The sequence below is a fragment of the Carya illinoinensis genome, chromosome 4 (genome assembly GCF_018687715.1).
Source record: "Carya illinoinensis cultivar Pawnee chromosome 4, C.illinoinensisPawnee_v1, whole genome shotgun sequence".
Lineage (NCBI taxonomy): Eukaryota > Viridiplantae > Streptophyta > Magnoliopsida > Fagales > Juglandaceae > Carya > Carya illinoinensis.
This window is the reverse complement of record NC_056755.1, coordinates 13,576,004-13,648,092: the sequence shown is the minus strand read 5'-3', so window position 1 is coordinate 13,648,092 and position 72,089 is coordinate 13,576,004. Positions and strand designations below refer to the sequence as shown.

The window sequence follows — 72,089 nt, the reverse complement described above, 5'->3', positions numbered from 1 at the left end:
TGTTCTTTGTGTGATTGTCATAAATTCTTTTGTTTGCTTTTGCTATTATACTTCAAATTAGCCTTTGATAACCAATTTATCCCAACAAACTGGTATTAGAGCGCTAGGCTCTATGTGAGATCTTGAGATGGCTATGGCAAAGTTTAAAGTGGAGAAATTCGAAGGTTAGAATAGTTTTGGTTTGTGGTGCATCAAGATGAAGGCTTTATTATGACAACAAGGTTTTTCAAATGTATTGTGATTGAGCTGAAATATTGCATAGTTTAGCTATTTAAAACCAATGTATTTTAAATTTTTCGTGATACTATTATTAGTTTTAGATGAAAAAATGGTTAATAAGTATAAATACGAGTTGTGATTTTTAATTGATTAATATCATGTTTATGCTTAATTTTATAACTATGATTTAATTGGACAATATTTCCTTACATATATAATCTATTTTTTTTATAATCTAGTTTTTTTTTTTTAATTTGTATTTAAGTGCTATTTTTATCTCTTATTTTCAGCTCAAATAAAATTCACATGAAGGAAGCGGTGTACTTCAGCAGCTAAAAAAGAAAAGACGAAGATTTTTGATGGAGTGTGAACGTAAGAGGCGGTAGCTTGTTAATGGCTTCCGTTGGTGCAGCTAAAGTGGACTTGATTGAAAGTTGAAAGTGCTTAATCCTCCGGTGCTGAAAATGTGGTAGTTGATATTCAAGCAGAAACAAATAAAGTTGATGGCTTCTGTTGGTGCATGAGTTGATTTTATTAATCGGTTGGTATGAAAAGAAAGAAAACGGAAAGAAGAGGAAAATCGGCTAAAGGGGATTGATTTGCAGGAGAGGTGCCGTGATTGAAGGGGATTAAAGAGAATTTTCGGTGGGAATTCATTGAGGAGAGGTGCCGTGCTTGACTTATGGAGAGGGACACAGTTGTGGTGATTGTTTATGAGAAGTCGGATGGAATGAATTGGGATTGGAGGAAGAGTTTGGCACCGACTTGAGGCAGCTATATATATATATATATATATTTCTGGATGGAGAAGAGAGGTAGAGAGGGTGAGAAGAGAGGTAGAGAGATTGAGTAGAGAGGGAGACATGTAGGGAGTGAGAGGAGCTGTGCTTGACTTGGATTGGAGGGAGTTGTACATCTTCACATGGAAGTCTATAAGAATGAGAGTTGGTGCTGCTTTTGAAGGGGGGAAGGTCAGTTGGTTAGTAGGTGGGGACGTGTGAGTGAAAGAAAGAAGGAGTTGTGTTGTGCTGGAATTGAAGAAAGAGTTGTGTTGTGCTGGAATTGAAGAAGGAGTTGTGTTGTGCAGGATTTTTTCTGGGGTTGAAAGGAATTGGCTGGAGTAATTTAATTGGCTGGGGTTTATTTTGGTTGAGAGTAGAGGGACATAGAGTTGGGACGGTAGAGAGGGTGAGTAGAGAAGGGAGTCGGCTGAAATTAGTTTGGAATTAGTTTGATGTTGCTAAAAGTGCAAGGGTACGTGGGGATTAGAAGGGATTCGGTGATTCATTGAAAATGTCGGTGCTTGAGTCTTGATTAAAGAGAGAGTCGGTCATTGAGGGGTGTAGGTTGGTTGGACGAAGAACAGAGGAGCTGCTAGTTTTATTTTTATTTTCTGCAGTTCAGCAACAGCATGGATTTTATTCTCTCGACATCGGCTGAGTTTCAAATTTTATTACTTCTAGGTTATTTTCTAGTATTTCTTGTATTTTATTTTAGTTTTTTAATGAAGAATATTTATGTGATTTCTATAGTACTTGTAATGAATATGTTTGGCTAAATTTTCATACTAAGGTTAGAGGTGAAGTTTAATGATTTAAATATTATTTTCGGATCAAATTAAAATCTATTTTGTGAGCTTGATCGATTGAGGTTTTTATTATTGGATATTTTGATTATTTATATATTTATATTGATTCATTGTGATTTCCAAATACAGTGAATGCTTGAGAAATCCCTGTGATATTTAAATAGATTTGTGAACGTTTTAATCATCAATCATTCACGCTCAATCATAAGCGACTTTTTTTTTCTTGATCTTAAATGTTAAATCTTCCAATTAAACAGAATCATTATTCTAGTTTAATTGAAGTAAATCGATCGGAAATAATATCATAAATTATTAGATGGATCCTCGAAATCTTAGTCTTTCTCTATATCAATTCATTTTATCATTTTAGTTTGATTTGTTTATTTTATAAATCTTCATCTTTATATTCGATTGTACGTTTCTTTTAGTAATTTCGTTTCATTGTCTGAATTTATTTTCTTTATCACAAGAGTCAATCCCTGTGGATTCGATCCTGTAAGATACTACAACACCTGTATACTTGTAGGTAAAACTACACTAAATTTTTGGTTCATTAATTTGAGTCAAAGTTTAGGCCAACATATTGGATGGGAAGGTATCTTATGATTCTCCTACACCATCAGAAGAAGAAGATGAGAAGGCACATGATGCTATCCTATTGTCACTATTAGATGGAGTTTTGAGAGAGGTTGTTAATGAGACGACCATTGCTAGTCTTTAGAAGAAACTTGAGAGCTTGTATATGAAGAAGTTGCTTACCAACCATTTGTATTTGAAGCAACAATTATCACTCTCAAGATGACGGAAGGTGCTCCTATTTTTGATCATCTAGATGAATTTAATAAATTTATTGGAATATTGATATTAAGTTTGATGATGAAGATCAAGCCTTAATTGTGTTATGTTCGTTGCCAGTTTCATTTAATAATTTTGTGAACTCGATGTTGTATGGTAGAGATACTCTCTCCATGGTAGATGTAAAATCTACTTTGAATTCTAAGGAGTTGAGAACAAAATTGAGTATACAAGGCACGGATAATCAAGCCGATGACTTGTTTGTAAAATGTCCTTTTGGTGGTAAATCTGGGGAAAGAAGTTCGGAAAAGAGTATAGGTAATTCCAATGATAGCTCTAAATTTAACAAGAAAAATGTTAAATGGTATTACTGTCATATATATGTTTGGTCATTACAAGAATGAGTGTTCCAGATTAAAAACAATGAGGAAGGTAAAAGTTCGTCCAATGTTGTCACTGTTGAAGAACAATCTAACAACTCTAAAATTGTCCTAGCAATCAGCGGTTCTAGAGATCTTTTTGCTAACAAGTGAGTCATGGATTCAACTTGTGCATTCCATTGACGAGCACAACTAACCGTGCCTTATACCTCTCAAGGGTACCATCAGATTGAAGTTTCAATTATAAACCTATTTGCATCCAATTTGACTTTTTCCAGGTGGAAGAGTAGTCAAAGTCCAAGTGTTATTATTTTCTAAGTCTCCAGTGGGAAAACTTAATAGTTTGATGATAAAATTGAGGTTCAAAGGTGGTAGAAATAGCCAAGGAAAAGCTTTGCGTTTAGGAGATAAATGAGAAAATGAAAGTTAATGAGATATAGGATATTACTTACCTGGCAAAAAGGACCAGAAAAGTCAATTGGAGATGAAGAAGGGCAAGCATGAGAAGATGTCAAATGGCAATGGTAGTCTTGCAAATAACTAGGTGGCTTGTGCACTCTAGAAGATCATCTATATGAAATGCTATCGAAAACAAGATTTGATGGTGTAAGATTAGAAGAAATAGTGTCAGAATTAGGAGGGATGGGAAATGAAGATTGGACAAATTCTGAATGGTCAAAAATACGCTGAGGAAGAACAATAGGAGAAGGAACTTGGAAGTGATCAATTGATTGAAAAGGAAAGATGTGTTCATGAAAAATAACATCACGAGAAACAAAGGTTGAATGAGTATCCAGATCATAAAGTTTGTAGCCTTTAATGGCTAGAGGATGTCCAAAGAAAAAGCATGAATGAGCCCTAGAAACAAATTTAGATATGTTATGGGCTATAGTGGATGCATAACGAAGAGAACCAAAGACTTTGAGATGATCATATAAGGGTGGTCTTTTGAAGAGCAATTCATAGGGAGTTTTATTGTATAATAGAGGAGAGGAAATTATGTTGATCAAATACACTACTATAGGAACACAATCAGACTGGAATATCAATGGAAGATTAGATTGAAAAATGAGAGCACAAGCAACATTGAGAATGTGTTGATGCTTCCTTTCTACAATAGAGTTTTGATGGGGAGTAGCTACATAAGAAAGTTTATGTTGAATGCCTTTTGTAGAGAAGAATTGATGCATAGCAAACTCATTAACATTGTCAATTCCAATGATTTTGATTTTGGAGTTAGACTAATTTTCAACTATAGCAATAAAATATTATAATAAAACCCGAGCATCAGATTTAGACCTTAATAAGTGAATCCAAGTACTACGAGAATAATCATCTACTATGGTTAAAAAGTACCTAAAACCATCTATGGATTGAGGGTGAAATGACCCCTAAATGTTACAATGTATGAGCTTGAAAGGAAAAGAGGAATTACTTTGACGATTATAAAAAGATAATCTCTTGTGTTTAGCAAGAGGACAAACATCACAATGTGTAAGATTATTGTTAGAAATGTGAGATACAAGATCATGAGGTAAAAAATCCATTCTAGAAAAGGAGGGATGACCCAACCTTTCGTGCCAAACATCCACATTAATATGACTAGATGAATGGAAAACATAAGCAAAGTTGAGAGGCACATCTTTAGAGCTAACAGGTTGTTCTGATTGTTGCAGAAAATATAATCCTTCTTCAGCTTTACCCTTCCCAATCGTCTTCCAATGGATGAGGTCTTAAATAAAGCAAGCATCACGAAGAAAGATGAGCCAACAAGAAGAAGAACTGAGTAGTTTACTAACATAGAGAAGGTTAAAAGATAATGAAGGAGCACATAATACATTGTGTAAAAGAAGAGAATGTGACAAATAAATGGAACCTATATGATTCACTGATGCAGAGGCTCCATTTGGTAATTTGACAAAGGAATTATAAATAAGCTAATAAGAATTGAAAAAAGATACTGAATGGACCATGTGATCCATAGCACCAATATCAATTATCCAATCATTAGAACCAAAGCTGGAAGTATTGATTTTCTTGATGGAAAAGACAAAATGTTATGAAGAAAATTTGGAAAGAAAATTACCCGATAGATGTAAAAATTATAAACAAAGAAAGTAAAACAGAGACAAGACAGTTTGAACTAATTGGCTTAATTTTTGTTTGTATTTCATTCCATTGTATTTATATTAGATTACATATAACAAACTATAAAAAAATTAAGGAGTACAAAATATATTTTACAGCTAACTTTATTCTATCGTTTGAATCAAAACAGAATGAGAAAAATTCAGAGATGGATTGTTTGCTGCACCACTTTTGATATGATCTGATGTCTTCAACTTCTCCCTTGATTCTCTCAACTGCTCTTTGGCTATAGCACAATTTCTTAAGTGATCTGATTTCCTTGACTCTCTCAACTGATCATCATCAAATGCCCTAACACCCCCTGCAAACTCATGGGAAGTTGGCGAATCATGAGTTTGGTCCTTCAAAACTGGAATCGAGTTGTTGTTTGGCCCTTTGTAAACATGTCTACTATTTGATCTTTTGTAGATATATGCTTCACCAAGGTATCTTTGTTAACCACTTTTTCTCTAATGAAATGATAGTCAATTTCCACGTATTTTTTCCTAGCATAAAAGACCGGATTTGAAGTTAATTCCAATGCTCCTATGTTGTCACACCAGATAATTGGAGGTAATGAAAGATATATTTGAATTCCTTTATCAATATTCAGATCCAATAAGCTTCGGCTGTAGCCAAAGCCATGCTTCGGTATTTTGCTTCCGTGCTTGAACGCAAGACAACTCCTTGTTTCTTGGCACACCATGATATTAAATTTTTCCTGAGAAAAATACTAAATCCACATGTACTTCTTTTGTCATCTGGGTTACCAGCCCAATCCAAGTCACAGTAAACATGAATGTTAATTGTTGAAGGTGAATAAAAAAGTCCATAGTCTACTGTTCCTTTTAAATATCGAAGCACCCTTTTTGCTGCTATCCAATGTGAGTCTCTCGGGTTATGTATAAATTGGCATATCTGATTTTCTGCATATGAAATATCAGGAGGTGTAATGGTGCAATACTGTAGAGCTCCCACTACGCGTCTATACTCATCGGGTCTGATAGTAGTGTGCCAGCATTAGAAGACAGTTTCATACCTGAAGTAGTTGGACAAGCTAGTGGCTTTGCTCCTTGCATTTTGGTGCTTTCAAGAAGATCGGATATATATTTTGCTTGCCGAAGATGAAGACCTTCATTGTTACATTTTGCTTCAACTCCAAGGAAATAATTTAGCTGTTCAAGATCTCTAATATGGAAATTTTCCTTCAAGCTGTCAATGAAAGATATAATAGCCGAATTGCTTGATCCAGTTATAATAATGTCATCTACGTAGACCAACACAAAAATTTTTAAAGTGTTAGTACAAAGAGTAAACAACGAATAATCAACTTTTGATTCCTCAAACCCAAGTTCTAGCAATTGTTGAGATAGCCTTTGAAACCAAGCTCTTGGGACTTGTTTAAGTCCATAAAGAGATTTATGTAGTCAATACATGAAATCTGGTTGGCTCTAAAGCCATGAGGTTGTTCCATATACACATCTTCATCAAAAATGCCATGTAAGAATGCATTGGACATATCCAATTGTTTTATAGGCTAATTAAAATGAACGGCAATAGATAAAACCAATCTAACCATAGCCGGTTTAACTACTAGAGAGAAGGTATCAAAGTAATCAATTCCAGACTTTTGATCAAAACCCTTTGTCATAAGCCTTACTTTGTAGCATTTGATGCTACCATCTGGGTGCTTTTTAATTTTGAATACCCATTTATTTCTTCTATATGTTTGCCGTGTGGCCTTGGACAAATTCACGTCCCATAGCTTGTGTCCACTCGGGTTTTGTTACTGCACGTGTATAGCAAGTTGGCTCAGATTCAATTAAAATACTAGTTAAACAAGGGAAATGATGATGAGTGGAATAAAACATTTTGAACCCAGAAAATTCTTTTGGTTTCTAATTTCCTATTTTGGACTAAGTGATGATAATATTTTCTGGTGGGTCTTAAGATGTTGTTTGTGCTGGTTGAGGTTCGAGATTGGTTGGCTCATGCAAAGAGAGTGGTTCTATATTTAAGTTGGCTAGGTTCTCAGACATTAGTAATGTTGAGGACTCATTATTAGGCAAGATGGTTTCAGTTTGAATTTCAGGTACTGCATTGGTTTCACAAGCAATGTTGGAGGTGTTTGATCTTGGGATTTTATTGAGTGGAATTGAATGTGAGAGAGGAAACAAACCTGTCGACATCATGCTTTCTTGGTCTGGTGAAATGCAACTTTTATCCCTTGTTGGAAATGAGTTCTCATCAAACACTCCATGCCTAGAAATATATATTTTTCCTGAGTCCAAATCTAAGCATCTATACCCCTTGTGTTGAGTGGCATACACAAGAAAGAGACATTTTTTGCTTCTAAAGGAAAGCTTGTTGTTCTTAGATATGGGTAGCATGCATAGCCAAATGTTCTTAGTGAGGTATAGGAGGGCATTTTTTTATGGAGCATGAAGTAAGGTGATAGATTTTTTAGGACTTTTGTGGGAAGCCAATTTATTTGGAAAACCATTCTAAGAAAGGCATCAATCCAATATCTATTTGGTAGTTGCACTTTAGCTAATAATTTTAAACCAGTTTAGTTGTACTTTAGCTAATAATGTTAAACCAGTTTTTTGAATGTGTCGATGCTTTCTTTCGGCAATTTCAATTTTTTGGGAAGTATAGGGGTAGGTTAATCTATGGTATATCCCATGATTTATTAAAAAAGATTTAAAATCATTGGAAATATATTCTCCTCCATTGTCGGATTATAGTTGTTGAATTTTAGAAGAGAACAAATTTTCCACAAGAGCTTTATATTGATGAAAAATAATAAAGACATCATATTTAAAATGCATGGGATACATCCATGTAAACCTACTAAAATCATCAACAAAAATAACATAATAGCGACAACCACCAATTGAAGTTATTGGAGATACCCAAACATCAATATGAACGAGTTGTAAAGGCTTGGTAGAGACTCGTAGAATCAACAAAAGGCAATTTGGTGGCTTTTCCTAATTGACAAGAATTGCAAAAATCTAACTTATTTAAGGACTCGGAGAGAGGCAAATAATTGCACAAACAATCTAAAGTGGACTTGGCAGTGTGCCCTAGGCGATTATGCCAATGTTCCAAGGATGTTTTTATTCCTATTTTTGCAGTGAAACATCGCATTTTATTTGAGGAGCTCTTGTGGCCAGCAAAATGATAAAGTCCATTTTCAACCAGTCCTTGAAGCAGGATACGATCCGTCTTGTTGTCCTTCACACAAAAATCAGTTCCAATTAGCACAAAATAACAGTCATTGTCTAAGCATAGCTAATTGATGGATAAAAGATTGGTTGAGGCATTAGGGCAATGAAGCTTATTGTTGAGTTGGAAAGAACTATGATCAAATTTCAAAATTGTATTTCCAGTATTTTGAATAACCAAACCTGAGCCATTGCCAACTTTGACAGTATCATCACCCTTGTAGGAAGCTTGGTTCATTAAATTTGCTACATTAGCACCACTATCCGCATACCAGACATTTTGGTCATAGGAATTATTGGCTTCGACAACCACTGTAGCAAGATCAATAGGTGGCAAGCGTCCCTAAAGCGATGATAGCAATCAAGGGCAACATGTCCTCTCTTACCACAAATTTGACAAGTTAGCCTGTTAGTTGCTTGTTGATTGGTTCGAGTTGGAGAAGGAACCCGATTGCCTTTGTTCAAAAGTTGTGGCTTTGGAGTTGTGTTTTGCTGTTTCGGCTTCCTTGGGAAGAATGAGGCTTTTCCTTTTTGGTTTGCTGCAAATGCATAGTATTGATCAGGTGCCGAGTTGTGTTGTGCTTCAATGAGAGTTTCAAAGCTAAGGAGTTCAACTTGGAAGTCATCGAAGGAAAGATTTTGGTCTCGGCATGCAAAGTTGAACACAGTGATGAAGGGAGTAAATGCTGGCCGAAGTCCTCCCAAGAGAAAGCTAATCAGATCTTGATCATTTGTAGGCTTCCCTGTAGTTGCAAGTTGATCAACAACATTCTTGGCTTCCTCCATAAATTCATTACAAGACCGATTGCCTTGAGTAATGGTCTGAAGTTGTCTTTTTAAAAGAGCAATCCTTGACTGAGAAGTAGATGAGAACTGAGTGTGAAGTGCATCCCACACTTGTTTGGAAGTCTTCATTCCATAAACAGTAGAAACTAGCTTCTCAGTAATAGAAGCTAATAGCCAACATAGAACACAGGTTCTTTTTTTAACCACATTGTGTAAGCTAGGTTAGTGGTTCCATCTGAAAGAGTTTTGGATGGAGAAGGAACATCCCCATCCACAAGATCAGCAAGATCATGACTCATTAGAAAAACCATAAATTGGACACTCCATGGAAAATAATTGGGACCGACCAAATTTTAGGGATAGAGGTTGAGCATTGGCTTGGATATTGGGTTGAGGAAGTGGGGTATTGTCATTTGAGTTGGAAGCCATTGTGTTGAATTTGGAAGCTATATCAAGATCAGGAATGTGCCTTTGTACCAGCTGATACCATGTAAAATTTATAAATAGAGAAAGTAAAACAAAGACGAGAGAGTTTGAACTGGTTGGCTTAATTGCCGTTTGTATTTCATTCCATTGTATTTATAGCAAATTACATATAAGAAACTATATAAAATTAAGGAGTACAAAATATATTTTACAGCTAACTTTATTCTATTGTTTGAATCAAAACAAAATGAGGAAAACTCAAAGATGGATTGTTTGCTGCACCACTTCTGATATGATCCGATGTCTTCAACTTCTCCATTGATTCTCTCAACTGCTCTTCAGCTGTAGCACAATTGCTTGAGTGATTTGATTTCCTTGATTCTCTCAACTAATCATCATCAAATGCTCTAACAATAGATGCTCAAGAGGAGAAGAAGAAGTTACATTCGTTGCCTGTGGTGGAGAAGGATGTGATTCATAATTGAGAAGAGCTAAAATTTGTTGGCATTACAATTGTGTGAGAAATAAGGTAGGAGTGGGATCAGAAGAAGCAACTTGATGAGCTAAGGATAAATGATTTAGAGATTTGCCTTTGGATCGATACCCAAGGGGATATCCATGAATCTTGAAGCATTGGTCAACAGTGTGTCTAGGTTTTGCACAATGAGAGCAAATAGGTCTTTTTCTTAGAGCATAAGTCTTATTAACATTTTGAGGGTTGCCAATGGGACTAGAAGATAAGGCAGCAAATTGAATATTGGGAGTCAAAACAAAACCTATTTCACCCTATCGTTCTTCTTGAAGAACAAGGAAAATAAACCTTGTTAATTAAAGGAAGTGGTTCAAGAAGAAGAATCTTTCCACGAATGTGAGAATACGACTCATTTAGCCCCATCAGAAAACATATTACTATCAAGCTTTACGAGGAGAAATAGAAAGAACCCAAAAAATGAATAGAATATAATTTTGGACTTAGATCTTTTGAGTTCCTGTTAGAACTCTAGAGATAGACATACAAAGTAGATCCCACGGCATCTATGGATACGTACCCAACAGTTATAAATCAGCTTGTGTCTGTTTTTCTCTCATTCTAAAACTTAAAACTCAAGCATAAACTATATGGAATCTAAAATCCTACAAGTTCGATCATTATCCGTATGATTATTTAGAAATATAAGCATTCTATATATACACCATACTACTATCCCACTTTCATCCTACTAAGTAAGATGTCACACATTCATCATCATGGAGTGATTATTTATTACATTCTTCTTTATCATCAAATAGTGATGAATGTACTACATCTTACTTAATAGGATGAAAGTAAGATGAGAATGTGGTGTGTAACATTATTCTTAAAAATAATAGTGGAGGATATAATGTTACTCAATCGACTATTCTAATGGGCAAATCATGTGTCCTACTGTATTAAAATTGCTTGATGTGAAGATCCTGCTATACATGGAAAGTTTGCTTCCATTGTATGAGTTAATATTGCCATGATTTTCGTTTGCCTCTTCTTGTGTTTTGGTGTAGACCGTTGACAGCATATTTGTTAACTTTCAATATGGAGAAACAAGTGTGGAATTAGAAAAGGAAATGCTATATATATATATATATAAAAGAAAAACTTACAAAAGAAAACTTATTTATCCATATGTTAGTTATTGATAAGCATTTGAAATTCAAATTTAAAATAGTTAGTAAAATTGTAATTGGTACATGTAGCACTACTGATCATTAGAAAATCCTATGGAATTTTGATGGTTTTAATTGGTTATTAAAATTAGAGAAATGATAATTGCAGTCGTGAGTGTGCAAGCGACACACAATCACTTTGAAAAAAAAATGAATAAATACAGAACTCACACGAAACAAAATTAATTTTTTAACAGTGAACTCCACTCTCTTTCAAAACAATTGTACGGTGCTTGTATAATCCATAACTATATGTAACATTACTATTAAAATTATGAGATTGTAATCATTGAAATAATATGTATTTGACGAAACATAGCTATGAAATTCCTTATGTTTCTTCATATCCATTTTTCGAAAGGCTTCATCATATAGAAATTAACAAGGAAACTGCCTCGGATTTGCATGAAACAGAGAATAAATCTAGCACAATTTGTGAAGATCGAACGGAATGTTGGAAACACCTGTAGTAGGAATAGGAGAAACTTGACCTGAATAGTTGAATGGGTTGGAAATTCTTTCAAATCTGAACGAAACCAATCATTCTCCTTGAAACAGTATATTTGCTTGATAAGGTGAAATGAGAGACGTTGTCTTGTTACTTCCATCTGCAAATACCTCAGGGGTTAATTGTTTTATCTCTCTTGCCAAGAACAGTCTCGATTGTACAAGCTGAATCGACAAACTATCCTTAGTTTATGTCAAAGATATAAATAATATAAATAATTAAATCCATCTCAACGTCTCTGTTTTACCCTTCTCCTTCTGCTAATCAAAAGGATCTGGCTGCATAAAACCTTGAAGAGTTGACATCTTCGTACCTTATCATGACCTTGCGTTGGGTAATGAATTGGGTTTGTTTACTTATTGGTAGTTTTATGTACATGTGAAGCTAAACCATCTGGTATTCTTCTCATGAGCAGCACTAAGTTAAGTTTTTTCTTTTTGGTTCTGGGATTCTGTACCAAGATCTACTGCAAAGATTTCCGTCACAATGGTTGCACTGGCTATTTCACTCATTCATGTACTCAAATCTTTCCTGCCCACAGCTTTCTTTGTGCTGGCATGCTGTTTATCCCTTTGTACTCCAACAGTTCAAATTTTGATCGAGGAAAACAAAAGGTAAGAAGGAGAAGGGGAACGGAAGGGTTTCAAAGTTAAAAGTAATGATATTATGTGATCATATCAATGTTTCTAAAGTGATTTTTGAGTATCTTTAATTGATGGCAAGCTGGAATAAAGCATTAATCTATGATTGCAGGAAACCATGCATGGGACGTGTATATTTCATATTCATTGTCTTCAATAAAGAAGAGGGGCCAAAGGGGGTGGAGGCGCCACTTCTGTATATGGCCCTACTGATGATGATACTATTGAAGAAAAGAGATCAAGGAAATAATGGAGAAGTACCTGGAAAAACAGCCAGTAGACTATACTGCTGACTCTTATGGTTCAATTTAGCTGATGTCGTGTGCTTTAAAGTCAAATTTATTCAAAGAAACATGCAAATTATTAGTTTAGAAGTTCTATTTTTTAATATTTTAATGACAAGAAAAAGAATCTCTAGTACTCGAGGTTTTAAACAGTAAACTTGGTAGGTAAGTCGATCCCCAACAGTAGAAAAACCTAGTATGCTTTCATGCAATGATAAAGAGCTAAAAGTTGTCCACCATATTTATGGAGTAATGAGCTTTATAATAGTTTGTGAGACATCATTTAAATATAGTTTTGTTGGGGGTAAAGCCAATGAAGAAATGAGCATGTTCCCACCATGCTGAACAAAGTTTAACGCAAAACAATGACATGCTGGTGAAAGGAATAGTGGTGAATCCGAATCTCCTGTATGCACAGATCATGAGACTCAACACAGCTAGCAATATTTCTCTTTGAATACTGCTACGGCCACCGCTGGGGGCCCCGCTGGGAGCTCCCGCTAAGCCTTTTGTTTTTTTTTTATATTATTTTTTTAATACTTTTATATATTTAAAAAATATATAAAAAATTCATAATGATATTAAATAAATTTTTCTTAATCACTAAGAAAAAGAAAAAAAAAATAAAAAAATAAAAAGCTGGGAGCCGGGATCCCCCAGCGGGGGATCTAGTATTGTTCTTTCTCTTTTGTTGGTCCTTGTAAAATGCTAGCAAGAAAGCTGTGAGGTACATGAGATGCAGACACAGAGACATTAATGGCGTTGAGTGCATGTGCTAGGGCACCTACAGACAATGGCGTGTTCTGCTATCTTAAAAAAGTGGCTTTGCAGATCCATTTTGAAGGAATTTGAAAGGAAAATGATATTGTTGGGCATTGACAACTAAAGAGTAAAGAGTGAGGAAATCAATGACTTTGACTCAAGGCAGAGGTGGACTTGGAGGTAGATTTTTGTTCACGATTAGACTCCTATTATGAGCAAAAAATAGGTAATATATATGCCATAACCTTAATGGTTGGTGTGTATACTCTATTAAGAGATATCATGTGGCCTATTTTTGTTCATTTAAAGAGTCTAATATTAATTGAGAATTCAGATTAAAACTTAATGGTTGATGTGTTTAAGATACATGTACCTTACAAGTATAAAGGTACAAAATATAATTACTCATTAAACATTGAAAAATACTTTAACTACAAAAAGATTATATAAAAATAATCTCACAAATTAACGTAACTTAGTATAGTTCGTCATATTGTAAAGCTAATCTAATGGAAAAAAAAAAATTTAGTAAAACCCATGGGATTATGAAGGACTAAATTTTTGTTTCCTTGTCTTTCACATGTATGGAGAAAAAACGATCCTCCAATGAATTTTGCCAATTACTGACCACCCGAAAAAGGCTGAGATATATTGGACGATTCCAAGGCTGAAATGTACAAAAATCAAAATGTTCAAACTTGGTAATTCAATTAGGGAATAGAACTCACAAAGGTCAAAGATCATGATAAAAGGTATGTGCGAGGAAAATCTAAATAGATGATTAAGGAAAGGAATGATTGCTACATGCTGGCATGAGTTCGAACAGTGAACTGCCAAGAAACATGTTTTGGTGGTTGGTCTCCTTGGGCATCATTTCGGACCTTCGGTTTCATCGGAGTTTCTCATAAAGGTCATTTCTTTTGGACATGGGGTTCGGACAATCCTCCTCTCCTGAGAGCTTCTCGTCTTTTCTTTTCTTTTTCCTTTTCATCAGTCTCTTAAAAGTTGATCTCAAATTAGAGACAATCCAAACGATGTTAAGAGATTACTTGCGGTCCACGGTGTGTCAGCTTTCCCGATAAGAAGTAAACCTCTCTTATTAGCTACCACCACTCCTCTCTCTCTCTCTCTCTCTCTCTCCAGCTTCATCAATGGCGCTTCTGAACCACTTTACTCCCTGCATTTTCTTCCTCCTCCTCTTCTTTACTTCAGGCATTACACACACGGAGTCTGCTTCTCCGGATGTTGAGCTTGTCTTGGGAAAGATCAGAGCTTCATTGCAAGGTAACGCTGAGAACCTTTTGCTATCTTCATGGAATTCTTCTGTGCCTTTGTGCCAATGGAGGGGCCTCAAATGGGTCTTCTCCAATGGCTCTCCTTTGCTCTGCAATGACGTCTCTTCCCCGCAATGGACTAACCTCTCTGTCTTCGAAGACCCGTCTCTGCACCTTCTCTCCCTTCAGCTTCCATCTGCTAATCTCACTGGTTCACTCCCCAGAGAGTTGGGTGTGTTCTCTATGCTTCGAAGTCTCTACCTTAACATCAATTCACTGAGTGGAACAATCCCTCTTGAGCTTGGCTATTGCTCTTCACTCTCTGACATTGATTTGGGTGACAATTTGTTGACTGGAGCTTTAGCACCATCTATCTGGAATTTGTATGGACTTGTTTCTCTGAGGCTTCACAGTAATTCGCTATCTGGGTCAGTCCCCGAACCTGCATTACCAAACTCTACCTTCAACAGTTTACAGGTTTTGGATTTGGGTAACAACAAGCTTTCTGGAAATTTTCCACAATTCATAACCCGGTTTTATGGGCTTAAAGAGCTTGATCTTGGTAATAATATGTTCTCAGGTTCAATTCCAGACGGTTTATCTGGCCTAAACCTTGAGAAATTGAATCTTTCACACAATAATTTTAGTGGGGACTTACCCCTTTTTGGAGAATCAAAATATGGTGTGGAGGTGTTTGAGGGAAACAATCCGAGGCTTTGTGGTTTACCTTTGAAAAGTTGTAGTGGAAGTTCTGGAATAAGCCCAGGCGCAATTGCTGGTATTGTGATTGTTTTGATGGCTGGAACAGTGGTTTTGGCTTCACTGTCGATTTGGTATGTGCAAAATAAAAAGCAGAAGAGCAGGGGAGAGAATGCAGATGAATTGGAGGAGGAGGAAGATGATGAAGATGGAGGTGTTGCTGTTTCTGTTGGTGGTGGTGGTGGAGGTGGTGAAGGGAAGCTTATTTTGTTTCAAGGTGGCGAGCGTTTGACATTGGAGGATGTCTTGAATGCAACCGGGCAAGTTATGGAGAAGACAAGCTATGGGACCGTCTATAAGGCAAAGCTTTCAGATGGGGGGACCATTGCTTTGAGATTGTTGAGGGAAGGTAGTTGCAAGGATAGGGGTTGGTGTTTGCCCCTGATAAAGCAGTTGGGAAAGATCCGCCACGACAATTTGATTCCATTGAGAGCTTTCTATGAGGGGAAGCGAGGGGAAAAACTCCTCATTTATGACTATCTACCTCACAGAACCCTCCATGATCTCTTACATGGTATGTTCATTTATTCGTGCTTCTTTCTGCATTTTATTCATTTTGCATCTCATATAGATATGGAATAGCTGAAATTCATCCTCGTTATAAAGAAGAAAAACTAGCATCACTTTATTAATACAGTAAATAACCCTAATTAAAAGTGAAGCCTCGTGTGATTGAGAACACTTAATTCCCACCATTGTTAAACTCTTATTATAAAAGCCATTTAAGATCATGATCAGTGGAGTACTTCAATACTGCTCTACCTTTTTCTTTGCAAAGTATGAGCGATCATGCTAGTTCATTAAACAATTGTTTTCTCTGTTCTGGTCGACTGTAGAAGCTAGTGCAGGAAAACCAGTGATGAACTGGGCTCGAAGGCACAAGATTGCATTGGGTATAGCCAGAGGACTAGCATATCTTCATACAGGTCTTGAGGTACCCATTACTCATGGAAATGTGAGATCCAAAAATGTGCTTGTAGATGAGTTTTTTGTTGCCAGCCTCACTGAATTTGGGCTTGACAAGCTAATGATCCAAACCGTGGCTGATGAAATGGTGGCACTTCTAAAAACTGACGGTTACAAAGCCCCAGAGCTTCAAAAAATGAAGAAATGTAATTCTAGGACAGATGTCTATGCATATGGGATATTGTTACTGGAAATTTTGATAGGAAAAAAAGCTGGAAAAAATGGGAGAAGTGGGGACTTTGTCGATTTGCCTTCAATGGTGAAAGTAGCAGTTTTGGAGGAGACAACGATGGAGGTTTTTGATGTGGAGGTTTTGAAGGGTATAAGGAGTCCCATGGAAGAGGGTTTGGTTCATGCATTGAAGCTTGCAATGGGTTGCTGTGCTCCGGTGGCTTCAGTTAGACCTACAATGGATGAAGTCGTGAAGAAGTTAGAGGAGTATCGACCAAGGAACAGGTCTGCTTTATACAGCCCTACAGAAACAGGGAGTGGAATAGATACACCATTCTGAGCCTTCTTTTTCCTTTTGTTCATCTAAATACTAGTTCCATCTCAGGTCACTGTATCTGATCCTCATCAAGAAGGTGACTGTAGTGTATAATGCTAATGTTTGTTATATTTCTAGGACTTGGGAATGTTTGATTTTAGACAATGCAGCACTTAAAACAGCTATCTTGAATGTAACAAATGTTTGATATCCCAGAATCATGTGTGCCTGCAACTCCTTTAGATAATTTTATCACAAACTATTTGTTAGATGGCACAAACAAAATTTTTTAATTTATTCAGAACCAACTACGAGTTTTAAGTATAAACATGTCACGGCTATGATTCTACGATGTGAAGAAGGGTCTGAGGGAAAAGAAGGCCTGGGCTGGGTTGCAAGAAGTGGGCTGTAGTGCAGTGTCGTGGGACATAGCTAGTGGTCTGGATTAATCAGAGTGTATTAGTGTAATAAGCCCATGGGTCCATTAAATACAACTAGTGACAATTCTATAAAGGAGCTTCGGTATGTACATTTACGGATTGAAGAATACCAAATACAAATTGAAAAGTCTCTTTCTAATTCTCTCTTCTCTCTATTTCTCTCTCTTCTTCTGGGTTTCTTCTTGGGCGTGTGACGAAACAGCTAGCCCAAGAGCGAGCTGCAGAACAACAAAACCTCCTTTCAGCACCCAATAGAGACAAGCCAAACATAGCATCAAACATTAAAAGGAATATTCCAAACATCAGCTAACTTCCTGATCAAAGAAGTGCCCTTAAATACTCCTATAAGGGGCTAGTCTTGATCTTCAGATACCCCCATACATATGAGATTGCTCTTTGAAATATTTGATACGTGAAGTGCCAATAGCCAGGACGCACCCTTGGTGTGGTTGAGTTGTAGGCCTTGAAAATGTTGGGTTTAAAGCCCGCATGTAAATGATTATCCAACGAGAAGTCGGAAGATCTTAGGTGGGTTGGTTTTATTAGAAGTTGAACACACTCCATCATTGTATTGGGTTGGAAACCAACCATGCATTCCCAGCTGATTGGTGACTACAAGAAGCTTAACTCTCCCGACAGCCTAAATTTATACGAAGCTCAGTCCCTTGTTATGATCTTTTTTTCTAGTCAGAAACTGACTTAAAGTCTTGAGTGGCGAGTATGAAAGCTCCAAACTAAGGCTAGGCTGGGTGTGAATTCAAAATGCCGTTCCTTACCTTACATGCTAACAGAGTAGCCTCCTCCTCAGAGATAAATTAATAGGAACAAATTGTTGTTCGTCATGCTCAAATTTTCTTAACATTTGAGAGCAGATAGTCTCATATAATAACAGACCTCCGGGATTATATTGTCGGGGCACAGCGCGCAAAATGGGCATGTTTTGAATAAAATTTGACAGCAATTTGTTATATGTGAAAAATGTACACCTTTTCAAATATTTGACTGGGACAAAATACAAAGAAGCGACACGTGTGCAAAATAGCTGCAAGCTCACTGAATAGTTCTATAACAATAACAAAGGAAGAAAAATGGGTGAATTTTCCTTTCCTCTTTTTTTCTTTCCATTTTTTTCCTTTTTTTTTTTTTCTTGTCTGTGTTTAATTTCCACCGGCCCATTATCTATTCTGTCGGTGGGATTGGGAATTATTAACACTGGGATCCCCTGCGGCAACTAAGGACACCAGCACCCGAAGTAAGGGCACCAACCATGGAAGAGGACTTTGCCCCTAAACTTGAGGCTCTTGCATAGCTGGCTGAAGCTCCAGCTCCTGATGGTGTGAAGAAGGCTCCATTCAGCAGAAGGTCTCCTTCTGATCTCCAATTCCAGTGCTTCCATGCACCATCAAATGTAACCCTCTTTGTCACCTTCACAAATCATCAGTGTTTCAATCAATATTGTGATCAAGAATTTGATCATCATCATTCGTCATTAGCCTTATAAAAAATATTGTTTTTTTCTTTTTTCTTTTTTTTTGGGGAGGTTCTATAGTTACCTCCTTGGCAAAATTGTTGGCAGGTGCAAGATATCTATTGCCCTGGCTGTTAATGGTAGGCTCAGCACTCCCACCAATGGCATACATTTCCCAGTGTGTGTAGTCATTGTTCACCACATGGAAATATCCATGCCTGCACCTGCAAGATTTTGATTGACCACCGAAAAAATTGGTTAGATCGAGGCACATATAATGTCAACTAGAAAGCACGTACCCCAAAGGTGGTATTGAGATAGCAATTTTAGTGTTGAGCATGTTACCTTGGCATTCTCTGGATTAGACCCTCACCAAAATGGTTGTAGGCAATGGTCACTTGCATCTGCTTGTCTCTTGTGTAGGTGTCACTGTGACCCAATAGCATAACCTGATTTTTATCAACGTTTTTCAAAAAAAAAAAAAAAAAAAAAGAAAGAAAGAAATTAGCCTCCCATCTACTAATTATCTAAATTCATTCAAAGTAACAAAAAAATGACGAAATGGGAGTAACATATATGACCTCATTGTGGTGGGTGAAGTAGTTGTTGGAAATGGTGATGGCAGTGGAGCCCATTATAGCATCAACAAGGCCATCAGCACAATTGGAGAGTGAATTGTGGTCAACCCAAATGTGGCTTGAACCAAAGATGGAAACGGCATCCCCATCAGCCATTGTTCTCCACCCAAAATGGCTTGGCGAGCTCCGAACCATGGCATTGCCAGTCGGCTTGCAATCGTGGATATGTAGACCGTGGATAATGACATTGGTTATGAATTGGATAGTGATGCAAGCCCCATAAGCAATGTGGACATTGGCACCACGACCATCAATGGTCTTAAAGCTGTTCATGATCAGCTCCTGCTTAAGTCTGATCACCATGTCCCTCTTGAACACAATCCACAATGGCCTGTCCTGAATGACTGCGTGGCGGAGCGTGCCCGGTCTGGGATTAACGGGGTCATTATCGCTGGGATCATTAACAACATAGTATTTTCCATCGCGTCCGCCAACGGCATTGCGTCCAAATCCAATGGCACAATTCGCAAGGCGCTTTCGGTGTAGGTACCACTGTCTATCACAGCGCCAACAGTCATCAATTGGGTTCCCAGTTCCACACGAAAAATATCCCAAATTCCTCCTTTCTGTGCTATTACGAATGCTCCTGAGAAAGTTTGAAACACATAATATTGATGTTAGTTAATTGCCATCACATATATATTATATTCTAATGACTTCCTGTGATCTTTTTATCTCATCTTAATATTTTAACTGTGTAACCATACTAGGCATAAATTTCATCAAGTAAAAATCATCACCAAATAAGCATGTGAAGGCGAGAATTTCATAAATGTGAGACAACAATATTGTTGCAATATCGTCCCACAGTTTTAAGTAGGCCATGTGATAAAAATGTAGGATGTGTTACGGATTGATGGTTACGGTTCTACGGACGGATTAGGTTCTTTATTTTGTTTTGTTTTATTTGACTACATGTGCTTCGCTACAGGAAATAAATGCAAGCTCGAACTAATACTTGTCTAGTACTCAATGTGTCGGTGGGACTGACTTTAATAAAAATGGCTCATTTAATAAGGTCATGAGGATCTCATTGATTAACACACAAACACACACATACATATATATATATATATAGTTCTTCTGTCACTTGCTGCAGCCGCTGGATCAAGTGGGGAATTATATATCTGCCTCAAAGCGTTTCGGCCTGTTTGAAACCAGATCTGTGTGTCATTTACCCGAAAGAGTAAAATTGAGACACGATGTGTGATTCCTGGTCATGAGCTGATCTTATGACTCTTACAGGCTGGAAAAAGGGGCAAAATTTTCAGTAGCCTACCCCACCAATTTTGGAATCCGGACAAACCCACTACATGAAATAATGAGCAATGTGATGGGTGATTTTCTGTAATGCTAGCTAATTCACTTCTAGGTAAGACAAAATAATCGTACTACTGTTAAATGGATGATAAGAGTTCAAAGGGCAGAATTCATGATTACATAAAGCATTGGATTCCCACTTTTAGAAACCAAGCATTTTGGAACATATGAGTAAATCAAAATTGACGTCCAAGCAATAAGATTGCGGTTGGTTGGGGGCATTTGGAAGATCTGGCACGGAAAGACCGCAGTAACAAAATCCATGCAAGATCTCCCACAATCCAATAATGAAAGAAGAGGCAGCAGCATGAACTACTTTATTTTGTCACCATATGCCATATGTTATATATATATATAAGTAGCATATTAATTGATGTTACTCTCGCTAGAAATATATATAAACGTACGTTTAGATAAGGGATCGAGTTTTCACATACCGTCAAGCAATGGCTTTAATAAAAGCAATTGAAGGGACCATTATAAGGTAAGGTACCAAAGAAATATACTTGGGTTAGAGGAAGAGAAAAAAACAAAACTCATGTAGATAATGAGCGTGACGGGCGGATCTCTCTAGACATGTGCATGTGGGTAAAGCTGGCATGGAGATTATTAGAGAGAAGAGAAGATCAGGCTTTTTTTTTTCTTTTTTTCTTTGAGCAGTGAAGATCAGACTTTCAGCTGCAGAGAACATGCAGGAGGTTGATTCCTAAGAAACGTAAAGTTCGACTTCCATACAGGTGAGTAAAATAACCTAAAAGGAATATCCATATCATATCTACTTATTCTAGTACTCCCAGATCTCTTAAAAAATAAAGGTTGCTGATCTGCGAAATGCTTATTGGCGTATCAATCTATGATGATGATGATGAGTCATTCGACAAAAAAGACAAGGATTAATATATTATATATAAATATATATATATATATATATATATCCGCTCTTCCCACCAACCCACGAAAATGAAAAACCCGATCCAACAGGCATGTATCTTTTTCCTCCTACCGTATGGAGACACGTTTGACCGTGAAGGATTCGACCCACATGGGAGCGGTAAAAAGGACAATCTTTAAATACTACATGTGATCTCATGAGAAGTTGAGTAATGAGAACTGAATATTATATCCAGAACCATGCATGTGCGTTTTCTTTTTTAAAACAAGAAAGATAAAAGAAATTCTGGTTATTATTCTAAAGTGAATATCATGTGAGCCATCTTCAATGCGACTCCAGGGGGAAAAACAATTGGAAATTAAATGAACAAAAAAACTCATATTTATGAGATCAGGAACGACAGATCAGAGAAAAAAGAGAGAGAAGGATTGAGACATACAGTTCAACCATAGAAGCTACCTCCTCTGGATCATGCACAGCGTGCTCATTCCAGCCAACCTCCGACCTGAAAAAAAAAAAAAAAAAAAAAAAAAAAAAAAAAAAAACCAATAGGAGTGTAACATCTCCAACTTTAGACATCGATCAGAGATTAAGACGGCAACGTTTTTCTTATCATGATCTAGAACTGAGTTTCACTCGACATGAATGGGGAGCACGGAACGGCGCCGTGTCATGATCAGATCGTTTTAACGAAATGATATTTTGTGACGTGAGGAAATTATCACACAGTAAGGAGAAAAAAAAAAAAAACTCGGGGGACGCCAGCACATGTTCAAAGGAAAGAAGACGGTTAAGTTTGCAGTGTATGTAAAAACTGAAAAGGACGTATAAGAAGACTTTCACATGGTTTGAGAAACATGTGAGACAGGTTTAACGCAATGTACAGATATATAAAAACTAAAACGACGTATCGAACGTAAGAACGGCTCTGATTTTTTCAATTTTTTCAGATCCAATCTGGAACGGTCCAGATTATTCTGATATTTCTAACTGTAACAGGATCGATCAGTGGTAAGAGTGCAGCTGAAGATCTAAAACTAAAGCTGACTTCTCACTTCTCAGTACCGACCGAGTGCTAGATAGTTAGCTACTCTGCTACTGACCTGTTCGCCATTGGCGCATTGTTGGAGCTCTGCAACTCCTGTGCCTCTGCAAGCCTGTCACTGCCAAAACGAAGAAGGTGGAAGAAATTAATCGAAGCTTCCCGTCAGAAACGGTACCTTTTTAAAACATAAAACAGGGATCTAAATTGGTAAACGCGAAGACGTACAGGGCTCCATTGCTACGAGATTAAAACGCATTCACATTCTCGGCAAAAGTTTGTGATTGTGATAAAGCATGATCAGGAATTTTGAGAAAGCAGGCAAACATAGTTAAAGAAAGAAATGAAAAAAACGACATTTTCGAGCGAACAAACCTTGACTGTGCTAGCTGATCATGATCCTTCTCGTCGGAGGCCTTCACGCTTATAAAAAGCAGCGTTAGAACCAGCAATGAGCCTACGGAGAACCGTCTCAAAGACACCGCCATTGTTGCTCTCTTCTCTCCTTCTCTCTCTCCCTTTCTCCCTCTCTCTGATACTAAATGCAATTTTCCTCCCGACTTCTCCCTCTGAAAAATAAAGAAAGAAAAAAGAAACGGAGGGAGGAGTAGTAGACAGAGGAGCCAAGGAGGTGCCGTTCTTTTTATAGCGAAAAGAAAAGGGGGAAAAATGCTTCAGTCTCTAATTAACCATGGTTAAGTTAATTAAACCACCCGTTCACCACACTAACCGCCAGCAACTGATTAGTCTGTCTCGCTATCCCCACCGCTCACACGTGTCAATTCCGTCGGTCGCTCACGTGCCGGACCCCACACCTCCCTGTGGCCTCTGACATTATTTCGGGCCGGTTCGGATCGGACCTTCTCTCTTCTCTCTCTCTCTCTGGGGGGGACCAATTCTGCCACGTCGGATTTTTTTATTCTACCGTAGTCATGAGATTTATGATGACACGTGTCCACATGGACGACGAGCGAACTAAATTCCCGGTCACAACAGTACGAACAGTTTTTTATTTGTTTACACTCTGACGGATTGACAAGTGTCCTCATCTGGAGTACGGTACGGTAGTCGGTAAGTCCGTATTTTCAAGTTCGCTGTCCACATTCCACACTATGTCACCGGTTCTTCCGGTTTTTGTTCTTTAGACTTTGGAAATTTCCCTGCTGTAACCCGCTACTTCTCTTGATTTATTTATTTATCAATATATTCTTTCTGATTTGTTTTTTAGTTTTTGGGTTTAATTATTCCACCTAGAAAAGAAACCTTCACATTTTTATTAATGGTTGTGCATTATTTTCTCTTGAATTCCCATGAGTTTAGACATTCAATGGAATATTCTATAACAAGAATGAGTCATAGAATAGGTAAGGATGTAGCAAAAGAATATTACCAAATAAGCTAGTAATATGTCCAAAGAAGATCACCTCAATGTAGCAAAAGAATAGGTAAGGATGAAAGTAAAAATAGAGTACATATGGCTTGGTTAACATCTTTTGCACACACAAAATAGAAGACCAACATTAATAAAGGTGAGAGAAATACTTCATCTATAAATGAATCTCACAAAAGTAAACTAATAAACTAACGTGGTTTGATGTAGTATGTCAAATTATAAACTACATTTTACTGTAAAGTAAATCTAATCTACCACGTCATGTTATTTTAATTTGTAAGATTTGTTTGTAAATCTAACACGTCTCTAAAGGTAAATGTCATGAACTCAATTACAATGTCATTAGAAATAATTTATTTATAAGCTGGTATGGATAACACGCATAGTAAAGTGATTATAAGACATAATTTAATTTGAAAGATAATTAAAATTTATAATTTAAATCTTACAAATTAATTAAATCTTACTATTTAAGTGATGTGTATTGTGTATTTTACAAATCGGTTTGAAATTAGAATAACTCATGTGATTAAGGTACTTTTCAATTAATTTCATGTATATTTCTATTTAATTTTATGATTTTTGCTATTATAACCAAATCATCTAATGTATCAATGCTCCGCTTGTGAAATTCGTTGTAGTTTTAAAAAAGTTAAAATACTATTTATTCTTTGATATGACATGTCTCTACGTCTTCCACGTTACTAGTTAAAGGGTATCCAAATAAAAATTTGCAAATAGTTTTTTTTTTATTATTTTTATTTTTATTTTGCTTTTGTAAAGTGTGTTCATGTCTTCGACCATGCACACATGATGATGGTAACTTTTAAGAGGTCAGAGACGGGAAAAATTTGCATAATTGGTTGGGACAATGCGCGTAAGCCATATACATGTGTATAGAGTTGGATCGAACGGGGTAAGGGATCGAGAATTAATATATTGCGATATGTCTGACAAGAGTTTTTGCATGGCGGAGCTCTTTTTACTGTATATATGGACCCTACAGCCAGCCAGCGCTAGCTTTCATACGTTAATAATTCATTATATATATGATCGCCAGCATGCATGTGTGTATATATATATGTATATATATGCATGCAGGCCGGCCAGGCCTGGCTTCATGATCATATGCATGCTTCGTTGTATAGACGTCACTGCCCTGCTGACACATTTTCCTACTAATAATTCGTAACGATAATGGATAATTGCATTTGATTTAAACTCCATATATCTTTCAGTACCATTTTCCTTCAAATAAATAAGTAATTAATCGAAAGATTACTTATGATCACTCATACCATCTTATACGTAATATGCATGAGATCTCATGCATTAGAGTTGGCAATTTGTGATTTAGGTTTGGTTTGATAGTAAAGAATTTTGATATGAGAATTTTGAATTTTAAAATAAAATATTAAAATTATTATTATTTTGAGATTTAAAAAAATTAAAAAAAAGTTAAATTATTTATTATATTTTATATATAGATTTAGAAAATTTGTAATGATGAGATAAAAATTTTAAAATTGAGATGTAAATTCTTATATGCCAAACCAAACCTAATATTTAATAGTTATAAAATCATTATATATGCATCGTGATCACTCGATCAAATAGAAGAAAATCGAGTTTTTATGATTAATTTATTATAACTAAAAGATCATTTATAATTAATCATCTTGTTAAAATTAACAAATAAATAATTTTTTTTTTTGTGATCATCGTTTTATTTGCATTTTGTCATGACATGATCTTTTAACGATAAAGTGGTCGACATGTGTACAAGCAAGTCACTTTAAATTATGTCACATCAAAGGATGCGATATTTGAACGAGGTTTAAGATAAGAAAGAGTAACGTTTCTAAATCTTAAGAAACATATAGCTATAAGTATAATTATATATTAATTTATATATTAATATAATATGATTGATTAAAAAATAAATTTTATTAAAAATAATGTTAATTTAAATTTTAAATATCAATAAATCAATATTAATACATAAATTAATACGTAATTATATTTATATGTAGCAAAACTCTAAATTTTATATCCCCTCAATCAATCTAACTCCATTGAGTAGTAAGCTGGTAAAATACATCCCGTCTTGGTAGAATTATAATTGTCATTGATATACACATATCTAATGATTGCATGGGGTCGTCATTCAGGAGTAGTAGACACATGTACGTGATTATATATATAAATATATATATATATATAACGTTGATGACGTTTTTCACCCCCAACTGATCAAGGTCCTGCAACCACAAAGAGAAAGGGGCCTGGTGTGTCTAATCCACCTCAAATGCTTAAGTCAAGAATATAGAAATATTACTTAGAAGTGGTGTTGGTCTCTTATATGGGGGTGAATTGTTACTTGATAAGGATAGTATATATTTTTTCCAAATCTCAGAAATCTAATCACCATATTCTTGGGATATGATCCCCGAAGGAAAGCTTTGACATCCTGGGGGATAATGTCCCGAGTATCTCGTCATTTCCTCGACAGTATATATCTAGGTTACCATGCATAATAGTCTTATTGGGGACGATATGATCTTGTGAGCCCGGATGCAGGTACGTGTACGTTCCTATAAGTTTCTTTTTCTGTTGGGCCCATTATATGAGCTTTTTACTTTATATTCTTGAGCCTATTTATTAGAATTTAAATGACTCTCCAATATATATATAGTTGTTTTTTTTCATTAAGTAGTTAATTTATAATATTAATTAAAGTGTAACACGTCAGTACTGAAAAATATAAAAACCAGGATGTAGTTGTTAATTATGTTGCATTTTCATTCAATTAATAACAAAATAAAAGTGTATATTAAGCACTCTACAATATACAATTAATACTATTATTTATCTGAAACTTATTGCTCAGATGATTATGATCTTGACGTGATACCACCACTTAGTGCACTCACGTGGTTTATTAAAAATAAAAATAAAAATACAAAAAGTATATTAAAACTAAAAATGTGTTCGCAAAATACATAGAGAATAAAACAGAAGACTGAAATTTTGAGTTTCCTTTACCCCTATCATGTGTTTATATTTTTAATTTTTTTAATATTTTTTAATAAATCGCGTTGCATCACAAGACGATACCATCGAAATTAGGGTAATATGAACAGTAAGTTTTCAAACGGTCAAGGACAAGGAGGATTATTCTAGTTTCTTTTGCGTTTAATTTCTTGCTAAATTTGGTCAACCTCCATATATTCTAAAGCGATCTAGCGGCATTAGGCTTCGGGCCAATTGCCCGTACATTTTATTTATTTCATTTTTTAATTATAAAAAAATCAAGTACTTCCATTGAAATTTGGATCGGAAATATTCAAGTGGCAATTGTTTAATTAATTAGATTATAATGAGAATTCCCAAATTACGGCATATGCAAATTAATTAATTAATTAAGAGAGTGGCAGGGTGCATTCACCGCTACCCATGCAATTAGCAGATTATAACCAACCCATGCAGCATCCAGCTTTTCTTCATGGCCTCTAATAAAATAATTAGGATAATATTGCTGTTTGAACCGATAGATGATTGATGGTTAACCCATTTTTATTTTTATTTTTATAATTTGTTTTCTTAGTGATTAAATAAGTAAATATTATTGAGTTTATGTATTTTTTGTAAAATAAATATTAAAAAAATTAATAAAAGAAAAAAAAATTGAAATGCGCTTATCAGTTGAATTATCGGTAGTGACATCGGTCCGAGTAGCATGATCCCTAATAAAATATGTATATATGCTAATAGTAATTTAATAATATCCTATTTAATTATACATAATTTAATTATAAAAGTCCCTGAAAAATATCATTTTGTTTTAATAAAAAAAAAATTACAGACAGCACGCATGCACTATGCAGTAACTTAAGCCCTAATTAAGTACTGTTGATCTCTTATATATAATATATAAACTAATTAATTATAATAATATCTACACAAAATTAAAGAACAACATGCGGCTGATTTGAGAGACTAATTAATTAGCAGCCACCGGCCTTTGTAGAAAGTGGACCGGAAGTCCAACATGAAAAAATCAAAACTCCGGATCAAGATCATCAAAGTCATGTACGTTTGGTCCCAATATTTTATGATCCTACATATATGCATATTGATCAGACTTCATTTTAGTAAGATGAAGTAACTACTTCAGGTCAAAACTACTTCTAATATATATCCTGCAGATCCCACCTTGGAAGTGGAGTCCCTTTTACACAGTATGAGAAGTTTATTGATCAAGGATCTTCTTGCTAATACATCCTTGATCGCAGTACAAGATCAAATGGTACTTAAGGAATGGGAAGAAGTGAAAAGGCCATAGATGGAGGATCCCATATAGGCAGAAATAAGGCGAAAGGTAGAAAAGGAGGGACCAGACGGTTTCACCTTCAAGGATGTTGGATTGTTATACTACCAAGAGTACCGGAAGGTGATTCCCACTAATCGAGAGTATCTCATCTTAAAACTATTCATAATTTTACATTATTACTCAATTACAAACACTTTTTAATTTTTAATTTTTAATTTTTTCATTTAATCATTTCAATTTTTTCAAACTTTCAAATTAACATACAAATAATGAGACTATTTTTTTCAAATCTCATAATACAAAATAATATTAAAAAATTATATTCTAACAATATTTTTAACTTTATAATATTTTTATTAATTTTTTTCTTTCATTTTTCAAAACTCAATAAATCATTCTAACTCAAACTATTTCATTATTATTTATAAATCATTTCATTATTATTGACAAAATCATCATTTCATCTCACTAGTGCGCTAAACCTACCCAACTAAAAGGTTCCAATGCTACTACTTCAACAGAGAACAAGGGCGGATCGGAAGACTTTGGTATATTTTAGTCCAACATAGCTAGCTAGCTAACTAGTACTGACTAAGTCGTCAGATATTTGGTAATTAATCACCTTATTAATTGGTAGCTAGCTGTTGACATTCATATTGTTAATATAATTAAATATTAATGTGGTTGTTAGAAATTAATAATTTTGATCAATTTTTCACATTCCTTTCTAATAAAGAATTATATATACGTGTCCAACCTCGAATTTATATAAATTAGTATCGATCTTGAATGAATAATATTATTGAATGTTCGAGCACAATAATCTAGTCATTATAATTAATTAATTAATTAATTACTAACTAATCAATCAATCAACCAGCAAGTACCATTTCCTTCAAAAACTAAAAGGTACGTGCATGGAACATTCCAAAATTATAATTGGCTTTGATTACTTTAAAGAAAATGATCATAGTATAATTTTTAAATGTGTTCATTCGCATATTTTAATTTTTTTCAAATGATTAAAAATTTAATTATTAATGAATTTATATATATATATATATTAAATTTTGTCTTAACGATCGAAGATGTTTAAAAAAATATATTTTTTTAAAAAAATAAAATAAAATTCATTTACACTGGTCATGTAAGTGCATCGACCTTATAACATTGTCCTTAATTTGAAGGATTTCAATCTCCATTGGTTTATCAAAACATGCATTGTCCTTAATAGGCGTAAATATTATAATTAATTACTGTAGTTAATTTAATTAATTATGAGTTTCTTTCTATTCATATGTCTTTTGGGTACGTAACAGATCGTATTAGCTAGGAATTTATTAATTGTCTAGATAGATAAAGATTGGATTTTCGTCCCACTATTTATGATACATATATATATATATATATATATGTATGTATAAGTCAATTAAGCTTGATGTGATTAGATAGATATATAATTTGTTGTCTAGTGCAGGGTAAATTTATAATTTAAAACATAAGTAGTACCACGCACGTTGTCATTATATGCATGCACTCGAAAAGCAACGTAAATTAATTAACGATAATAACTATATATAGTATATAACAATAATTGAAATATCGCTTACATGAATTATCAATGTTCACGATCGACCTCTAATTACATGTAATATATATATATTGGTACTCGATCGGCCTAATTCCTGGTCGTAGCCCATATTGCAATTAGTGCATAATTATCATTATTAAATATCTCCTCTAATTGTTCATGTACTTGTATTAATTAACTATCAGCTTGTTGATGGCCATGCAGTAGCTAGAGGACTCCACGTACGTACATCATGATGATCAGATTGAAGAAATCAAAACCATGTCGGTCGCTCTAATTAATTAATTAATTAATATATGTAAATTAGGCGCGTTGACTTTAAAGGAAATTAAACAGGCCGGCCGCCTTTGACATTTTCTGTTTGTTTGGATTAATTACACCATCAAAACAGACCACTACTACTACTACATGCATTAATTGGCCTTTTCTATCATATATGAACTGATTAGATAGCATGCATGCATGCTAATGATCATGATATATGCAAACGACAACTCTGCTAATGATCATGATATATGCAAACGACAACTCTCTCTCTCTCTCTCTCTCTCTCTCTCTCTCTCTCTCTCTCTCTCTGTGTATAATATATGCTTATAAGTCGTCAATGCATGTCATATAACGTGCTCTGCATTATGAAACTTTCGCTACTTTTCTCAGTTCCCAATCTTTGTTATTTTGGTAGTTAGTGTGTGTATGTATATATATATATATGGGGTATCAATTATATGCATATGATGATGAAGAGCTAGAGAGCAAGTTTCTCGGCACGTAGGCTAGCTTCTGGCTGGTGGGTATGGCATGTGGGGAAGGAATCTAACTGCACTTGGCATCTGATCTACTGATAATTTTTTTTAATACAACTTCACATGGGGGAAAGTGCACATATATATATATGCTTTGAGGGTCTTTATTTCAATTTTGATATATATTCGTCGTCTAAGATCATAGGAATTAGCCGCGGATCAGAGATTCCTTTTCATTAATTAAACATTTATATAATATATCATTTGTGTATATATATATATATATAGAGGATTATTTTACGACAACCTAAAATCACGAAACCAGAGAATAACTAGAGTTTCGATTGAGATGATGATCAGCATATATAATTATTTTAATATATATATATATATGTATATATATAAATATAGACAAGATTGCAGGCTTTTCTCCGAAAAATTTGGGCGGTGACATCATTGATATATCGTTTTGCAAGGCGAGTCTACCAAGACTTACATAGACATGTTAGTTGGAGTTCTTTATAGGATTTTTGCGTTTCTTTATTTGCCAAATACGTTATCCTTTTTGGCAACATTTGGAAGTGTTTATCATCCAGCAAATATGATGTTGAGGATATAATGTAAAATCAAAAACAAAACTCGACTCATGTATCTCCTCTGTCCCACCCACCCACTAAGCCCAACTGATTGATCAGCCCGAGACATAATGAAAGGCTCTAGTCTTCCCTCACCATCAAGCCCAATCAACTTTTTGATAGGCGTGTGGCCTCACGCGCTTCCAAGAATGCTGCCCATCGCATTCTCTTTTTTCAGGAACTCTTTGCTCTTTCTGTCGACAACATGGGTTTAGGTTTCTACCATATTTGTCAAAGGGGATCTTACCGATATCACTAAATATAAATAAATCCTCAAGTTTTGTTAAAAAGAGTACCTATAAAAAAAGATTATATAAAAGTAATTTTATAAATTAGTCGTTGATCTACTTTACTATAAAAGTAATTTTAAAATCTGATGAATCATGGTTTTATTTGGTATTTTCTTTATAATTAGAGTATTTCCTTTTCTCAATTTTATTTTGATATAATAATTATTTTTTCCCAAAAATTTAAAATCCTCTTATGTGAAACTGGTCTCCCCAAAAAACTTGTAAAAGTAGTAAGGGCAGGTTTGGCAAGTGAGATAAGACACAAAATTTTTATCTCATCGTTATAATTTTTTTCAAATTCTTATACAAAATATAATAAACAATTCAATTTTTTCGAATTCTAATTCAAATTTTTTAAATTTTAAAATAATAATAATATTAAAAAATAATATTTTAAATTTTATAACCTATAAACTAAAAATTCTCATATCACTATCTAATCAATCTAAATTTCCAGGTTTAAGGATAAGAGTACAGATGTGGCCTGTAAACTTAATGTTCTTTTAATTTTTCTAGATTGGTGGCCTTTGGGCCGAAATAATTGTCTTGTAACTCTCAAGCTTGAGCAATTAAATGGGTCAATTTAGCCCGAAATGATTGTTCCAGACATAATCAAAATCTCGCTATATATAAATTTCTACATCGCACATTATATAATTTTTTTTAATTTTTTTAATTTATTTTTTTAAAATTAATTAAATTTTTCTACTCATTATCTATATATTAAATATTTAGTAAAATAAAAAAAATTAAAAAAAAAATATGATGTTTAGTGTGTAGCCTTATGCATGTTTAGAATTTTTCATATATTCACATTGTTAACTCAGCGGTTAATAATTTTACTTCAGGTTTTACCCTTATTGGTACACTACACTATACTTTACGCCACTCAAAACGTTAAATACAGTATTATGGTATGCAAACTCTTTCATTTTCTTTTAAAAAATGAAATTTATCGTAAAGAAACTAATTTTTTCGCATTTGTGTTGGATTTTCCTTCGTTTTTTAAAGAAAATACCCATTTTGTTGGACTCTCATATGAAGTTAGATGGCATGCACACGTAATGAGAGTTCACTCAAAGATAACAATCTTTAGAATAACAGAGTAGTACTTTTAAGGTGAATAATGATAGATCTACAATTCTTTTGCAACCAACTAATAAATGTGATAAGTACAAAATATATGTATACTTCTAATTCGTATCAATCCAAGTTTTTGTTTGAAAATGTATGATCAAAGAATTTACATATTAATTTACGTATTAATATTATTATTTTCGTATTTAAAATTTAAATTAATTCTATTTCATTAAAATATAACTTTCTGACAACCACATTGATGGACGATTATATTGGTACACAATACTGCCTGGAACCAGATTTTTCCGGATAGAATATATATGTATAAAATGTTGAAAGCTCTGATGCTTTGGACTCAATGATGTCATGATAGTACAATTTAGTTCATTCCAAAAATGGAGGCTGGAGATGCTAATTATTAGTAAGAAAATGATGTAATCCAACAATGCAAGAAAGATGCTGATCAATTCAAACATCGAAGTTCTTTCTATAAATGGAGAGAAAGGTCAAGCTTTTGATCTTTGATGTCCTTGTTTCCAAGACTGTAATCAGTATTCATTCCTGCTGGTAGATAATATTGGGATGAGCCTCCTCCATTGTTGCAGCGTGTGCTTCTTCTCCAATTCAAGGAACTTTGCTCATCCTCTTGATTTTCAAAGCCATATTGATTGCTCAGACAAGTCCCACCATAGTATACTATTTTCTCAAATCTGGGAGCACCGTTGGATCCAAAACGATCCGAGGGTTGGAGACTAGGAAAACAGCGAAGATTGGCAGCGTGTGCAGTTATACACATGGAAGGATGTAAAACTCCTACGGGATGAGTTGGAGCAAATATCATAGCAGGTTGCAAAGATGGTGGAAAGTTTCCTTGAGCATATTCTTGAGCAGCCCTTTTGAACTTTCTTGCAGCCGTTCTCTCCTTCTTGTGGGCATTTTGATGCCCTCCCAAAGCTTGAGAACTGAAGAACTTTCTTGAACAAAATAAACAAGGGAATACTCTTGATGTTGTGTCTTCTGCATGAGTTTCTCCAACATGGATTGCTTCACCTTCCATGTCTGTCACAACCTAGAAAGATACATTAGTAAGCTCAACAGAAAAATCTGTGTATAAACCAGCCAAACCCAAATAAAACAACCAAATTGGATTTTAAAGAAATATATATATATATATATATATATATATATATATATATTTCTTAACTGTGAAAAACTTGTTGAAAAAAAATTCAAAAGTATGAGAAATGCTTGAGCAGAGTGGCAGAGGAGGGGCAGGAAAGAGAAACAGGAGGAAGAAAACGTACTGACTTTTGAGTTTTTGGCGTTTGATCTGATTAAAAAAGAGTAGAAAAGAGAGTTCAGAAGCCAACTCCTAAAAGAGTTGGGAAATGTGATGAGTGAAGGGTGTTTAGGTCGAACTATTAAATAGAGTACTTGACAGAGGTGTATGGGCTTGGGAACAGAAGAGATAAGAGAGTAAGAGTGGGGGAAAGGTACCCTTCAAGGCTACAAGATGCTTCTGCAGGCTAAGGTGACGAGAGACGAGAGTGATTGATGGCAACAGATGTAAGGATTGGGAAATGGACTCTCTCTCTCTCTACCTCTCTCTCTCTCTCTATGAGACAGGCGGTTTCATTCACTTTGGGTGCACGTTTATTTCCTAATGCAGTGCTTCTTCTTATAGTTTCATTTCCCAGATTTATATCGTGGAATTAGGCAGATAAAGCAAGCATTTACAACAAATCTTTGTATAAATAAGGTCACTAAAGACCCTCATGTTGTCCTATTAATTAAGCCAGTACGTGAGCAGAACTTGCAATGAGGCGGTTAGCTTTTGGCTTTTTTCTTTTCTTTAGAATATGATCTTCGAAAGCCGGGTTATCTTCAAAAATTTAAGAAGCCTGATAAGGTGGCTAAAGGATATTGGAGAATGAGGGAGGTGAATCAAAGGGGATGAAGTCAGAGAGTGTCAGAATAGCTAAGCTTACGGTATCAGATTTTTGTGATCTCCAGTGACCAATGTGGAGGGATTGGATGACTTTAAAGCTAAAAGCCAGTTCAGTCCCCACCACTCTGGTCCTGGGGCTGATATTCATCCCTCTCTCTCTCTCTCTGCACTCTGCAGAAAATGGCTCTTCTGCTTCTGTTGCATTCGTCTGCTTTTCCTTTTTCTTTTTTTGTATAAATAGTTATGGGGCTAACAGCCACTAGTCTTCCTTTCCCCACCGCCAATCCCATGCAACTTGTCACCTTTCACCCATTCCTTGCATGAGACCCCAATATATAAGACAGACCGATGCTAACGTGCTTTCCTGATACGTGGCACCCGATGAGAGGTGGAAAAAGATCTTTCTTCGTTTTTATTCCCAACGGTTGAAAAATATCTCATGCATCAAAAACTACAGGTACGTCCCTCATATTTCTGTGTCTGTTTGCTGTACTTTGTCCAGCACTGCTATAGTCCTTTAGACGGCTAGTATTAAACGTCGGTCTTCTTTTTATAAAAGGAATTGGTCTCACTCTCAGCCTCACACACTGGTGGTAATGGAGAACAGTGAGGGGAATTTACCCAAGGAAAAAAGCTACTCAGCCTCTAGTTTGCCTAACGCACACCACACTCCTTCCACGTCACGGTTTATTATCAAAATAAACTGGGTTGTCCTTTACTCTGCTCCCTACGCACTCTCTCTTCTCCATCACCCCTCAATCCGACGCCCTCATTTCAGACTCTTCTCCCTCTTCTTCATCTCCCCTAAATGCAGCTATCCTCTACCATTACTGTGAGACTCTTCTCTCTCACCCATCGCCCTTCACGTCTCTCTCCCTTGAACGAAAACCCATTTCTCTCACCCCCTCCAATTCCGAACCCTAGAAGAAATCATTCTCGACAGATTCCAAGACCCACCTATCTGACTTACTTCCTTCAGCCTCTTCTCGCCATCCCCGAAGGCACTTTATTTTTCTTTTTCTTTTTAATCTTTACCTTCCAAAATGTCTCTTTCCTTCCTTAGTTTTGTGTTTGTTAGATCTATATTTTGTCTTTTAATGGTTGCTGAGTTTGGATATATTTTCATCCGAAAATGCCATAAATTTAGTAGTGATGCCGGGGCGGGGACTAAAATCGTGCCGAAACCGTGAAGCTGGAGGACTGAAACCGTGCCGAAACCGTGAGGCTGGAGAACCCGTACAGAAATGGTGCACCCAGAGGGAAACTTTTGTTCCACCGTGACGGAGTGATGAACCCACCCAGTTCCCTAGTGATGCCGGGGCGGGAAGAGGGTCAGGCTAGCAAAGGACACAAGCTGGGGGCGTGGAGGAGAGAACACGGGAAAGAGTTCTGAAGAAAGTGAAGACGAACCGGGGGAGGGGGGGAGAAATTGAAATGTTCTGATCAAAACTCGCATTTTAATTAAAAAAAAAAAAAAAAGCCACGTAGGCTAGAGTACGGAGGTTGAGTGAACAGTGAGTGGTTGTGTAGTGTAACTGTTTGCCCAAGGGTCATCATGAGGATGGTGATAATTAATATTGGGTAGTAATGAATCTGAACTTCAACTTCTCCCGACAAAAAGATGATAAATTTTGAAAAAAAATAACATTATTAAGTAACCCCAAAATATTGAAAACGCCGAGCAATTGTCAGGTGATGCTAATGTTCAACTCTTAATTCCTTAAACCTTTCTTGCATCCTTTTTTGTAATATAACCGTGAGTTTCCTCAATCTATTCTACTGATGATTGATCACATGAAGGCTGATCAACTCTTAATTCATGAGGAAGGTATGATCTACTAGTTCATCTAGAAATTAAAAAAAGGGTTTGGTCTCGTTTAATTGGGAGATTGAAGGCTTTCAATCCCATTGAAAAGGAGAAGATAGCATGCATTCCAACAACTTGATCATGAAACCAAATAGAAATTCTTTTAGGTTGACGCCATGGTGATACTTCAAGAGTCAAGACGTCCTTGTGATCATGCAAACCTGTAGAGAGAGGAACAATTGACATCTTAGGACGCCAAAACAAAACATGCGGCTAGCAGCTAGAAAAGAACGAGAGGAAACGTAAGAACAAATCATAGGATTCGGGCCAAGTCAAGGATTCATCACAGGAAGATCAAGCGGTGAGGGCAAGGAGGAGCAAGACTCAGCTAGACAGCAAAGGGAAGGGATGTTGGGAAAAGTCAGTAGCCAAAGGAGGATCTCTCTGCTGTACAGTCACCTTGAAGACATGGAGGCTAAGTATGAAGAGATGGCAAAATGTGCTGGCTCCTTCCCCTACGTATATAGCCTACTACAAAGCACCAATCTCCCATTTGATCCTAAAGAAATGGCAGTATCTATGCCCCCAAAATTTGAGATGAACCATAAAGACCTGTTCACGGGTCCAGGGATCCCACGGAACACTTGAAAAATACCGATCTCATTTAACGCTATGAAGCAAATGGGGTTGCGCTTGTGTTAAAAAGGGTTAACTTGAAGTTGGTTCAGATCTTGTTTTGAAGTGTTCAGGAGGCACTTCATCATGCAATTCATCGTCGGGCGAAGGAGAAGACAGTCACACAATGATTTGAAGGAAATGCTCCCAAGGATGGTGAAAGCCGAAGTACATTGAAGATCAATCAGAAAGTAAATAAGCAAGTAAACATGGATCCTGAAACATCAGAACAACTTGAATATAGATTGGGTACCATCTAGGGTCTAAGGTTGTTTATCCCAGGCAATCAATATAATCAAACCCCGAAATCAGCACAATGATTGCATGAATCTCAGGTTTGCTTTGGGTACTAATCTCTCCCACGTTTGATGTCATATGGATGGATTTATGCTTTTTGGACTTGACAAAGAAATTGACAACCTATAGTATAATGTCAGCAATATTAGAATCAAAAACAATAACTATTCATAGAGCAGAATATTATCATACCCCATTCAAGTACAAAGTCAGTATAAGAATACAAAAATGCAAGTAGATTAAATAAATAAATGCCTGAACAATTATTTCATATATGAGTGCAAAGAAAAAATTGATAAAAGAAAATCATATTTTAATAGAATAAAGATTGAAATTACAACTCTTGAAGTAGGAATGGCCTTTTATGAACATGATTCCCAAGCAGTTTCCTCTCTCTCTCTCTCTCTCTCTCTCTCTCTTCTCAGCAGAGACCACACAGGGCATACTATTATATACACTGTCAAGACAAAATAATTGAACAAGAAATACATGGAATTAGGTCTGACAACATCCACCAACAATTTCAAGAACAACCAAAACATCTACTTAAAGAGAAAAAACTCGATGTCACTGGTTCTGGCTCGAGATCAGGCTTTTTGCAAGGAAGATGTTTAAAAAAGGCTTTCACTGCTCCAGTGACACCATCCTCACTTTCCATGGCCTTTGCAAGTTCGACCGCACGCAATTTCACCTGGAATGATTCTAAGGTAATTCATCATGAGGTAATTCACACATTCTTAAATTCACCTTGACGGACCATAATAAACTTTTTTAAAAGTTCCACAAAGGTTTGCAAATTAATGACACCTTTCGAGGAACTGAAGTACACCTGTTGGGAAGGCTCGATAATTAGAATAATTTTGCTATTTTTGTCGCACACCAAAACTAATTCTGCTTCTACATAGGTGGAAAATACTTGCAACCAAAAGGAAGTCACTTGCCAGTCCCCTAAGTTTAAAATGAAATTGAAAATCCTAAGCTTACTAGAACACCTTTACCTAGAGGTAAATTTCAGGCTCTTAACACATTGAGGTACAGCAGAATTCTAATTAAAGCCTCCTTTGGTCAGTACTCTAGAACATTAAAGGCATGCAGGTATCTAGTCATCCCCACAATCAACCTAAAGGCTGAAAAAAAGGAGTAAAAGAGGAGGGCAGGGGAAGAACCCACACTTGCATTCACATCTATCTACAAGGCAGTACAGATTCAACACAGAATCTGACTGTTGTTTTAATCAAGGCAGTTATTTTAACTTGGATAACAGTATCTACCATTTCAAGAGAAAACAGAATTACCTTTGGATCTATCATAAACTTTATTGCATCAACCAACTTCGTAAGTGTAAACTCCTCAACAGGAATGGGTGCAGGACCTACTCCTCTTGCATGTACCCGCTCTCCCCAAAAGGGTTGGTCACCGAAGAAAGGTACAATGGTTGTAGGGCACTATATTGCAAAAGCATGGATCACAATAAGCCAGAGCCAATTACGTGGAACCCAAAGCATCATAGACAAAGTAAGGTATGATTACCGCAGCTCTAAGACCAGCAGCCGTAGTTCCAGCACCTCCATGATGCACCTGAAAGCATTGAGAAAAAATGATAAAAACATGCCTGCTAAATATTAGAACATTGAAACCTAATAGCACACAAGGAACAGGCTGACAACTTTCAAGCCTAACCATGGCCCCTAGGCCTGATTTGGTACATTTTCATTATCTAGGATGCTTCTGTAACTAGAGATTTAGATCTCGATAACAGTAATTTAACTCTCACCACAGCCTTGCATTGTAAGAATAGCCAGTCATGAGGGCAGTTGTCCAATAAGTAAATGGAGTCCTTTGGTTCTGACGCTGGAAAGAACAAAAATTACAGCTAAATAAAATAGCATATCTAACAGATGTGATCAGATGGTAACAGAGGTCATAATAACACAAGAAACATGCAACGCTTTAAAATGAAACTAAAACTTACAGTTCCCAAGGCCACCCCAGCCTTTGTTAATGATGCCCCTTTGTTCAGTGCTTTCCAGTGCATCCACAATAGTTTGGGTCATTTTCTCTGGCTCTTCAACAGGCTGACATCAAAAAGGAAGAAAAGGGGGACGATACAATTACTCAATCAAAAAGAAATATAAATCACAATTCAGTAAGAAGAGAAGGGCTATAAACATATCATGACAAGCTGACAACATTTAATTTTCTTTAAGGGGATCCATTCTCAAATGTAAAACATTTTAAATTACACCGAAGGGCTTTTAAGACCCATAAAATGAAAACTACTATATTTGAGAGAGATAGAGAGGAGAGGCATCCTCCAGAATATACACACTAAGCCTATCTGCTTCAATATTTATAATTCATAATCCTTTATTCAAATTACTTATCAAAAAATATATATATTCCTTCATTCAAAGTCTGAATCTTTAAATACAATGAATCATATTCATATACACTCTTGGTCTTTTACTGAGTGTACTAGAACTAGATTTCTAATTTGACTAGTAAAACCTTCATGGGAAAAACATAATAGACTCCTCGAGACAAAAACTTGAACCCTATCCCATTGTTGCGCCAACGTCCTGATGGATAGTTATCCAGCTTTATTGAGAAAAAAAAAAAAAAAGGGAACAGAGAGATGCTCATACTTCATTAACCCATTTTCATGCTCCTGCTGATAACAAAAATGCCCAAATCCTGCTGTAATCTCCATTACTCTCAATCCATATATGTGGCTGATAAGGCCATGGATGTTGTGCACAAACAGTTTGAACATCATCTCAACATGAACTCTGCTGCTATTAGGACAGAATCATCTCCAATCACCCACTTCATATGATGTACTGTGTCTAGTTTTTCAATCGAACTTAAATGCCCACAAAGGTAACCCAAAGCTTAAACAATTTCTACAAAATCACTTATCAAACCCCATTCCACCCACTAAACCTCTTGATCTGGTATATATTTTAGAAACTGCTGATTAATTGATCTTTTAAAAGAAACATATAGTGCTCAAATGTGTGCAAGAATTTCACAAATCTTCACGAAATAAAATGGTAGGATAACAATAATGTTAGTTATATCATAACAATGCTTAGTATCTTCATTATTTAAAAAAATTTCAATAATTGCTAATGTCCTCAACAAGTCAATCATCCAACGACTTACATGACCTAAGATGGATTGTCAATGTATCAAGACAATCCAAGCACCAAGACTACCACTAAAACATTGGAAACAATCTTAAGCATCCATCCATAGATCGGAAACACCATAGGGCAAGAACATATAAATTAATATGAGAAATAAGAATAGAAACTCACAAGGCTACCAAATCCAATGTAAATAGGCTTTTCACCAGCTCCAAGCCATTTTACAAGAGGTTCAGGAGGTTCATAATTTGATGAAAGATCAAGGAAACAAAATCCAACCACGTCAACCTTAGGTCCCCAATCTGCAAGCAAATATCATCCATAAATTTACATGTTGCATCAAAATTCATGACAGCACATTTTGCAAGGATGATGCACAATAAGTCGTTTCAACCAAAATAAATGCTGTCTCACCTAAAGAAAAAGAAAAGACATAAAAAAAGTAAAAGAATATACAAACTAAAATGGAGGAAAGAAGCAACATGCCTGAATCAGAAGAAAATGCATATGCTAACTGATTTAGCTATCTTCTAGAAATAACCTTGATCCACATGCATTCTGGGAAAAAATACTAACTGGATCGATACAAGAGGAGAACACCAGAACAAATAAGCATATAGCACGAGAGAACACTACTCACCAAATCCACCCCACAACTCATTCCTAACCAACTTTTAGATCAAATACGTTTCATAAAACATAGAAAGCTACACTTCTTGTAGCTACATTTGACCGACATAATCTTCAGATGGAAGGGAAAATCTTGCACTTAGAAACAGGATTGAGGACCACATGGTGACACAATTTTCATGGGATTGGTCAATGAACAATTCTGTGCTTTGAGAAATTGTAACAGATGGTTCCGTTTTGAATATAATTAGGCATACAATAGGACATGATTGAAATCAAAAGCAACCACCTTTTGGCTTAGGAACCAGGTGAGGACTCCATATATATCCATGTGGGATCTCAGAGTCAGAGCCTTGTGAACCACTTAAATATGTTACAGGACGAAGCTTCAGTTTTTTCTTCCTCAAATCATTGATCATGTCCCGAATCCCAAGCCAAATCAAGGAGTCAACAATTTGATATGACAGCTGAAAAAATTCAAGCATGCAACCAAAAGTTAGAAGAACTTACCAGAGCAGGAAGAGGCGTAGAAGCTACAGTACCAAATAAGCAGGAAAGAAAAACGACAGCAAAAAAGAAAGAAATCAAACCGACTCACCCTATATCCAGCTTGCTGCTTCACACGGGATAAAGGATGTGGAAATTCGCTAGTTGGCCTGGTATGAAAAAAGTAAAACATATGGAATGCAGTTCAAAACCCTTCACTCAACAATATGACAAAATATGACTAGCACAATACATTAAAAAAAAAACACACACATATACTTAAAACTAGAGAACAGGTCAAAGCAATACATAATTCAGTAAGATTCAATTACCCAGACAAGACTTACGTCCATGGCATCGTGAAAAATATGTGAATTGGTACTTTTAGTGCCTCTGCCACATGGGTATGCCCTAAAGAAGTATTTAATGGTTACTAGGAGATTATGAGACAAAAAAATACAATCTCAAGTTCAATAAAATGTGGAAAGCAAGAATCTGATCAAGTGTCACCACAATGAGTTTCCACACTTGTGGTGGAAAATACAAGTTTTTGCTTAAATTTAGCAAAAGCAACAGTCTATAATTGTGTTTCATAATTCACAACATTCAGTGAATTTGAAATGGAATCTAAATTGATCAGGTTAACCATTGGGTAAGCAACTTGGCTTCAAATTCAAATTCTTCTGAATATTCAAAAGTTGAATAATTGGGAAATTGTGTCTTCCCGGGCAATTCAGCCCAAATGTTTGAAATCTATGACTATATCCACAAATGATTGTCAATGTCTGGTATTTTCATGTAAAACCATAGAAGTATATTTCACTCTTTTTTCTCACTAACATGGCAAACACATGGTAGTACAATCTAAATTCATTACAGCTAAACAACCTAAAGTAAACAAATTTGATAGTAGACTTATAAGATGCCATATCATGTATCCAACGATTCCAACTAACGTGAACCTGTTTCGTCCACTTATTTACTAAGCACTTCATACTAAGTTCACCAACCAAATTCATCCTCCATTACCAAGAAGCTAAGAAAATACTTCTTAGTCCTTAGCTTCCAAAGAAAATATTACTTTTACAACCAATTAACCAGAATTATTCTTTTTCCTGCCAAATTTAATTAATCATCTGTTCACCCAAAAAGATGTTCCCTAATCAAAACTGACAAACTTCATTGTCAAAAACAATTGAGGAACTTAATTGTTAATAAAAAAAATTAAAAAAATTAAAAAAAAAACAATTGGGGAACTAAATCAAAATTACTCGTGAATTAAATTCAAAACAGAATGTTAATCACACTTAGATCTCTTTCCTTGAAAGGCCGCATTTGGAAGTAAACCCTTTTCTCCTTTTCTTCTTCTCCCCCCACTCCCCTTCTTTTTTCTCTCTTCAGAATTTCATATGGTAGTACCTAAGTGAACCTCTTGTTTTCACCCTATCTACCTGAGGATTCTCCTACTAATAAACTTTCTTATTGCTTATTCATATCAAGAAAAGAATGCTCATCTACTTCAAAAGGAACAATAAGTACAACAGTCACAAGATCTAACCATATGCTGGCGGATTGGAAATGATTGCATCCGCTTTAAAGGGGATACCAGAATCCATATCAGGGTCTTTGCAAGCTGGAAGTAAAGAATAAATAATTTCCTTCATTTGATTTCGTTGGACAGGTATCTCTGAAGGCCCTGAAGGCAAAAACCCTTTATTTTTAACCATGTCTGTTAGAGAAAAGAAATACGAAATCAGTAGAGTCAACAAACTGCTTTCAGCATCTAAAGTAAAGAGTGAACGAAACATAAATTTAATTGTAATAACAATAATAACATCAACAAAAATATTAGCAAAACAATAATGATGATGATAACAATAATAACATTAGCAATAATAGTAACAACAATAACACCCCCCACACCCACCCACAAGAACAAAAAAAAAAAAAAAAAAAAATCTTGGTTCCACCCTTGCTTTGTTCAATGGCTAGCCTGCGAACTTTGCTATTGATTCAATGGCTAGCCTGCGAACTTTTCAAATTGCTATTGATTCATTGCTATTGGTTTATACACTGCTAATTCAATGTGAAATACTCTTGATGAGCATCAAAATAAGTATAAAGACCAACATGAACCATATTTGAAAAGGAGTGATGGTACAAGGAACTTGAAAGAATATAAAAGCAGGCCTCAGATATGCCACAAAAGCATCGTAGAAACCATTTATGCATTAAGACTTGGTGAAAGGCATTTCCAACCAGTGCTTTTAAGTGCCAGATAAGAGATATGTACTAATTTAACAAGAAAGCATAAAGTCATTATTAGATCCCATGAGATCACCCATAGCATTTGAACATAGATAGCGTTTAGGTACATACAACCAGCAAGAACTTTTGGATCTCCACCTAGAGGGTAAAACTCCAACCCAGCAGTCAAGACAAATTCTTTGAAATTTGAATGAGTTGCTAGCCTAACACGATGGCCATAGTCCTGCATGTAAAATATCCCCATAAATAAAAAGAAACTGCCGATTGTGATATCTTCAATGGCTATCTATGAACAAATGTAATTTTAAGTGCATAGATAAATACACACACATATAATCTCATATCAAATTTTAATTCACATTATCTTGGTATGTTTGATAAGCAATAGGCAGAAATCCATATTAAAATCCTCCTAAAATAAGTTGGTCTCATCTAACCAAACACAAGGGTCACAATTGTATATAAAATAGTTGTACACCCATGCGATACACGGGACATTGTTAGGTTTTTAATTCTATTCTATTTTTTATTTTGTTTATAATTTGATTGTGTGAAATTGTTTAAACGTGATCTTCTTCCATTACTAATTTTAATGAACAAAGGGTAGAAATAATAATGAAGAAATCAATAAACAACGGAAAGTGCAAGAGACCAGCCGCCGGGGGGGATTAATAAAGTGGCAATAAAGGGCGGAAGCAATAATGAGTAAAGCAGTAACTGATGAAAGAGACAAGCAGTACAAGGGACTGGTAATGGAGTGGTAATAAACGGTATGTAACATTGGCAAGAAGATAAAAGAGTTATAATATGAAAGTTCAAATTTTACTCTTGCAATTTATTTTATTTTAATTTAAATGATAAAAAATGACACGGCTTAATAGGAAAGAGTATTGTGCTACAGAAATTATATAGTATATAGATTAGGTATTGGTAATACTAACAAATTCTTCTTTACTTATCAAAAAACAAAAAATACTAACAAATTCTTCTCAGATTAAAATATCATTAAGAGTAATCCAATTTTAATATGAGCATGAAAAACAGAAGAAAGAATGAAAAAATTGTAGAGAGATGATTCACGTATAGCAAGAAAATTTGTACATGAGCAAGAAAATAGCTGCCAAATGTAGGACAAAGCAGAAAGGTAGCAAACTTGGCAAGGGGCAGCTAGCATTTTTATATCTTGCCTACAATAGGATTAACAATGAAATACTGCAATAATATTAATAACATTTTGTTGTTTGCTGGAAATGACTCACTTTAGTGTACCATAGGTTATCTAGTGATACTCATGAGTAATACTAGATACAACCCTAGTGTAAGCCCAATGCACTCCCTTTCAAAAAAGTGGGGTCCACTATGAAAAAGTTGATCTTTTTCATATAGGTCCCAGATTTTCTCTGCTTTTTTCAAAAGAAGTGCGCAGGGCTTAGACAGTCTAGGACTGTATAAATCATTTCCCGATATTCATATCCTAGAGGCAGTTTCACTTGTGGCCACGGGAATGGAGACAAGATCCTTGAGATTGCCAACTGTTACATACAAGGCATAAATGTGAGTTGATTATCAAAGGAAAAAGGTTTATAATATGTGTGCAGATGCCTAAATGCATTTATGAATGTTTTCAAAGGTAAAGCCAGATTCAAAATCTATTTATCAATTGAGCATTTCACTCGTGTGTGTGTGTGTGTGTGTGTGTGTGTGTGTGTGTGTTAAATGTCCTAGGAATGATGATAAGTCCACAAGCTAGAACCAGTGATGAAGACCAGAACTTAGCCAAGCTTTAGTAAGTGTTCAACACATGGTACTTGATTGCAGTTACGTTAACATGATGAGTTTGAGGAATCTTGTTAGTTTTAGCTTATATGAGTTGCTATTATCTATTGGTTTAATAATTTTCAGTTATGTTGAGGAATTATGGTTTATGATGTGGCACTCCTAACCCTATAGGAAGGGAGTGTTACATCGTCTATGGTAAGTTAGCCTAAAAAAAATCCCTTAAAGAAAACACAAACAACCACATTTCTTTTTTTGATAGTATTAACAGCCACTTTTCTATGTGACTACAGTGTTGGTCTTCTGAGATGCATGAAATATAGTTATATGCTAATACATTATTTTTTTCAAAATAAGTAAAAAAAAAAATGCTTATGCATGATTTATGATACTACAACAACATTTACTCAACACAAAATTTCGCATTTTAGGTCCTAAACATATTGACTATGCAAAATCCTAATATAGGAACATTGTCAATTTGTGGACAGATAATAAAATCGCTGTTTTCTACAAATCCCAGCTTTGTTCACAACATTAAGAAGCGTGCAACAGGTCAAATCATTGATTAAAAAGTAACACAACATAAAATAAAGAAATTTGACCAAAATCAAGAAGGGAGTGTTACACAGTCTATAGTAAGTTAGCCTTAAAAAACCCCTTAAAGAAAACACAAACAACCACATTTCTTTTTTTGATAGTATTGACAGCCACTTCTCTATGCGACTACAGTGTTGGTCTTCTGAGATGCATGAAATATATTTTTTTTTTATGAATAAATAAATATATTGATCAAAGAAAGGCAAAGCCAGTTACACATGAAATATAATTATATGCTAATACATTATTTTTCAAAATAAGTAAGAAAAATAATGCTTATGCATGATTTATGATACTGCAACAACATTTACTCAACACGAAATTTCGCATTTTAGGTCCTATACATATTGACTATGCAAAATCCTAATATAGGAACATTGTCAATTTGTGGACTGATAATAAAATCAATGTTTTCTACAAATCCCTGTTTCCTAATCAAAGAAGTGTGCAACAGGTCAAATCATTGATTACAAAGTAATACAACATAAAATCAAGAAATTGGAGAAATCAGCCTAATCCTATTGCTTGAAGATTTTTAGATGGCCGAAACATTCTCATTCATTCTCATACTATTCTAAATCAAATTCTAGGATCATACAATCAAACAGCACCACAAACGTGAAACTTCATACTTTCCTAGTAGGATTTTATGAGAGCCCTAGAGAAAAGACCAAGAGAAGCTGGATACAGAATTATTGATTGAGTTTGGTGTTAAACATTGGATCTTGCATTAGTTTTGATGGTAAAACCATTCAAAAAGGGTGTAGAAATCTATTAGAATGTTATTTGATATCTTAACTTGAATCTTCATTAAAGAACTTGAGGGGGGCGAAAAAAAAAACTCACCAAATCACCAAAGAGAGGCCAGCAAGCCCAGGTTTATGTTAAGGCGAGAAAAATAGAATATTCAAGTTTTGGAGGCTGCAAAAAGAGCAGAAACAAGGGAAATTATAATCAGGAGTGTGACCGTTTTGAAAAATTTTGGAACCGAACCAATATACACCAGTTTTGAAAATTTAAGAACTGATATGGACCGATTAATCACCGAAACTGAAACTTTCGGTTTTTCCGTTTTACCGTTTACACGTGTGGCACTACATAAATTGAGACTTAGATCCAGTTCTTCTAATACTTGTTCTACATAAGTTTACCGTTTACACTTGTGGCACTACAAAAATTTCATGTTATATTATTTTTATGTTATATGATTAAAATTTATATGTTACATCAAATATTATATTAAAAATTATAAGATTAATTTTATGTTATATCAAATGTTATATTAATTTTATGTTATAAGATTAATAGACATGAATAATAAGATTAAAATTTCATGTTATATTAATTAGCAATTTAGCATATAATATACATAATATAATATTTTTTATATACGTATATATAATGTAATATAAAACATTAATATATATGTATATATATAGGTCTGGTTCGGTTCAAACCAGTTTTCAAAATATGAAAATTGGTTTCGATTCTTAAGAACGGGTACCAGCCCAATTCAGTCTATTCAACCAATTTTCTGGTTTTTTTTTTTTTTACATCCCTAATTATAATTGAGTTGAATAATGCGGTTTAAGCTCCTTTTTATAAGAAAATACTTGATTTTTCTTGGGCTATAGAAAGGCTAATGAAAATAGGGTTTTCAACTACTGTCTAATTATACAACTTAGTTTCCTTAAAAGAAAAACTTGGATAAGCTCCTAGAATCTCCCCTGGAACTGGTAGCAAGTTTTAAAAGAAAAGAAGTACCAGATTTATGGGTTTATTTTCCAAGCTGGATGCTGAATAGGAATCCTACTTTTTTTCAGGAATTGATTCCCTTTGTGATGAACTTTGAAATAACTCCTAACCCTTTTGACAGCAGGTTTTAGAAAAATCTTTCCTAAATTATAGGCTTTTTTCATAAGTGAAATAAATTTTTATTAAGTCAAGCAATAAGGCGTAGCCAAAGTATACAAGGTGTATACAAGAGAGAACACCTACTTACAAAGTTAGGATCTAGAAAAGGATACAAGATAATCAAGAAAACTAGCCCCATTAAAAAACAATAGCTGAGGCCCAAAGAACTAAAGTACAGAAAAGGAAACACCCAATCTCTTCCAACAAGCTTTCTAGGTCTTCAAAACTCCGGCCATTCCTTTCAAGCCAAATACACCATATGAGACACAGAGGAATCATTTTCATGCGAACACAATATAGGGTTATCATGGAAACCTATCCAGCAAGCCAAAAGATCCACCACCCACCGAGGCATCGCCTATGCAATTTGAATCCTATTAAAAATATCATCCCATAAAACCCTTGCCACCTTACAATGAATTACTAAGGCCCCGTTTAGATTAGGAAAGCGTTTCATCTCGTCTCATCTCATCATTACAACTTTCCTAAATTCCCACACAAAATATAATAAGCAATTCAATTTTTTCAAATCCAAAAACAATAATAATATTAAAAAATAATATTCTAATATTATATTCAACTTTCATCTAAAACCATCTCATCTTATCTCTGAATCCAAATCAGCCCTAAATGTTCCATGGATTCACCACACTATACACATATAGCACCAATCCAAAACAATGAGATCGTGCTTTCTCATACTGTCCACAATTAGAATTTTTCCATGGGGTGCCATCCAACCAAAGAAAGCAACCTTGGGAGGTACCTTACTCCTCCAAATGCACTCCAAGGAAAGGTGTTATAGGTTTGACTTGACATAACCAAGTACAAGAATCAGACTGTGAACTTCATGTTCCCATAATGAATCCAAAGCAACCTATCCACCTCACCACCACCAATGTCGAAGCATACAACAACTTGAAAATTTGGAAATATCACCCACTTCCCAATGTTGGGAAGCTCTAAGAAAACATACATTCCATTATAAAGATTCACTAGAGCTGTCCAGATAATCCACCACCAAAGCACCCTAATCATAAGCATGTAATACCCCATATGATAAATATAAGAGTGGGTGGTGTATGGGATCCCACGTTGCTTAGAAAGGAAGAGTACTTGCTCTTTATAAGGTTCCAATGGGAGTCCAATTGTATTATTGACTAGTCCTTTTGGAGCATAGGTCTTGTGGTTTGGGTCTTCCATTAGGACGTTACAAATAGTATCAGAGCCTATCTCAACCAGAAATGTAGGACTTGAGTCGTGCCACTTACAATGGATTAGCCCGACAAAGACGTCGGAAATTTAAAGGGAGGAGATTGTGATACCCCATATGATAAAGATAAAGGTAGGTGGTGTATGGGATACCACATTACTTCACAAGGAGAAGTACTTGCTCTTTATAAGGTTCCAATGGGGATCCAATTGTATTATTGATTAGTCCTTTTAGAGTATAAGCCGTGTGGTTTGGGCCTTCCATTGGGGCGTTACAAAGGAATCCTAAAAAGGGTACGAAATGCAATCTTGAGGGTTGTATCACCATACCAAATGGCATGCCAAAACTGACTTGAGATCCCTTGCTAATCACAAAACCCCCGTAACCCCATACCATGCACATCTCTCACATCATTAGAGCACCAATTCCCCCCCACAACTCCCATATTTGGCATCAATGATGATCCTCCCAAATGATACAACCATAACCATTTCTTTTTTTTAATAGGAAAAATTTATTAAACCAAGTAATTAGATATAGCCCAAGTGCACAGGGAGTATGCAAGAGAGGACACCTAATTACAAGCTTGAACTAGAAAAAACAACAATGAAATAATGAAAACAAGCCCCATCAAGTACAATAGCAGATGTCCAAAGTAATAATGTATGAAAGGAAAAATCTCTAATCTCTCCCAACAAGCTTTCTCTATCTTCAAAACCACGATTGTTCCTCTCAAGCCAAATACACCACATAAGATATAGGGGAACCATCTTCCAAACGGCAGCAATTTGGTGATTACCTTGGATACCTCTCCAACAAGCCAGACGATCCACCACCCTTCTAGGCTAATACCCAAGTAATACCAATCCCATTAAAGATCTCATCCCATAGAAACTTTGCCATCTCACAAATTCACAATGAAGAAGTAGGTGGTCCATAGATTCTCCATTCCTTTTACACATAAAGCACCAATCCATAATGATGAAATCCGCTTTCTCAAATTATCCATCTTCAATATTTTCCCAAGAGAAGCTAGAGGAAAGCAACCTTAAGAAGCACCTTGCTCCTCCAAATGCACTTCCAAGGAAAAGAGTAAGGGGAGGGGCAACACATGGCCTTATACAAGGATCTAACCGAAAAATTATTGTTCCAGGGATGAATCCACAGCAGCCTATCCTCTTTGCCACTATCAATATTCGAATCATGCAACATGCTGAAAAAATCACAGATATCACCCACCTCCCAATAAATCTCATGTTCCACTGTAAAGAGCCAATAGAGTTGTCCATATAATCCACCACAAAAGCATCCTGATCAAAAGGCAATCCTAAAAAGAAGGGAAAGCATTCTTAAGGGTTGTATCCCCACACCAAATATCATGCCAAAATCTAATATGAGATCCCCCACCCGCCACAAATCTAAAATTACTAACAAAATCCTCCCATCCTTTCAGAATAGATTTCCACAATCCCACACCATACATGCCTCTCACTTCATTTGAAGGCCACCCTCCCCAAATCCTCACATATTCGGCATCAATGACAATCCTCCAAAGGGCATCCCCCTCCTGATGATACTGCCATAACTATTTCCCTAGGAGTGCCTTATTAAAATTTCTTAGCTTTCAAACCCCTAAATCTACACTTGAAATTGGGGTACAAAACTTATCCCAGCTAACAAAAGATCTTCTCAGTTCTATTAAGCACGCCTACATGCAAAGGAAATAACAATAGAAAATACGTAGGAAGGTCATTCTTCCCCCTCTAAGGTAATTATTCCCCCTTTAGACAAATAAATATGTTTCCATCCTGTCAGGCTCCGCTCTATCTTTTCAATAACACCATCCCAAACCGCATTTACCTTATGAGGGGACCCCAAGAGGGGACCAAAATATATAAGAAGGGTCTTATTAAAAATCGTCATCTTTCAGACCTCCAACCATCCACTTGATTCCTTCATGTCTCATGTGGTGTCTATGGCTTGAAAGTAATGAGAGATGTTTTAAAGACAAAGAACATTCGATGGGAGAACTTAGGGCCTTTTTCTTTAGTATTTTGTGTTTGTGGGCTAAAACTCTTGTAATAAATGATGTTAACTTTCAGAATTTGTTTGAGATTTTCTTTTGTTTTTAGAGAGATGTAGGTGTTTCCTTTGTATATGTCCCGTGTACTTGGGCTTTGCCTATTCTTGGGAATAAAGTGTCTTATTACTTATCCAAAAAAAAATCCCAACTAACCAGGTGGAACTTGTTCTAAACCCAAATCCCTCCCCACAAGAATGCACAAAAAATCTTCTCAATTCAATTAGCCACACTTGCGGGCAAGGGAAATAATGAAGAAAATACGTAGGAAGGTTAGAAAAAACCCAAATTCCTCCCCACAAGAATGCATGAAAAATCTTCTCAATTCAATTGGCCATGCTTGTAGACAAGGAAATAATGAAGAAAATACATAGGAATGTTAGACAAGGTACTCTTAATTAAGGTAATTCTTCCCCCTTTTGACAAGTAAATCCTTTCCAGCCTACCAACCTCCTCTCTTATCTTATCTATGATACCATCCCAAATCGCCTTCGACTTGTAAGCAGCCCTCAAAGAAAGACCATGGTATTTCATGGGCAGAAACGGCACCTTGCATACCAAAAGACTAGCCAAGTCTCTTATAGTATGCACAAAACCCAATGGGACCATCTTGGACTTCACGAGGTTCACCTAAATTATAGGCACAAAACCCCCTTTAAATTATAGGCTTAATCCGTAAAAATAAGGGTTGGCAGATCTGATTGTTCAGGAGGAAACCTTTTTTTTGATAAGTTGTTCAGGAGGAAACCTTATCCAACAAGGATTCTAACTTTTCTTGTATTCTTCTTTTCTGATAAAAAAATGGATCAGGCCTTCTTCCAAGTTAATTTTAGGTCCTAAGCAACTTTTCTAACAACTACTTAAAGCCACCCATAAGATTGAAAGTAAAATAAAAAATAAGCACCTAAAAACTAAATAAATTCCATGTTTACCCCTTAATAAGGTCTTGGGTGTGACAACACAATTTCACCTCGCGTATAAAATTTTTGAGGATTAATTACATAGAGAGGATGGGAATACAAGAAAATTCATAAAGATCAAACCTACACAGCTTAGGGTCCATTGGGTAGCACTTTTCAAAACAAGTTCCCATGAAAAGTACTACCAAACTCCCTAAAAGCAGTTTCAATATACTTTTTTTTTTAAAATAAAACTAAATAAATTCCATGTTTACCCCTTAATAAGGTCTTGGGTGTGACAACACAATTTCACCTCATGTATAAAATTTTTGTGAATTAATTACATAGAGAGGATGGGAATACAAGAAAATTCATAAAGATCAAACCCACACAGCTTAGGGTCCATTGGGTAGAACTTTTCAAAACACGTTCCCATGAAAAGTACTACCAAACTCCCTAAAAGCAGTTTCAATATACTGTTTTTTAAAAAATAAATAAATAAAAGCATTTCCAAAACGCCTACCAACCCCTCCCAAACAAAGACACCCCAAAGCATCAAAACTCTTACCAGGCAGAGCATTATAGTTTCACTTTTGAAGTTGACACGTAATCACAAGCCTCAATTAAAAGACATAAAGGTGAAAAGCTTGAAAAATTATTCACACACAAACTCAGGAATAAAAGGAAAATAATCTTGTGATGATTAGAGATGTCTCAAAACCTGCAAACGTTTGCCAATTGCAATAAACGGCTGAACATCCCCACGTGTGCCAACAATAAGCATTACTATTTGCAGTGGTCGTATGTAATGAAGGTCTGTTGCATCTAGAGTCTCTGCATATACAGTATCATTGTAAGCACCAACAGATCCAGCACCAAGAGCTTGTGAATCAACATCTGCTGGGACTTCAAATACTACCGTTCCATCATCTTTTACAGTAGCCATTCTGGTCAACAGTTTTAGCTGCAAAGTTTGAAAATTACATAAAAATATGCATTATCTGTAACCATAAATCAGCAACCTGATATAAAGTTCACCTTTTCTTTAGACTTCTCAAAAAAAAAAAAAAAAAAAAAAAAAAAAAGAAAGTTCACCTTTTCTTCAGCATGTATGTTGTTATGTCTTTGCCTCTCGGTTTTTGATCTTTCCAACTTAATCTGACCTGAAGATTCCAATTTGTCAACATTAGATAACTCAAACGGATATTTGTCTACTTCAGAAACATTTCTGCTACCCCTGAACAAAGAAACCCAGATACATCATAATATATAACTATACATGCACTAGAATTAAGTAAAAATTGCCAAATAGATCCTCTCTGTTTCTTCAGTTTCAAACCTAAAGGCCTGCCCCATTCCGTCAGGTCAATTTACCATTTGAGCCAAGGTGCAGAGTTGAACCAAACAAATACATACCATGTAAAACATATAGCAAAATGACCAGATCAACAAAGGAGCTCAAATTTCACTAGCAAAAAATTGCCAAAAACCAACTAGTCCAATTTAATATATATATAAATAACAAAAAGACGAGTTTTTTCCTCGTCTATATTATCATATAGAAAAGAGATTTAGCTTTAATTTGCTCCCATTTATCATTTTATGTGAAAAAATTAAACATGTTAAATTAGTAAAATAAATCGTCTCATTGCTGTAACGACCCAAGGTAGTACCAGTCACATCTATGCTTATCTCCAAAAAGATTAGTCATTATTGCAATTGATTGCAAATTTCGTTTGAAGAAACCGTGATTTTAAGACTGTGAAAGCCCAAATGGAAAATGGCCCCTAGGCCCAAATGGCGTTCTATGGCTTCTTTTGGGCATGTTAGTACAAAATGAAGAAGATGTTATAAATGTGTTCCATCAGTTTCATTCAAGCTAAATGAAACCTTCAAAAAGAGCCTTCAGGCAACATTCATTGCACTTATTCCTAAGAAATTAGGGATTTGGTGGAGGGTGGTAGATCTCCTTGCTAGTTGGAGAGGCCTTCAAGGTAGGACTAGGGCCCGTCCATTGCACTTATTCTGCCCGGTACCATGCGGCCAGTCCATGCATCCCACTCGGCCCGCATGGTACCGGGCGAGCGGGATGGGTGGATAAATTTTTTTAACAAAGCTGGGTGGGATGCGGGTAGGATATCAACCTGCCCCACCTATATATAAAAAAACCCTAATTTGTAACCCTAGTCTTCATCTCCTTGCCACATCTCATGATTCTCACCCTTCACCTTTTCTTCTTCTTCTCCTTCATCTCCTTCTTCTTCTTCTTCTTCTTCGTCTTCTTCTCCTTCGTCTTCTCTTTTTTTTTCTTCTTCTTCTTCTCCTTGCGTTGCGCACAGTGCGCAGATCGTCGATTTTGGTTGGTTGATTTATTTGTTATTTTGTTTGGTTCGATTTTTGTTGGATGATTTGTCATTATTTGGTTTAGTTTGGATTTGGAAGGTGCAGCAAAGGAAATTGTTTTAGGTGTTTTTGTTGCCATTGGGAAAATTTTTTTTTGTTATAAGTAAGAAAAATTTTATTGATCCACGTAATTAGGCAAAACCCGAGTACACAAGGAGTATGCAAAAGAGAGCCTAATTACAAACTACGTGCTACGAAAAGTAGTATAAAAGTCATTAAAACTTGTTCCATTCAAAACAATGGAAGAAGCCCAAAGCAACAATGTATAAAAGAAAAAGTCCCTAAAACCCTCCAGAGAGCGTTCCCTATTGGGAACATAGGTGCGCTTATTCCCACCCCCATCCATCCACATGTACGATGGGGACAGACGGCCTTTCTGAGGGGTGGGGGCAGGGCCAAGGGGCAGAGAAGGCTACAATCCACCCACAAAGGGCGGGTGACAGCCTTACTTCAAGGTAATCACCAAATTGCTACAATGTGGAATATGATTCTCTTATGTCTCATGTGGTATATTTGGCTAGAAAGGAATGGTTGGAGTCTTGAAGATCGAGAACACTCGCCGGATGATCTCAAATGTTTCTTCCTCCATACTTTATTTTTGTGGGCTTCTATAATTGTCCTCAATGGGACTAGTTCCCCTAATTTTCTTGTCTATATTTCTAGTTACAAGAGACCAAGTTGGAAGCTATTACAAGACAACTAGTCCACAGTTTATGGAGAGGGCAACCCGTGGGGTGGTCTTACCTGCTATCAAACGGAGCATCTGGGGGAGTTCTAATTATGTTTGATAAAAGGGTGATGGAAAGGGTGGAGGAATGTGTGGGTGACTTCACTATTGCATGCTCTTTTGTAAATCTAGACGATGGCTTCAAATGGGCATTTGCTTGAGTTTCTGGCCCAAATTTTGATTCGAAGAGAAGGCTATTGTGGGAAGAATTGGCGGGACTTCTTAGTTGGTGGGAGCTACCAAGTTGCATTGGGGGGACTTTAACATAACTCGCTTTCCAAGCGAAAGGTCGGGTGTATCCCACATCACTCCCGCCATAAGGGATTTTTCTGATTTCATTTCAGAACAGGAGCTTATGGACATTCCACTAACAAAAAGCACATTTACCTGGTCCAACAACCGAGAATTCCATCTTGGTCGAGGATTGATAGATCTTTGTTAACTCCTAATTGGGAGTCACACTTCTTGGATGTAGCTCAAAGAAGATTATCCCAGTTATGCTCTAATCACTTTCTCATCATTTTAGACTATTGAGGCATCCAAGGGGGTAGAAGGTATTTTAAATTTGAAAATATGTGACTTAAAACTTACGATTTTGTAGATAGGGTCAGACAACGGTGGACTTCTTACAATTTCCAAGGCTCTCCAAGTCTCATGATGGCAAAAAAGTTGAAAGCGCTAAAATGGGATTTGAAGCAACGGAAAGAACAAGTTTTTGGCAATGTGCTTCAGCAGAGGCACTCTCTTGTGGAGGAGCTACAAGGTCTGGAGGGAGAGGAGGAGGCCAGAATACTCTCTAAACCTGAGAAAATTTGCAAGAGTCAGGTAGTCGCTAAACTTGAAAGAGTAACTTTGGAGGAGATTTGATGGAGACAAAAATCAAGGGTGCTCTGGCTTAAGGAGGGGGATAAGTGCACAAAGGTAGCTAACCACATTAAGAAGTTACAAAGGTATTTCTTGTGTAGTGGATTGGGGGAAGATTTCAAATTTCACCTGGTTAATTGGTCAACGGTTTGTACTCCAATTTTTGGGGGAGGATTGGGGATTCGCCACTAGACGAAATTCAATCAAGCTCTTTTGGGTAAATGTTTATGGAGGTACCAACACAAAAGGGAGGCCTTATGGAAGTCTGCTATAGATTCCCAATTTGGAGAGGCTTGGGAAGGATTGTGCTCTAATGATGTACAAGGCACACATGGAATGGGGTTGTGGAAATATATTAGGAGACATTGAGAGACCTTTCGAGACATGAACATATAGTGGTGGGCGATGGTTCTCGTGTCAGATTTTTGTATAACAAATGGTGTGGTAACCATAGCCTCCGAGACACCTTCCCTAGTATCTTTGAGCTCGCAAGAGAAAAGTATGCAGCGATTGATGATCTCTTGGCCTTTTCAAAGTGCTCCCCTCAATGGAATATTGATTTTCCTAGCCCAAGATTGGGAGTTGGAGACTATTATTGAGCTCTTTGCGGCATTGTATTCCGTAAGTATGCTAGGGAACACTGGAGATAAGATGCACTGGAGTCATTCCAAGAAAGGTAACTTCACTGTTAGATCATTTTACCAAGTGCTAACAAGTCCTAGAATGACCATCCTTCAAAATCAGCTTTTTTTTGTTTAGATAGCATCCTTGGACAAGATCCTTACTACAAATAATCTGAGGAAACAATGGGTAATTATGCTGGATTGGTGTTGTATGTGTAAGAAGCATGGGAAATGAAGTAGATCATCTACTTTTACACTGTGAGGTGGCCAGGATCATGTGGGATGATTTTTTCACGAGAATCGGATTGTCATGGGTCATGCCTCTTAGATTGCTGGATTTCTTGCAAGCTGGAGAGGCCTTCATGGTAACTTACAGGTAGCGGCCATTTGGCGATCGGTTCCTATTTGTATGTGTTGGTGCATTTGGAGGGAGAGAAATGCTAGAAGGTTCAAAGATCTAGAGAGAACAACAGATGAACCAAAATTTTTCTTCTTTAAATCATTGTTCTTATGGGCGGGGGCCATAGCTTGTAACGGACTAAGTGTCCATGACCTTCTACTTTCTATTGTAACCTCTAGCTAGGTGTTTCTCATGTGTACTACATGTGTACTTGGGCTTTGCCTATTTCTATGAATATAATTTCTTGATTACCTATCAAAAAAAAAAAAAGTTATACATGTATACTTCCTACGTACTTGGACTTCATCTATTTACTTGATCAATCGATCAATCAAATCTTATTCTGCCAATCAAAAAAAGAACTAGGGGTTTGGTATATCAAAACTTTCGGCCTAGTTTTGAGAGAATAGAATGGGCATAGTTTTGAGAAGTGTGAGAAGTCTATGCTGGATTTCAAGTCACTCTTTCTTAACCCTCTCTACCACCATTGTTCTATTTTTATCTCTAGTTTTCAGAACCAACTGACACCATGGTGTTGTATCAAAAATAAAAGTAGGGAGTTGAGAAGGCTTACTTGGTCTATTAATTATGATGGCAAGGATGGAAAGGAGGGGAGTACTAGTCGTAGTAGAAATAAGGGAAGGGCTGTGTCAGTTGTTAAATGAAGCCAAAAATTCTGAGCTGGAATGTAAGGGGGTTGAATGAGGTTAACAAACGCCTCCGGGTACGATCTTTGTTGAGACAATGGAAGCTGGACATTATTTGCTTGCAGGAAACAAAATTGAAGATTATTACAAGAAGAGTCATAAGGAGTTTATGGAGCTGCCAATTTGCAGGATGGTCCTATTTACCTTCGAATGGGGCCTCAGGGGGGGTATTAGTTATGTGGGATAAAAGGGTGGTGGAAAATATGGATGAGTTTGTGGGAGAATATTCGGTGGGGTGCTTGTTCAAAAACTTTGAAGATGGGTTTGCGTGGGCTTTCGCTAGTGTTTATGGTCCTAATTTGGATTGTAAGCGGCGGATGCTTTGGGATGAACTTGCAGGCATGGCCTCATGGTGGGAGGTGCCATGGTGTATTGGAGGAGATTTTAATGTGACTAGATTTCCTAGCGAAAGATCGGGGGAGGGTCGACAAACTCTTGCTATGAGGGAATTTTCAGAAATTATTTATGAGCTGGAACTAATGGATGTACCACTAATGGGGGGTGATTATACTTGGTCCCCAAATCAAGCTTGGTCAAGAATAGATAGATTCTTAATATCTCGTTCTTGGGAGGAACATTATCTAGATCTCTCTCAGAAAAAGGCTCTCTAGGATTTGTTCGGACCACTTTACCATTGTGCTGGATTGTGGAGGGATCCCAGGGGGTAGAAGGCCTTTTAAATTTGAGAATATGTGGTTAAAACATGAGGGGTTTGTGAAGTTGGTGGGACAATGGTGGAGCTCATATCATTTGCAGGGCAACCCGAGTAATGTATTGGCTGGAAAGTTGAAGGCGTTGAAAAAGGATTTGAAGTTATGGAATGAGCAAATATTTGGTGATGTTACGACACAAAAAAAAAATCTGTTTCAAGAGTTACAAAGCTTGGAGGGAGGTGGAGATGAGAGCAATCGCAAAGGGCAAGTTGTTGCTGATTTGGAAATAGTGATTCTTATGGAGGAAATTTCGTGGCGACAAAAGTCAAGGGCTTTGTGGCTTAGGGAGGGAGATACGTGCACGAAATTTCTTCATCGCATTGCAAACTCTCATAGGAGGTTCAATACCATTGAGTCCCTAAACGTGGATGGCGGTGCACTTACAAACCAAGCTGAAATTAAGAATCATGTGGCTGGACACTTTGAACACTTGTTATCAGAACCTCATGATTGGAGACCTACTTTAGATGAATTAGATTTTGAGCACATCAACCAAAGGAGTATGGCTTGGTTGGAGAGACCATTTGAAAAGGAAGAGGTACACATAGTAGTCAGGAAAATGAATAAAGACAAAGCACCGGGCCCGGATGGCTTTACTATGGCTTTCTTTCAGAAGTGCTGGGAGGTGGTGAGGGAAGATGTAATGCAAGTTTTCCAGGAATTTTTCACATATGGCAAATTCGAGAAGAGTTTGAATGCTACTTTCATCGCACTAGTCCCAAAAAAAAAAGGGTGCTATAGAGGTACAAGATTCCAGGCCTATTAGTCTAGTGGGGAGCATTTACAAGATAATCTCTAAAATCCTAGCTAATAGAATGAGCACAGTCATGGATAAAATTATCTCCAAGACTCAAAATGCTTTTGTGAGAGGGCGCCAAATACAGATTCGGTCCTTATAGCAAATGAGTGTTTGGACTACAGGATCAAGTCGGGAGAGCCAGGTATTTTATGCAAATTAGACATGGAAAAGGCCTATGATCATGTCAACTGGGACTTCTTGTTATACATGTTGAGTAGATGTGGTTTTGGGACAAGATGGAGAAAGTGGATGAGACATTGTGTGTCAACGGCTCGTTTCTTAGTGTTAGTAAATGGAGATTCAGTGGGCTTCTTTAATAGCTCGCAGGGATTACGACAAGGTGATCCATTATCACCCCTTTTATTTGTCATCGTAATGGAGGCCCTAAGTCGAATGCTGTCAGCTGCGGTGGAGGGGGGTTTCCTGGCTGGTTTTGTAATGGGGAACATTAACATTTCACATCTATTGTTTGCGGACGACGCATTGCTGTTTTGTGAGGCAAATGCAGGACATGTACAAGCCTTGAAGGCCATTTTATTGTGTTTTGAAGCAGTATCGGGGTTAAAAATTAATCTTGCAAAGACGGAGATGGTTGCGGTTGGTGAGGTGAGGAACATTAGAGGGTTGGCCAACATTTTGGGATGCAGAGTCTCCTCTTTGCCATTGAAGTATCTTGGCCTCCCCTTGGGGGCTACTTTCAAAGTCAAGGTAATTTGGGAGGAGGTGTTGGAGAAATTAGATAATAAATTGGCCGGGTAGAAAAGTTGTATTTAACTAAAGGGGGGCGGACCACTCTTATCAAGAGCACACTATCCAACTTTCCTACATACTACTTGTCTCTATTTCCTCTCCCTGCAAGCATAGCAACAAAAATGGAGAAACTTCAACGTGATTTTCTATGGACTGGCTTAGGCGAGGAGCTCAAATTCCATCTAGTCGGGTGGAATAAGGTGTGTACTCCGTTGAGAGATGGGGGTTTGGGGGTCTGGAATGTGAGGGCTTTTAATGAGGCATTATTAGGAAAATGGCTATGGCAGTATAACAAGGAAAGGGGAGCCTTATGGAAAGAAGTGATTGATATGAAGTATAGAAGTGAACAGGGGGGTTGGTGCTCTAAGAAAAGTAGGGGGACTTACGGGGTGGGGTTATGGAAGTACATAAGGAAAGGTTGGTGTACCTTTGCTAGTAACACTCGTCTTTGTGTGGGAAATGGTAGGAGGGTCAGCTTTTGGAATGAGGTGTGGGTGGGAGACACGGTTCTAAAGGAGGTCTATCCTAATATTTTCATAATTGCTTGGGACAAAGAAGCAATGGTGGCTGATTTGAGAGTAATAAGCAATGGTGCACAGGAGTGGAATATAAGTCTTATCCGGGATGCACATGATTGGGAAGTTACCGAGATGGTGGAGTTTCTCAGCTTGCTGTATAAAACAGTTATCGATGCTACAAGTGAGGACAAGATAGTATGGAAACCTTCGAGGAAAGGGAAGTTTTCTGTGTGCTCCTTTTATGATACAATTACTGTGCAGCGAAGATACAATTTTCCTTGGAAGAACATTTGGAGGAGCAAAGCACCTAAAAAGGTTGCATTCTTTGTATGGACAGCAGCATTAGGGAAGATTCTTATTATGGACAATCTAAGAAGGAGAGGCATAATCATAACCGAATGGTATTGTATGTGCAGAAAGAATGGTGAAACAGTAGACCACTTACTTTTACATTGTGAATTTGCTCGGAAAATCTGGAATTTTTTCTTCAGCAGAATGGATATAGCATGGGTCATGCCGGGAAGAGTGATAGAATTAATTGCAAGCTGGAGAGGAATTGCAGGGACACCACAGATTGCGGCTGTATGGAAGATGGCTCCTCTTTGTATTCTTTGGTGTATTTGGTGTGAAAGAAATGATAGACTTTTTGAGGATCAGGCACGTTCCATAGAAGAGTTTAGGAGGTTTTTTTGGAAGACTTTATTTATGTGGGCCATTGCTCTAGAGCTGAATGGTCTCAGTTTCCAAGATTTACTTGTATCAGTTACTAGATCCTAAATAAGTGTATTCCCATGTATACCTCCAGTGTACCTGAAATATGCTTATTAATAAAATTTCTTATTACTTATCAAAAAAAAGTTTTCAGAACTTTCTTCATCTTTATATGTTTTCTTCTTAGATACATACATCTCATATACTACCCATGTTTTTCGATAAAATCTTGTCTTAATTATATATTAAAAATAAAATAAAACTTCTTGCAATCATTTATAAAGTCCAGTTACACCTACAAAGAACCAATGTGGGACTTGGCACTCATGAAAATCTATTGTAGTTCACCAACCTATGCGGAGCTTGACTAATCTGAGCATTACAGCATTTCAATAAGTTTAGTGGGCCTTATGGGGTTGGATGCGGATAACCATCATAAAAGAACTTAGGGGGCGGGGGGGGCGGGGGGGGGCGGGGGGCTTGTTGGCGGCTTCTCCAGTTTTACCATTAGATTTTGGAATGACACGTGGTCCAGGACCAGACCTCGAAGACTATTTTTCCCAGAGTTTCTTCACTTAATTAGATCAACATAGGGAGGCTTCAGTAGCAGAACACTTGCAGATTTGTGACAATTTGCCCCAATAGGACTATCCTTTTACTAGATTAGCCCACAATAGAGAAATGTAGCCGTTCTCTTCATTCTTTTATAGGTTGAGATCCTTCAAGTGAAGAGAAGCAACCAGATTTGTTGGATCCTGTCCAAAAGACGGATTTTGGACGGATCTTTGAGGTTAAATCCTTTCTTCAATGTGCTCATTCTTTCTATTGGTCCATTTCCTTATGTGTGCATTTGGAGAAACAACATGCCCTCAAAGGTAGCTTGTTTTGTGCGGACACGTGCCTTAGGAAAGATTTTTTTTTATCGGTCTTTAGGAAAGATCTTTTTTCTTATTAGTAAATAAGATTTTATTGATCATAAAAATAGGCAAAAGCCCAAGTACATGGCACCATTAGGAAGGATCTTTTTTATATATGTAAGTAAAAATTATAGGAGAGATCTTAACAGCAAAGGATTTGAAAAAGAGGCATGTTATAACATTGGATTGGTGTTCTATAACATTGGGAGGGTGAAAAAGGATTTTATTGCTATAAAAGAACCATGTGTCTCCAGTTTTAACATACACAAGATAAACGATCAGAAATTAGATTTTGGTATGACACGTGGTCCAGGACCAGACCTTGAAGACTATTTTTCCAGAGTTTCTTCAATTAATTGGATCAACATAGGGAGGCTTCAGTAGCAGAACACTTGCAGATTTGTGACAATTTGCCCCAATAGGACTATCCTTTTACTAGATTAGCCCACAATAGAGAAAGGTAGTCGTTCTCGTCATTCTTTTATAGGTTGAGATCCTTCAAGTGAAGAGGAGCAACCAGATTTGTTGGATCCTGTCGAAAAGACAGATCTTTGAGGTTAAATCCTTTCTTCAATGTGCTTATCCTTTCTATTGGTCCATTTCCTTATGTGTGTATTTGGAGAAACAACATGTCCTCAAAGGTATCCTGTTTTGGTGCAGACACGTGCCTTAGGAAAGATTTTTTTTTTATCGGTCTTTAGGAAAGATCTTTTTTCTTATTAGTAAATAAGATTTTATTGATCATAAGGATAGGCAAAAGCCCAAGTACATGGGACCATTAGGAAGGATCTTTTTTATATATGTAAGTAAAAATTATAGGAGAGATCTTAACAGCAAAGGATTTAAAAAAGAGGCATGTTATAACATTGGAATGGTGTTCTATAACATTGGGAGGGTGAAAAAGGATTTTATTGCTATAAAAGAACCATGTGTCTCCAGTTTTACCATACACAAGATGAATGATGGGTCAGAACTTAGATTTTGGTATGACACGTGGTCCAGGACCAGACCTTGAAGACTATTTTTCCAGAGTTTCTTCAATTAATTAGATCAACATAGGGAGGCTTCAGTAGCAGAACACTTGCAGATTTGTGATAATTTGCCCCAATAGGACAATCCTTTTACTAGATTAGCCCACAATAGAGAAATGTAGTCGTTCTCTTGATTCTCTTATAGGTTGAGATCCTTCAAGTGACGAGGAGCAACCAGATTTGTTGGATCCTGTCAAAAAGACAGATCTTTGAGGTTAAATCCTTTCTTCAATGTGCTTATCCTTTCTATTGGTCCATTTCCTTATGTGTGTATTTGGAGAAACAACATGCCCTCAAAGGTATCTTGTTTTCTGCGGACACATGCTTTAGGAAAGATTTTTTTTATCGGTCTTTAGGAAAGATTTTTTTTTTCTTATTAGTAAATAAGATTTTATTGATCATAAGGATAGGCAAAAGCCCAAGTACACGGGACCATTAGGAAGGATCTTTTTTGTATATGTAAGTAAAAATTATAGGAGAGATCTTAACAGCAAAGGATTTGAAAAAGAGGCATGTTATAGCATTGGATTGGTGTTCTATAACATTGGGAGGGTGAAGTCTCAGCAAGTGGTATACATTTTGCCTTTATTTTTTTTTTTCTTTGATAAGTAAACAGTAGTATTAATAAAGGATACGCAAAGCCCAAGTACACAAGATGGCATACAAAGGAAAAGACCTATCTAAGTCGTAATAGTGGAAACAAGAAAATCATGAAAATTTTGGCCATTAAAATCAACAGCCAAAGCCCAAAGAAATAAGGTACATCATTTTGGCATGTTAACGAAATCGTTTTGGAGGGTGGCGGATTTGTTGGGTTGTTGGAGGAAAATGCAAGGTTGTCATCAAGCGGCAACTGTGTGAAAGATGATCCCGTTGTGTATCATGTGGTGTATTTGGTCGGAAAGGAATGCGCGTTGCTTTGAAAACAAGGAACGCACTATGGAGGAGCTGAAGAACTTTTTTCTTCACACTTTAATGCTTTGGTTTTCCACTATTGTACTAAACAGCAACAACGTTCATGATTTCCTGTCTTTAATTTATCACTAGAATGTATTTAGGTGTTCTTATGTATACTTCCTGTGTATATTTCATTCAGATCAATAATATTTATCTCTTATAAAAAAAAACAAAAAACAAAATCATTTTGGAATTCATAGGAACTCAGAAGTTTGGAGGATGGCTCCTTTATGTTCAATATGATGTATTGGCAAGAAAAAGTCCTCTCACAAAATGCCTTAAAAAATTATTACATACTCCATGAGTATGGATGATGTAGTATTACCATCATATCACCAAATTGCCATAAAAATTATTCACATAAGTACTAATTCCTATTGCATGGCATCCTATAATAAGATAAAAGAACCATGTGTCTGTACTCCATAGCTACTTAAAATTTCTCTATTGCTTTAGTGAAGAAGAAATCGAAAAAACTTCATTTACAACAAAACTGAGAATGTAAATCAGACACCTTTAGGAGTATAGCCCAGTTACCAAATCAATGTCTACAGAAAGATTACCACCTATTTGAGTGATATAGTTAAAAATTTCAGTTGGAAAAGATCATCCTTCAGAAGACTATCTTATATGGAATTAATTCATGTGACCACCGGCCTTACTTTATTTAGCCTCGCCAGCCTAGTCTTAATTTCAGTTAATCGTTGAATGAGGAAATAACACCACTCTATCTCTCATATGTATTCAAAGCCCGCAAACCCAACATTCTACCTCATCTTCAAGAATTATATAATACATATAGAAGACTGTTAAGTTTATGTGTCAATTAACTGTCAGTTTCAACTGTTTTCATAGTTTCAGTTGTATCAGTTCAGCAGTTAGTCTCAATGCTCATGTATAAAAACAAAGCACCTTTCTCTGTAGTATTTGATTTATTCAATAAGAGCTTCTCTTTCTTCAGCTTCAATTCGTGTCAAAGACTGGAAGGGTAGTAGTAAAAACCAGTTGTCCCTTCAAAACCGTATTTAGCCCTAATCCCACATCAACATACCCGTAAGTACTATAAAAAACTACCCGTAGGTCATCCTACCATTTCCACTCTGAAGAAGCAGGAGAAGATTTTAGAATTGCCTTCCATTTCTGGCGCCAGTCAAAAAGTGGGTCAGACATACGATAATTTGGCCCTTATTGAAAATAACAGACGAATCGATAATTGATTACTTAACTGTTCGGTTCCTAAACCTTCTCAAAAAACAATCTCAAAAATAGCAGTTGCCAGTTGAAACAACACCTAAACAACATACTTAAAAATGACATAAAAACACCACTAGCAACCAAATTCGAAATTCCCGCAATAGAAATTCACCCTAAAACATCTCGATACCTCGATGTGCAAGTCAATGCTAGCCCAAAAATTTTTCAAACAGTAAAGCAAACAAGGACACTTAAAAGAATACGAAAATAAACTGTTTTCTCAGGATACAATGTAATAAGTTCGCAATCTAATTGAAGTCATTTTCCACTTTTCCTTTCTTTTCCCCAAGACCTAGAAGCATTAAAACTAAGCATACTAACAAAAAAAAAAAAAACTCCAGCATGAAACATGGAACATAATTTGCAGACTTTCGTGTGTTATTTTCTCGCAAACCAAACAAAAGCTGAACTAAGAAGAATTCGCATACCTGGAGAGCTGCTGCCACCATTGTCCAACGAACCCACATTGCCGACCTCTTTATTGTCCACTTCTTTGCTATCACTGCCGCTTCCACTACCAATCTCGAGCTCGATCCGGACAGGAACCTCGCCTGTATTCTCGGAACCTATCCGAAGATTCTCCCGAGACTCCGCCAGCGACTCCGGGGATCTCGCCCAACCGACCTGGCCCCGCTGGTCCTGATCCATATCCGCAGAAGTATCTGCCCTCGATACAAGAACTACGACTAGAGAGCGAGTTTGGACCGATGATTCAAAGGGAGAATCTCTACTATTCTCTGAGAAAAAGCGAGAGAGAGTGGGGCAGACCGGTGTGTGTCCCCGTAACAGTGCTAAGATGGAGAAGGGGACACGCACGCAACCGTCCGCGTGAGATATTGGAAACTTCGTGAAGTGAAAAAGCATCCAACTGAAAAACCCGGTCGGGTGGGAGTTCGGGTTCGGAGCTATTTTGTTGAAGATATAAATAATTAAATTTTTAATCCGGTTAAACTTTTGGAATACTACAAATAGTACTTCCGCACCACTTACTTTTTATTGATATTATTTTCATTAATGCAAAGAAAAAATTTATTCATCATCTATTTTTTTATTATTTTTTTATCATTTTATAATGTGATATTAAATAATAGATTTATAAGTAAAATATAATAAATAGTCTCTAATTATCTAATGTTATATCATAGAATAATGAAAAGATGATGAAAATTAGAATGATGAGTAACATTACTCTAATGCAAAATAATTAGATATTACAATAAAGTAATATTAGATATAATCTTATAGCGTACAAGTATCATGCACTCCGTTTGAAAGAAATTAGATTAACCATTATTAAACAATGATTTCCTCTTGTGAGTTATGGATTTATCTATTTTTTTCAAAAAGAGTATGAGATTTACACATCCTAGCACTATAAATATTATTTCTCATTACAATAAGTTTTAAGGCCAAGTTTCATAAAATAAAAGACTTTTATATGTTATAATCCACACTTACCGAAAAAGAAAATATAAATAGCTTGAATAAGTAATGCAAAATAAAACTATTGAAAACTATAGAATGTTAATGACAAAATCTTGGCATCCCAACCCTAACAATTAGCACACACCATGATGCCAAATGAGTATTGAGGTGGCTCTGAAGTTGGGAATGGAAAGTCTATATCTATATAGGGTCAAAAGTGGCTTCCCACACCTAATACTCGTTGTGTCCATTCACCTATGAGAATATTACATGTTGGTTCTAGAGTTATTGAACTAATAGATGAACAAGAAGGACGCTTAAAGGAAGACTTTAGTATCAACAGTTTTTAATTAAGATGAGGTAAAGGTGATCAGCACCATTCCCATTAGTCGTGTTGGGGCTGTTGATAAGAAAATCTGGGGACCTTCAAAATTTGGCAAGTTCTCAATCAGGAGTTCCTACCACATGGTGCAATAGAGGAAAATGGTTGGTGAGTGTGGTTCCTCCTATGAAAAGGAGGGTGATAAAGTGTGGAACCTTGATGTTCCTGATGCTGCAAAGCACTTCTTATGAAAAGTTGTAAATAATATACTACTTACAAGATTGAATATGTGGCAAAGGAAAATGGTTGAAGATCCAAAATGCCCCATATGTCAAACTAAAAAGAAATATATCATGCATGCTTTGTGAAACTATCCAGCTGCAACTGATATGTGGGAATGTGTTTGGGGGGGGGGGGGGGGGGGATAGCCCTGTCAACAAGTGGCCAACTGGTGGAAGGGACTTTGTATAATTGTGGTTAGATATGTGTAAAAGAATACAAAAAAAAAAAAAATCTAGAAGGAGTGGTGGTCATAATGAAGGGTATATGGCACAGAATGAATAAAAATGTGTTTGAAAACAATTTTACTGGCACATGCAAGATTGTACATATAACAACTATTGGACTCAAAGACTTTCATAAGGCAAATCTAGTGAAGGGGGAAAGCATGAAACCAGATTTTATGAAAAGAAAGAGGGGTCATTAGAATAGACTAGAAGGCATCAAGTATAAAGTAAATTTTGATGGGGCCTTAAATGTGGGAAAACAAAAGATGGGGTTGGGAGTTATGACAAGAGACTGCAATGGTGATGTCCTAACATCAATGTGTGCTCAAGAAGTTTTGTAAACTCCTATTATATGGCAGAAGGCATTGCGTTATGGAGGGCTATGGTGTTGTGCTCAGAGTTAGGATTCCAAGATGTGATTTTTGAAGGGGATGCCAAGGAAGTAATTGATGTTGTCGAGTCTAAAGAAGAAGATGAATCCTAGAGGGAATAGATTACAGAGGATATCAAGCTTTTGTGACAACAGGATGTGGAATATGGTTTTTAATTATAGAGAAGGCAACGAGGTGGCACACCAAATAGCAAAAATGGCATTTCAAATGGATGGAAAACAATGTTGTATAGAAAATGTTCCTAAGAACATATACCATCTGATTGTAAAAGACAAAATTTGTAATATGAACCAACAATGAAATGAATACAATTTTCAGTTTTTTTTTTTAATTTTTCTTTAAAAAAAAAAGATGAAAAGAAAGAAACATCGTGCCCAACTCCAGGATTCTTGTTGGTTTGATGAAGGACTCTAAAGTTTGTTGTCTTTTAAGATAAGTCACCACATGCCCTACATTGTTGATTCTAAAATTTAACTTACAAGTAATGAAAAAAATCAATCAACGTGCTATTTTAAGTAAATGAAGGAATGAAATCAACTATGGTGAATAAATCAGTTGATCTTATCCATTCACTTTTTAATACAATGAAAACTCAACTCTTAAATCATATGGTTACACAAATCATTTCATCTCGTCTCATCTAATTATTACAATTTTTTAAAACCTCCACACAAAATACATTTAACACTTCAACTTCTTCAAATTTCAAAATAAAAATTATATTATAATAATATTTTATTCAACTTTCAACTTTCATCTTATCTCATATGTGTACCCAAACGATGCCTGACATATTTATGTAAATATTTTTAGTTGAGTTAATTTGAATAAATATATCTATGTCTATTTGTTGTCTATTCTTTGGCTCAATGGTAGTGATTAGCCTAACGAAGGCATAAATCTAACAAAGAGCAAAATTTACAATTAAAAGTTACAAGTTTTTGCTCTTTTATAATAATGTCCATGAGGGAGTTATTCCTGGAATCGAGTCAAGCCAAATGAGTCTAGCCCATAAGGCTCAAACAAGCCCAGAGGCCCGAAAGGATAGGATGGACTGGGCCAAATCGACCCAGGAAGCCCAAGAGAAGAAGCCGCTAGGCAGGCAACACGCGTTGATTAGGGGTTGGAAGGCAGATTGTCTAATACCACTACTGACCGACAACCCCAGTGCGCAGGGTCAAGGACAACCCCTGTCCCTAGACCTAGTGGCCGAACAGACCTAAGGAGTGGGCACACCTGACCGAGGTCACGCCACATTTAATGAAGTCTGGGGTTGGGCCTCTAGGTTGTCAGTGGTCACCATGATTAAGTCTGGTAGGTCTATTGCATAGCAAGAGGCTGGCAGGGAGATGCGACCCTAGTACGGAGCGACACCCCCACAATTTCCTTCCCAAGGATTGCCCTGACTAGGTATATACATCCCCTCTCTCTTAGCAAGAGAATGGGTTAGAAAAACACTTTTTGCACTTAAGTTCCTACAATTCTCATATAGAGAATCCATTCTGACTCAAGCATCGAAGGTGTCCCCTACCACCCCAAAGCTCTCATTTCTCCATAGTTGCAAGTGCAAGCTTAGCCCTCATGGTGGGCAACGAAACACGACATCAACAATGTCCAAAGTACAAGGTGGTGGTATATTCTTTACATAATGTCCAAACTACAAGTAGTAAGATTTTAAAAATTTGTATATGTTTAATTGTTAAGTCCAATGAAATGTTTTTTTTTACTAAGCAAATGATTAGATATATTAAAAGTTATTTACAAGGATTACAGAGGTTCTTTTTAGCATGGAACTGGGAAAGAGGGAATAGTGCTTCTGCTAGGGAGGATGAGGTCTGTTTTGCATGCATACAAGAGTTTGTGTTACTCTAAATATTTTGGTGTTCCAACTTGGGTGGATTTCAAGGGTCTCCTTGGACCTTGGATTTGCCTATGATTGGTTCAAGGACCCAATATTTAATTTTGTATGCATCTTTGGACTATGGTTAAGTCACCTTCGACAATACATAACATTGTTTAGATTTAACAAGTGGGTCTCTGAGATTTCTAGTAGAGTTGTAATTGCTTCTCCAACTGTGGGGTCAATGGTTAGGCAGCATCTTGTCCAAGTGTGTAGGATTCTCCAACTGCATTTTGCAAACTGGAGTGGTGAAAGATTGGTGCCACATGTCTAATTGCAGCATCATAATTTATTTTGATATTATTTTTTCAGGAGGTCATGTCCATGAGAGGTTATCCTTTTTTGTTTTTTTTTTGTTGCCATGCTTGGATCATGTGTTGCCTTGTGAGTTTTCTGACAGAGCAAGTTGCATTAAGGGGATCAAGTGTTTGTTTCTAGCTAGATTGTGTCTAGGGTTATTAAACTGGTTATGAGAAAATGATGTACTGATTGATATCTTGGGAGATTAAGTTGTCATTCATTTAAAAATGAATGATCTAGATCCAGTTGATGATTGACATATGCTATTGCAATGTCTATAGGCTAAAGATTTTATCTCCATAGGATTCGAGCAAAAGGGCAAAAGTAGAAGAGATGTTCTAGATTTTCTAGCTCATTTTCGCATAAGGTGCATGAATAGTCACCTTGTTAGCTATTTTTTGAAAATATAGTTAGGTTGGCCTTTGTTAGGTGTGTGTTTCATATAAGTCTCAAAAGGAGAGCAACTTGAGCCTTTTATGAGCACTTTGCTTCCAAAGATGCTTCCATTCTGAGAGGTTTAGACGAGATGGAGTATTTAGATGGCTTGAAGTGTCTAGTTTAAAGGTAATTTTGAATAAGAAAGAATCCTATGGATCATTTGGTCAGATGTAAGAGTCTTATGTTCCTTATGGTGGGAGATAGATTTGGATTACATTGTTATGGTTGATGGATATGAGTGGTTTTCCAATAGTGGTAGGTTCCATCTTGTAGGGATTTTAGAGGATAAAATCACTTACTTGAGATACACGCTTTAAAAATTTACCAACAACTAGGAGATGTTTGAAACTTGGGTTGGGTGGTATCCAAGGTTTCAACCATATTTTCGTTTGTTAGTCATTTCCTATTCAGTAGTGTAAGCAAATGTAATAAAGTGAAATTTGGTCCAATAGACCGGATTGTATTACATTGGTAACATATATTTACAAAGATGTAAATCGATAGTTAAGATAAATCAGCTAGAGATAAGATAAAAATTGAAAACTGAATTTAAATTCAATATCACACAAGGATAGATTTATATAATCCTCTCCTCACTAGCCTTCTCATCATGGTTTTTTGAATGATCCTTGGTGTCTGATACTGTAGACTTGCTAACATTTCCCCCAACCGAATGGGTAGATCACAAACCATGAGCTTGGTTTTGAGAAAAGAAAACCGATTAGATGTCAAGCCCTTGTTAAAAATATTGGCGACTTCATGATCTTTGGTAGAAGTAAATTTAATGCACACATCCGTGTTAATCACTTTCACACAATGTTTTGTCTGTGCATGGAATATAGGATTAGAAGCAAAAGCTAAGATACTAATGTTGTCAAATAATAGGAAAAGA

The 72,089-nt window shown here is 36.2% G+C and overlaps 4 protein-coding genes across 9 annotated transcripts; 1 reads left to right on the top strand and 3 right to left on the bottom strand.

Moving 5' to 3' along the window:
• The first annotated feature begins 14,322 nt into the window (after positions 1–14,322).
• LOC122307725 (putative kinase-like protein TMKL1) lies at positions 14,323–17,151 on the top strand. Its single transcript, XM_043120789.1, has 2 exons — positions 14,323–15,994; positions 16,317–17,151. The coding sequence occupies exons 1-2, from the start codon at positions 14,599–14,601 to the stop codon at positions 16,955–16,957; spliced, it is 2,037 nt and encodes a 678-aa protein (XP_042976723.1). The 5' UTR covers positions 14,323–14,598; the 3' UTR covers positions 16,958–17,151.
• A 1,160-nt stretch (positions 17,152–18,311) lies between these two features.
• Positions 18,312–23,349, bottom strand: LOC122307726 (probable pectate lyase 8). The gene is made up of 7 exons (XM_043120790.1): positions 23,109–23,349; positions 22,795–22,854; positions 22,131–22,196; positions 19,423–20,065; positions 19,187–19,290; positions 18,927–19,065; positions 18,312–18,798 (listed from the first exon to the last, which is right to left on the bottom strand). The coding sequence occupies exons 1-7, from the start codon at positions 23,219–23,221 to the stop codon at positions 18,580–18,582; spliced, it is 1,344 nt and encodes a 447-aa protein (XP_042976724.1). The 5' UTR covers positions 23,222–23,349; the 3' UTR covers positions 18,312–18,579.
• Positions 23,350–33,157: 9,808 nt separating this feature from the next.
• Positions 33,158–34,442, bottom strand: LOC122307051 (protein LATE FLOWERING-like). 4 transcript variants are annotated; one of them, XM_043119666.1, is made up of 2 exons: positions 34,103–34,442; positions 33,158–33,857 (listed from the first exon to the last, which is right to left on the bottom strand). In XM_043119666.1, the coding sequence occupies exon 2, from the start codon at positions 33,853–33,855 to the stop codon at positions 33,286–33,288; it is 570 nt and encodes a 189-aa protein (XP_042975600.1). In that variant the 5' UTR covers positions 33,856–33,857; positions 34,103–34,442; the 3' UTR covers positions 33,158–33,285. The 4 variants fall into 4 exon arrangements, with proteins under 4 accessions (XP_042975600.1, XP_042975598.1, XP_042975599.1 ...); XM_043119664.1 differs by having other exon boundaries at positions 33,158–33,867; positions 34,103–34,439; XM_043119665.1 differs by having other exon boundaries at positions 34,107–34,439.
• A 3,375-nt stretch (positions 34,443–37,817) lies between these two features.
• Positions 37,818–66,785, bottom strand: LOC122307347 (sterol 3-beta-glucosyltransferase UGT80A2). Of its 3 annotated transcripts, none has more exons than XM_043120188.1 (14): positions 66,343–66,783; positions 53,636–53,703; positions 53,262–53,504; positions 44,170–44,281; positions 43,349–43,519; positions 42,138–42,201; positions 41,903–41,960; positions 41,594–41,771; positions 40,846–40,976; positions 39,498–39,600; positions 39,300–39,376; positions 39,056–39,103; positions 38,821–38,970; positions 37,818–38,216 (listed from the first exon to the last, which is right to left on the bottom strand). In XM_043120188.1, exons 1-14 carry the CDS (start codon positions 66,776–66,778, stop codon positions 38,049–38,051), a joined length of 2,007 nt encoding a protein of 668 aa, XP_042976122.1. In that variant the 5' UTR covers positions 66,779–66,783; the 3' UTR covers positions 37,818–38,048. The 3 variants fall into 3 exon arrangements, with proteins under 3 accessions (XP_042976122.1, XP_042976124.1, XP_042976123.1); XM_043120190.1 differs by lacking the exon at positions 66,343–66,783 and having other exon boundaries at positions 53,262–53,374; positions 53,460–53,504; positions 53,636–53,708; XM_043120189.1 differs by having other exon boundaries at positions 38,125–38,227; positions 66,343–66,785.
• Positions 66,786–72,089: the final 5,304 nt, after the last annotated feature.

What these genes read in the sequence shown, in the direction of transcription:
- LOC122307725 (XM_043120789.1), top strand. Translation starts at nt 14,599, where the DNA reads ATGGCGCTTCTGAACCACTTTACTCCCTGCATTTTCTTCCTCCTCCTC. An exon ending in CCTCCATGATCTCTTACATG is followed by an intron (nt 15,995 to 16,316) that starts GTATGTTCATTT and finishes GGTCGACTGTAG; the next exon opens with AAGCTAGTGCAGGAAAACCA.
- LOC122307726 (XM_043120790.1), bottom strand. Translation starts at nt 23,221, where the DNA reads ATGGCGGTGTCTTTGAGACGGTTCTCCGTAGGCTCATTGCTGGTTCTA. An exon ending in GATCAGCTAGCACAGTCAAG is followed by an intron (nt 22,855 to 23,108) that starts GTTTGTTCGCTC and finishes TCGTTTTGGCAG; the next exon opens with TGACAGGCTTGCAGAGGCAC. An exon ending in CCAACAATTTTGCCAAGGAG is followed by an intron (nt 18,799 to 18,926) that starts GTAACTATAGAA and finishes TGATTTGTGAAG; the next exon opens with GTGACAAAGAGGGTTACATT.
- LOC122307051 (XM_043119666.1), bottom strand. Translation starts at nt 33,855, where the DNA reads ATGGAAGGTGAAGCAATCCATGTTGGAGAAACTCATGCAGAAGACACA.
- LOC122307347 (XM_043120188.1), bottom strand. Translation starts at nt 66,778, where the DNA reads ATGCTTTTTCACTTCACGAAGTTTCCAATATCTCACGCGGACGGTTGC. An exon ending in CAATTGGCAAACGTTTGCAG is followed by an intron (nt 44,282 to 53,261) that starts GTTTTGAGACAT and finishes TTTTACATGCAG; the next exon opens with GACTATGGCCATCGTGTTAG. An exon ending in CCTGGTTCCTAAGCCAAAAG is followed by an intron (nt 40,977 to 41,593) that starts GTGGTTGCTTTT and finishes ATTTGCTTGCAG; the next exon opens with ATTGGGGACCTAAGGTTGAC.